Consider the following 72,089-nt stretch of genomic DNA (forward strand, 5'->3'; position numbering starts at 1 on the left):
AAAGGATTTCGGAGTAAATTGAGACACTTAGTCTCATAATTAAAAACTTGAGTTGAAAAAGTTGATCGAATATTGACTTATGTGTAAACGACCAGAAATTTAAATTTTGATGGTTCCGTTAGCTCCGTTGGGTGATTTTGAACTTAGGAGCGTGTCCAGATTGTGATTTGGATGTCCGTAGTGGAATTAAGATTGAAATGGCAAAAGTTTAATTTTTGGAAAGTTTGTCCGGGGAGTTGACTTTTTGATATCGGGGTTGGAATGAGATTTTGGAAATTAAAACATGTTTGTTATGTCATTTATGAATTTTGTGCAAAATTTGAGGTCAATCGGACTTGATTTGATAGGTTTCGGCATCGAATGTAGAAGTTAGAATTTTTAAGTTTCATTAATCTTGAATTGGAGTATGATTCGTAGTTTTAGCGTTGTTTGATGTGATTTGGAGTTTCGACTAAGTTCTTATAATATTTTAGGACTTGTTGGTATATTTGGTTGAGGTCCCGGGGGCCTCGGGTGAGTTTCGAAAGGTTAACAGATCAATTTTGGACTTGGAGGACTGATGAAGATTTTTTGGTGTCCAGCTCTGGTTTCCTTCTTCGCGTTCACGAGATAGGTCTCGCGTTCGCGAAAGGGAATTGGAGGCAGGCGAAGTTTTGTGCTTCGCGTTTGCGAAGCAATAGAAGCGTTCGCGAAGGGTAAATGCCAGTGTGCATCGCGAACGCGAGAGAGGAGACGCATTCACGAAGAAGACTTCACGCGTTCGCGATTGAGGCGTCGCATTTACGAAGTCCTGGGATCACTGGTCATCGCTTTCGCGAGAGGACCCTCGCGTTCACGGATAATAAATTTTGGGCAGGACATTTTTGTGCTTCGCGAACGCGAGGCAAGGGTCGCGTTCGCGAAGAAGAAACCACCAGACAAAAAGTTGAAGTTCCGTCCCATTTTCCATTTTTACCGATTTGGAGCTCGGAGACAGAGGCGATATTTGGGAGATTTTCAATGAAAATAACGGGGTAAGTATTCTTAACTCAATATTGGTTAAATTACCCGAATCCTTGGTTATTTTTAATATTTAATGGGTGAATTAAGTTGAAAAATTTAGAAAAGCCCTCTTGGTTTAATTTGAAGATTTGAGGGTCGAGTTGATATCGGAATTAGCTAAAATTGGTATGGTTAGACTCGTGGTGGAATGGACTTTCGGATTTTATAACTTTTGTCGGGTTCCGTGATGTGGGACCCATAGACGATTTTTGAGTTAAATTTCGGATTTTTGTGAAAATTTTATATTTTCATATGGATTTTGTTCCTATAATTTGTATTGACTGAATCAAATTAATTATGACTAGATTCGAGCCGATCGGAGTCGGAAAATCGAGGGAAAGGCATTCTTATTGACTGATTGATCTTGGCTTGAGGTAAGTAGCTTGTCTAACCATGTGTGAGGGAAATTCCCTTACGATTTGATACTTTTGTAACATTTTGTGATATGTGAGCGCCGTGTACGCGAGGTGACGAGTGTATACACGGGCTAAATTTGAAAATATCGATTCTTGCTGAGTAATCTTATTTTAAATTCTTTAACTCAGTTGATTTAGTATATGTAGTGATCATGTTTAGTTTAGTATCACATGTCTACGTGTCCTAACTCTTACTTGCAATATGTGCAACATGCTTAGCTAAATTACCTACTTATTTGATTTGATTTAAATCTTTAACTGTGAGATTCTTGCTGTAAATTCGTTGTTTCCTTCGGATATCTTTTGCATATTTACTTTTGGACTACGAGGCGGTTCCTCGGGAGATCCCCATGTACGATATATTTACTTTTGGGACTACGAGGCGGTTCCTCGGGATCTCCCTGTACTGCATATTTACTTTTGGGACTACGAGGCGGTTCCTCGGGAGATTCCCATGTACTGCATATTTACTTTTGGGACTACGAGACGGTTCCCCAGGAGATCCCCTGCACTGCATATTTACTTTTGGGACTACGAGACGGTTCCCCGGAAGATCTCCCTGCACTGCATATTTATTTTTGGGACTATGAGGCGGTACCTCGGGTGCACCCCTATTGTTTATCTCTATTTGCTGTGTTGTTCACTTCTTAGTCATTTCGTTATATTATTATATCCTCTGTTTTACTTTTCTATTATTTCTAGTAGGGCCTGACCCGGTCTCATCACTACTTTACCGAGGTTAGGCTTGACACTTACTGGGTACCGCTATGGTGTACTCATACTATATTTCAGCACATCTTTTTGTGTAGATCCGGGTACTTTTTACCAACCCGGATATCAATGAGCTACCTGTGTGCGGAGACTTCAAGGTACATCTGCCAGCGTCAGCAGAACTCGGAGTCTCCATCTATCCTTATCATGTTGTTTTCCTTATTTTAGCAGACTCTGATGTATAGAGACATTAGTATTTCTCTTAGAAGCTTGTGACTTATTTCTGCCGGGTTCTGGGAGATTGTAGTTTCTTTGACTTGCAGTTTTCATTTTGTTACAACTATTGAGGTTTGTGTTCAGACTCTTATTATGTTATTCCGTAATTTAATAGGCTTACCTGGTCTTAGAGACTAGGTGCCATCACGACATCGTACGGAGGGTGAATTGGGTTCGTGACAAACACCGAGTCTCATTTCCATGTAATATCTCTTGGATAAATATATTTTCAGTGCGTTTAGATGCACGAGATGGTTCCTTGCAAATGTATTTCTCATAATATATCAATATACTCTTACATGTTATTTGACATAGTGCTATCCATTCCTTATTTCTTGAGTTTCCTTTTCTTCATTTTCGTCATTTAATAAGTCATTGTTCTAGCATTCCATTAAACTGAAATGAAACAGACATATAAACTGTTATAAATTAAAAATGACAAATGATAACTTCAAAGTTGATAGTATAGTCATCTATTAATATAAAACACGTAATGTCTAAACAAGAAATGACTAAACCACCATTATGTCTAAACAGGAAATAAAACATTAAGAAAATATAACCTTTTGCACATACTTTAAAGGGCAAGTTCAAATGTCTAATGCTAATGTAATATGGGTAAGGCATCATCAACAACTTCTCAAATTGGATTAGATGTATTATTCGGTACGAAGGATCGTCGGTGGTTGTACTCCAACCAAGATTTTCTAGCTTCATCAGTAGACAACTTGAAAAATGCATGTCGCATCTATTTCTGTGTTAACAAGTTCACAACACAATTAAAAATATCACTCCCTCCAAGAATACTAGGAATATTTTCTAAAATGTCCATGCCACATCTCAATGGTGGGCTCTAAAGATTTAGATGTGCATTTGTTAGACATGAACTCAATTAGGGAGTGTATCTCCTCTTTTAGCGATAATGAATTATTTTTTATCTTGCGCTTTTTCACTTGACTGCCACTGCCACTGCCATCTATTGACTTTCTCTTTCTAAGTGATGGCTCAAAAAACGTAATTGAATCCGCATTCTGCAAGTCGTGACTTTCATCGTTTCTTTCATCCTTCCGTTGTTCTATGTCATTATCATAAATATCATTTGTTCCATCATCATCTTGATCTAACCCAACTTTAGACTCTTGTTCTTGATTTATTGTACGTGCTCTCTCTCGCCGGTGACAATCATATCAGTAAATAAAGCATCGTAACGAAATCATATCAACGAAAAGTTTTTGTTGCTAAATTTTTTATATTTAAAATTCTCCTGTAAAAAAGAATTTAAAATTACTCTAAGCAAACAAACGAAACTAACAATTAAAAGAGTTATGAAATAATTATAGAAAAGGGCAAGCAATGTACCTTAATATTTTGCTCCCACCAATCATCATCTGCAATAATTATTTATCTTGTGGGATCCCATCCTAAACTTGTTTCACCTCTCATCAACTGCTTAAAAAGAGTCCATTCCGCTTTCATGTGATCCCAATGATTTTTATTTATTTTTTAGTATATTGTAATCCCGTCTTCTTATTGAACTTATTTACTATATTGTTCCATCAATCTTTAGGCAAGTAAGTGTTTGGCCTATTTTCTTTTCTAACTTCTTGCTCACACAATTCAATGAATTTTATGTGTGCATATTCATCCCACTTAGCATTATATCGTCCAAAAGTATTTGTGGCTATAAACATACACATATAATAATATTTATGCACAACTCAAAATAATCAAAGTTCAAATGAACGTCTTCTTATTTTTGTATGTCACATAATTTTAAAGTATAAATAATATTCAATATTATAATGAGACCAACTGTCTTAAACTTCTAGTGACTAACAAAACAAGAGAAAGTATGTACATCGATGACTTAATAGATAGAAGTACAAAAGAAAATATTAAAAAAAAATACGAGAAAACATGTAAGAAATAGCGACGACTTAAAAATACATACGAGAAAACATGTAAGAAATAGTGATGATATGATGACCCAAAGTATCAGCTTTAAATTTGATAATTAATTCTGTGTTCTAATACCTCGAAAAGTACTATTTATCATTCTTCGACTCGCGTGCGCAGCCTTATAATTTTTTAGATTAAATTCCGAAATTCATTTTCAAAATTAACAATGGGACCCACATCTCGAATTCCGGAAAAACTCGCGAATTTCGAGCACCCATTCCGATACGAGTTCAACCATATAAAAATTATCCAATTCCGAGTATGGAATCATGATATAAATGAGTATGGAATCATGAAATATAATCAATATAGGATAAGGAACACTTACCCCAATATTTTCTTGTGAAAATCGCCCAAACATCGCCTAAATCTGAGACTTAAAATTCAAAAATGAGTAAAAATGGCGACTTCCGAATTTATGGGCTTTGCCCAGTCATTTTCTCATTTGCGGACATTCCTGTCGCACCTGCGAGATCCGCTTCTGCACAAAATGGCCGCACCTGCGAAGACCCCCATGCCAGCCCAGTCCCGCTTTTACGTGATTTTGTGCGCATCTGCGGACACGTTTCTGCGAGAAGCTGTCTGCTTCTGCGATCGAAGCCCAGCCACACCTGGGCGCATATGCGATAGCAGGCTCGCTTCGGCGAGCTCGCACTTGCGGTCAAAAAATCCGTAGGTGCGATTACACGAGAAGGCCAAATTTCAGATTTTTTCTTAAGTCCAATTCTTGTTCCGATTTCGATTCGAATCACACTCGGGGTACTCAGGACCCCATCCGAATATATCAACAAATCCTGTAATATAATACGGACTTACTCGGGGTCTAATATCACGTCAAACAACGCTGAAATTATAATTCACACTCGGATTCGAACTTTTGAGTTTTAAACATTTCAATTTGCAAACCTCGTGCCAAAACATATTAAATAAATCTGGAATGACTTCAAATTTGGCACACAAGTCATAAATGATATAACAGAGCTATTCAAATTTTCAGAATCGGATTCCGGCCCCGATATCAAAAAGTCAACTCTGTGGTTAAACTTTTGAAAATCTTTAGCCTTAAAATTACTAGTTTCCGTTAGATGATCATAACTTGAGTTAGGGACCTCCAAATTAAATTTTGGACATACGCTCAAGTCCCAAATCACGATACGATCCTATCGGAACTATCAAAACACTGATTTGGGTTTGTTGACCAAAGTCAACTCAGTTGAGTTTTAAGCCTCTATTTCATATTTTAATCCATTTTTCACATAAAAACTTTCTGAAAAATTATACGGACTGCGCACGCGAGTCGAGGAATGATAAATAGTGCTTTTCGAAGTCTTATAACACATAATTAATTATCAAAATTTAAAGATGATACTTTGGATCATCATTTTCTCCACCTTTAAAACAAACGTTCGTCCACGAACTGAGTTAGAAAAAGTACCTGAGCTGAAGAAAAGGTATGGATATTTACTCTGTATGTCCGACTCGGATTCCTAGGTAAATGCTTCTACAAGCTAACCTCTCCATTGCACCCGAACTGAAGGATAACTCTTAGACCTTAACTGCCGGACTTGTCGGGCTAGAATAGCCACCGGCTCCTCCTCGTAAGTCAAATCATTTTCCAATTGGACTAAGCTTAAATCTAAAATATGGGACGGAGCACCATCATATTTCCGGAACATAGACACATGGAACACCGGATGAACCGCTGATAAACTAGGTGGTAATGCAAGCCTGTAGGCTACTTCATCCACCCTTTCAAGAATTTCAAAGGGTCCAATATACCTAGGGCTCAACTTTCCCTTTTTTTCGAACCTCATTACACCTTTCATAGGTGAAACCCGGAGAAATATTCTCTCTCCAACCATGAATGCAATATCACAAACTTTACTATCGGCATAACTCTTTTGCCTAGACTAAGTTGTGCGAAGTAAATCTTAAATAACCTTGACCTTATCTAAGGTATCTTGTACCAAATCAGCCTCAAAAGACATGGCGGGCCTATAACCGGTCTATGCCGCAATAACTGGATGAACTACCCTAACTTGCGGGGCTGCTGGAGCGTGATTCTGGGGAGCCATATGCTCCGGAGCGGGAGTAGTGGGAGTTCGTGTTCCTCCCTCAGCCTGTGAGATGGCTGGTGCCACTAGAAATATACCATTATAGGTCACGCCCTCCATAAGACTCACCAAACGGACTAGAGCGTCCTGAAGTACTTGAATAGCTATGAATCCTTCCGGGACCTTAACTAGTCCAACTGGTACATTCTGAACTGGAACCTCCTTCTGAAGGTCCATCTGAGGTTCTACAACATGAGCTGCTGCTAGAGCTCTAGACTGAGCTCTACCTCTGCCTCTGCCTCGACCTTTAGCACGACCTCGGCCTCGACCTCTACCCCTGGCCATAGTTGCCACCGGGGGCTCTGGTCCCTGTCCATCGATAGATGTATTAAATGTCCTCACCATCTGCGAGAGAATAAAAGTAGAATGGTTCAATCATCGATGATAGAATAAAATCGCACGACAGAATAAGAAAGAAGTGATATTGTTCCTAAACTTCATAGCCTTTGAGAGATAAGTACAGACGTTTGCGTACCGATCATTCAGAGTCTACTAAGCTTTCTCGTGACTCGTGAGACCTATGTAACCTAGTGCTCTGATACCATCTATCACGACCCGAAATTCCCACCTTCAGGACCGTGACGGCGCCTAACATTTCACTTGATAGAAAAGCCAACGTTATAATAATATTATCCATTTTAAAATAATTTTTAAATTTATTAATAACAAAAAAATAAATACGGAAGTAAAGTTTGAAATATAGTGAATAATTCATAAAAATAACGGTGTCTAAATACCATCCCAGAATTAGTGTCACAAGTGCACGAGTTTCTGAAATAATACAAATAAAGGTCTGAATAAAAAAAAGTTGTCAAGAAACAAACGCACAACTAAAGTAAAGTAGACGGGGACTTTAGAACTGCGGACGCCGTGCAGCTATACCTCAAGTTTCCTCTGGTAGCTGAAATCCGAGCAAGTCTATGGTACGCCGCTGGAACCAACTCCGACATATGCACAAGAAGTACAGAGTATAGTATCAGTACAACCGACCCCATGTATTGGTAAGTGCCGAGCCTAACCTCGACTAAGTAGTGACGAGGCTAAGGCATGCCACTTACATTAACCTGTATGCAATAATAGTAATAACCACAATCATAAAATTAAATTGAGGTAACTCATTTCTAATAGTTGAGGCCAACTCAGCAGTCATAACCAATTAGTACTTCAATCAATTTCCGTTACAACGTGCAAACCGCTCCCACAATATATTCATTTTCAATCTTCCAATATATTTATTTTAATCAAGTATATATATAGACTTTTAAATAAGTCTGTTGCGACGTGCAATCTGATCCCCGGATATGGAATTTTTAATAAGTGGGATCCACTGTTGATTTTTAAAATGAATTTCGGATTTTAATCCGGAAAAGTAGTAAATTCATATGAAATTAATTCCTATGATTCGTATTGAGTATATCGAATTGTTTGTGAATAGATTTGACGCTTTTGGAGACAAATTCAAAAGGAAAAGCTGTTGTCGAATAATTTATTGGAATTTGCAAAGCGAGGTAAGTGTCGGGGTTAACCTTGACTTGAGGGAATAGAACCCTTAAATTATTTGTTATGTGAAATGCATGTGAACGACGTATAGGCGAGGTGACGAGTGTCTATACGTCGTCAAATTAATTGTTTGCATAATTATTTGAAAATCCTAAATTTGTTTTAATACACGAATTAATTGTTATGATAATTGTTTCTCTCCTATTCTTTGTCAAATATTAATTCTTGAATTCCTGCAATAATTGCTACATACTGATTTGATTTATGTGTCTTAATTGTTACTTGACATTTAGCATATTAAATATTAAACTGCTTATTTTCTTCACAATTTTCACACTTAATTGTTACTTTCCATTGTTTATTCATAAATAAATTATAATTATTGTGTGCCTTGATGCTTAATAGTTTCTCATTGGACGTGATATTTATTGGAGCAATTTTTATTATATTTATGAATTGTTAAAATATATTGGGGGAACGGTTTGCACGCCGCAAAGAAAATGAAAGTAAACATATCTATATTGGGGGATCGGATTGCACGCCGCAATAGACTTATTTAAACGTCTATATTGGAGGATCGGATTGCACGCCGCAACAGACTTATTTAAAAGTCTATATTGGGGGATCAGATTGCACAACACAACAAACTTATTAAAAAGTTCATATCGGGGGATCGGATTGCACGCCGCAACAGACTTATTTAAAAGTCTATATATATACTTGATTAAAATAAATATATTGGAGGATTGAAAATAAATATATTGTGGGAGCGGTTTGCACGCTGCAACAGAAATTCATTGAAGTAAAAATTGGTTATGACTGCTGAGTTGGCTTCAACTATTAGAAATGAGTTACCTGATTTAATTCTATTATTTTGGTTATTACTATTATTGCGTACATGTTAATGTAAGTGGCCTGCCTTAGCCTCGTCACTACTTCATCGAGGTTAGGCTAGACACTTATCAGTACATGGGGTCGGTTGTACTGATACTACACTCTGCACTTCTTGTGTAGATTTTGGAGTTGGTCCCAACGACGTACCATAGACTTGATCGGATTTCAGCTATCAGAGAAGACTTGAGGTATAGTTGCACAGCGTCCGCAGTTCTGAAGTCTCCGTCTACTTTACTTTAGTTGTGCGTTTGTTTTCAGACAACTTTATTTTATTCAGACCTTTATTTGTATTATTCTAGAAGTTCGTGCACTTATGATACCAATTCTGGGATGGTATTTAGACACCGTTATTTTTATGGATTATTCACTACATTTTAAACTTTACTTCCGCATTTGTTTCTTTGTTATTAATAAATTTAAAAATTATTTTAAAATGGATAATATTATTCTAACGTTGATTTGCCTAACAAGTGAAATGTTAGGTGTCATTACGATCCCGAAGGTGAGAATTTTGGGTCGTGACAGACGACTTTCGACGAGATAAGTACACAAGAAAGCATTCAAATTGTACCCCCAAAGAAATAAAAATAAATAAGAGAAAGCATTCAAATTAATCTTGTACAACACTCTTTTGTTTTTTATGCTACTATTTACCGCACCAAATCCACGTAAAAATATACAACTAAAAGAGTAGAAATCTCTTACTTGAGGCTAACATCACATAGGTATAACAATATGAAGAAGACAAGTGAGAGAGTGAAATTATACGAGGAGTTTTGTTTTAAAAGAAGTATTTTAGGGATAGAATAATAAATATTTTGGTCAAACTTAAAGTGCTTATAAGCTAAAATTTAATAAGTTGGGGGAAACAAATTTATAACTTTTGGCTTATAAGCACTTTTAATTTTACCAAAAGCGTAGATAAGCCAAAAAGTACTTATAAGCCAGTTTGACCAGCTTATAAGCTTAGCCAAACACCCTCTAAGTGTATTTTTCTCAAAAGTGCTTTTCAAAAAATTATTTTTGGGGAGAAACTATTTTTTTCTGCTTCTACTGAAAAGTACTTTTTTTTCTTTAAAAAGCTTGGTCAAACACTTAAAGTTTGAAAAAAAATACTTTTGACTTTGGAGAAGCTTGATCAAACTACAAACATTGAATGCCTCATACAAATATGATGTGTCATTTCATATGAGACACAGAATAATGTTTTCCTAATTCAATGGATTACTTTTTTATTCCACCTAGTACAAGTAAGCGTTAAGAAAAAAATTCAATTGAAATTGGAAAACCATCCGAAATTGAAGTTAAAAATAACTTGAAATATTTCGAATTGAAGTTCAAATATTTTTGAAAACTCGTAAGACAAATTTCAACTTGCAAAATACGTATAAAGTAAGATATTTAAAAGTGAAGTTGTTAAACTAACGGCCATTTTATACGTTCTGTTACTTGCCAAATATATTATCTGCTCATTTTTTCAAACAACTACTTTACAATAAGTAAATCAATTGGACAATTACGTCGATGCATTGTCCAACTAGAGTTATCAGGGGTCCGAAAGTAGCTCATATGGTGTCATAAATTGGGGAACATAAATAGCCTGATTTACAACTGGTAATTAAAAATTAGTCATAATTTTGAAAGAAATCGAAATTAATTATTTTTTTATGTAAAAATAAAATCTGAACAAAAATAATTTTAAAAATTCAAAAAATTCCAGCATAATATGTTGGAGATCGAATTTTTTTTACGTATAATGTGCTGGAATTTTATAATGTGGTAGAATTCTAACATAATATGCTGAAAGGTTATACACATGAGCTCCATAATCCAGCATATTATATGAGAATTTTTCATGTTTCAGCTAGAGTATTTTTCTCCAGATTTTATCTCACTATATTTCAATGACTTTGTAAATACTTATTATTTTTTAATTATTAATCCGAAAACTGACTAGCTAATGTTATTTTTATCGATAAATTAGACAATTCTCTTTCTGTTTTCCCTTCCCCTCCACTTAACAGTAATAAAAAAATATTAAAAAATAGAGTTATCAGACGCATGTGAACATTTGAATGGGAAAAAATCAAAAAATTATGTGGAATACTTAGTCGGATCTATATGAAAGGCAATATTTTAACTAATGATGCTCCTCTGATAAATTGTTGATTATATACTTCGTGCGGGTTTGAACTTTGATCATCGACATTGCAATACCAATGAGAACCAAAAAAGATTCTGGACATTAACTTTGGAGATTTTAAGCTAAACTTAACTTAAAGGGTGCCACACTTAATTCCTAAATATTATGGGCTATAAAATTTAAATATTAGAGTAATTATAAAAAATTAAGGGCTATAAAGTCAAAATTAGAATTTTAACAGACTTTTTTGCTAGTCTTACCTGTAACTATACCCGATACTTGGTTCTTGGCAGTACTCCCTCCGTTCACTTTTACTTGTCCATTATAGATTTTGTACATTCCTTAAAAATAATAAATGAAGTGTATAATTTATCATGATACTCATATTAATTGATACGTACATATTTTTAATGGTTATAAGAAAATGATTTGAAATAAGTAATTAATATTGTTGGTATAACATAAAAAAAAAATTGTCTTTTATTGATATGCGTAAAGTGGCAAGTAAAAGTAAAAAATCTATTTTTAAAATATTGGACAAGTAAAAATGAACGGAGAGAGTATTAAGTTTTCTTGGAAAAAAAGAAAGAAATGTATAAAAAATTAATAATAAATCGGTCCAATTTAATGACTCATACGAATAAATAAAATATATCTGATTCACAAGCTTTGATTTTCGAGATCAAAGTTTCAACTTTCAAAGTGTTGGATTATATATGAATATACTTGGGAAAATAATGTATAGTTAGTTGATTCTAGTCACGATAATACATATAAATATGTGAAAATCTTAAAATTAAATCTTGGTCAAAGGTTGATTTGAACAATGTTTTACTCATCAGTTTACAGAATCATAATTTCTGCCCGAAAGCAATTAAGTAATAATCAGATAATAAGGGAAAGACTCTTATTCAGTTGCCCAAACTTGGAAAATATTTGCCAAAATCTGATTTAATAATAAATCTTAAAACATTTCAACAATTTGGAACCACTATTCACTAAGGCAAAATCTGACTTTTTATCTGATTGACCTAAGGCAATTTTGAATCCCTTTGCGACTATCGAATCATTTTTTATAATAAGAGGTTATAACGATTTATATATCAATGTATTATTAATAATATATGGTATAATTTTTAGACTAAAAGAATACAACAAAATACCTAGTTCCAAATGGTCAAGAAAACTATGGAAATGAGTTGAAGCGGGTCAATAGGAGATCGAATCCTTAAAAACTTTGTACTAATAGTTTCGAGATCCCCTTTCTTTGCATCCCCAAAGTTTTCCCATAAAATTGGGATAAGATTCTATTCTTCTTCCTCCATTCCAAACATCGATAAATGCACAAGAAAAAGAAAGAGTTGCCACTTTGCCAGCTCTTACAGCGACGGACCCACAGTATCGGTTACGAGTTTAATAATTTTATTTAAATTATGTATTTGTCTTATATATATATATATATATTATTATTACTCAATAATTTTAAAAGATTAGAATTTTAAATCTATAAACCTGAAATCCTGATTCCGCCTATGTTTATATTTAACTATACTCCATCTTCTAGGTCAATGCCAGTGTTAAAAATACAGAGATAAGAGTTGTATCCAACTAATTAAACGTAAAAAATCAACAAAAATTAATTATATAATTAAAATACAAGGCAACAATTAAATTGTACTAGTAAGTTGGTAACTACTTCCACGTACGTTACATTAATTAAGGTTCCAATATTTTATATGCATCCTTTTCTTCTATATTACCCTCATAATTTATGTACAATTTTGTTTAATAGTTGCCATTAAGTAACATGCATATAAGGCTGGCAAGTGGATCGGTCCAGGTCCGTGGCCCATATGGGTAGTGGGCCTAAACGGGCTGAACCGTTTAAGACCGGGACCAGGGAAGGTGGGCCTGGCAAGTGGGCTGGTCCTTAGCCTGAGTCCCGCGAGACTGGACCGTTTGGGACCGGGACCAGACCGATCCTAGTGGGCCTAAACGGTCCCAAACGGTCCTAACGACCATAATTTTTTTTTTAAAAATGTCCGTTTAGGCATTTAAAATCTAGTCGTTTCCTCTGCCAAAATAGTCGTTGGCTATTTACAAAATAGTCATTTAACCCCAAACTTTTTATAATTACACATTTTTTCTATTTTCAACTATAAATACCCCCTCATTCTTTCATTTTTCTCACAAAATCATCAATCTCTCTTATATTATGATCCAAAAAAAGATCGTGAAGAATTGACAAAAATGATTACTGTTATGTGCTTACCCTATAGTTGATTTAACATCCTAAATTTTAATATTCAATATTTAATATCGAATATAGCTTTTATCTATCTATCTATCTATCTATATATATATATATATATATATATATATATATATATATATAATAACGCATTGCTTTGAATATCTCTTTACAATATTTTTGTCTTTAAATTTGAATTAAAAACTTTAGGTTGCAATTCTATAATATAATTTACAAGGAATTGCCTTAGATATTTTTATTACCATTTTTTTTTCTAACTTCTATAAAAAATTAAAAAAAATAGAAAGTATTCGTTGGGCTCACTTAGGCCCACTTAGTCCGGGACCATTAGTTCGTGGTCCCGGTCCTGGGCTGGTTCCAACAAGAAGCCCGCGAAGTTCGGGCCCTTTTAGGATCGTTTAATTTGAAATCGGGCTCACTTAGGACCGACCCACTTAGAACCAGCACACGAAGCTCATTTAGGATCGGGCCCGACTCACGTGACACCCTTGCATGCATAAGGATTTCTGCAGCTATTAGATTGTTATTTATCTGTTGATTTTTATAATATCTTTATGAGTGCCAACTTCATACTTTATGAACTTACAAAAAGTCACATAATTCTTACGATTATATATCAATCTTGGACTGCCAAAGGATTCCGCTGTCTGCAACTTTTAGTACTTTGTAAAGTCTTTTTTGTCTTATGCCCTTGCATGAAATCACGTGTATTTTTATGTTACTACGAGTAAATTTTTATTCACATGTATTTCTGCGCAGATATACTTTTATATACATGAAAGATAAAAGTAAAATATTTCGTATAAAAAAGAGTGAATTTGGACGTTTTTTCCAAGACTTTATATATATCAGATAAAACCTTAAATTGTTCAAATATCATCTTCATTGCTGAAACCAACTATCTACTCTACATTAAAGAGCAAGGGGATATATTTGAATTTATGGTCAAAATTCAATTATTGCTGCTTATTCAGCCCCTGGACAGAGACCGCGTAATTGCGGTTGCCACCAAACAACTTTGTAGATAGATGTGAAAATCCATATATCTTGCGTGTCTTCTTTAAACAGCTTATCTTTTATCCTTTTCTTGTAACCTATTTTCCTTAGTCGAATCATATCGGTCGACGACTTTTTGTTCCAATTGGAATAAAAAAACGTGGCCACAAGCATTAACGGGGTAAAATTTTCACTAACAAAATTCATCATCTATAAATTTTTTTTATATATATATATATATAAAACCTTATACATACATTGTTATTATTCGACAAAAAGATTCAAATTAACCGCTTCCGCTCCTGGCCACAAGGATCATAGAATCATAATATGAATATATACAAGAGTTCAACAAAATACACATGTAATACTAAATGGTAGTATTTCATTTACAACCTTAATTTGTTGCTCAAATTTTTCAAAGACGTCATATATAGTATCCATGTTAGATACCATTTAATTTTGAACGATTTGATGCAAGAAGTTAAAGTCGAAATTTTTGAAAAATTCGAGCAACATAATTACAACCTGATTTGTGAACTAAATATAAACTAAAATGAATCAAGAACAACAAATTAAAGAAAGAGAATTATACAAACGTATAGTATGTGACCTTATTTTTTCATCAATTGGAGAGGATTTGGTTTGGTCATGGTTCTCCTTTTCCATAAATTAATTTCCTTCTTTGGCTCCAAAGGAAAATTTGGTCTATCTCTACTACCTATTAATATTGGAGCTGAAAATGGAATAATTACCTCTTCTTCTTCATCTTCATCTTCATCACAATAATCTGATCTGTCATCATCTGAATAACATTTCCTATGATCTTCTGGTGTAATTTGCACATTTTTCCAATCAAAATTTGACAAACTACTTTCACGACCACTAGCAAATTTTTTCATTTGACTCAAATTACAAGGTACTCTATTTGGAATATCACTAGAAATATTATTATCAGCTGAATTACAAGCATCAGATTTTCTTCCCCCTCTTTGAAAAATATTCCGAAAACTGGATCTTGATTTCTTCTTATTACTTTCAGCTAAAGAAGAAACTGAATTTTTCTCCACTGGCTTTGTTGTTTTGACCATTTTCTTCTTCCTTTGTTTGATTTGACCAATGCATGAAACTTTTGGTGAAGTTGGTTCTTGAGTTATTTCATTATTTGATTTTCTTGATCTGGCTTCTACTGGGATTAAAATAGGACCAGAAAATCCCTTGTGATTATGAAGATGAGATAATCTTTTTTCTCTACCTGGACTAAATGGATGGTTTTGGAATATAACAGCAGCAGCTGCTGCTTTTGGCAATAATTTCAAGATCATGTTTTTCTTTGACTTGGCTGGTTTCTCCATCCAAAATTTAGAGCTCTCTTCTGTTGGTGTAGATAAAAAATCTGTTTTTGGTTTAAATGATTAAATTTGTCATCTTTAGGCTATATTTATATGTGTGTGTTTTGGGGGTAGGGTGGGAATTGGGATAGAGGATTGGTACAAAGAAAGAAGATAGATTAGGGTAAGGATTATTGACTTTGTCATGACTGGTGAAAAGACTCAGAAAGAGAGGGCTTAATAAGGAAAATGTCTAAAGAGTCAAAAACAGATAAAGTCGACTGGGCAAAACAACTGGCCAAATCTGAGTAATTAAATATGGAGGTTTTTTTTTTGTTGTCATAATGTCCGATATTTGTATTGGAGCACGACTATATTCGGATTCGCGTCGTATAGGGCTCCATTCGATAAAAGCGCTCCCTAACAAGAATTTTTTCATACCCAGAATTCGAACCCGAGATATGTGGTTAAGGAAAGAACAATCACATCCACTGCATCACATCCTTTGATGGTAATTAAATAAGGAGTTTTACTTATGTAAACAGATAGTGTAATATTTTGTAATATGAAGTTAATCGAAATATTTATCAGTAACTCTTTCAAAAAAAAGTAAGATTTATAATTTTGGATAGAAGACAGTTTATTTGTTACAATAGGTAATAGGTAACTGGGACCTGATATACCAGTTTAAATAAGATAAGATAAAAATAATTTTATTTTGACGAATATTTTCGTCATACGAAAACCAAAGCAATTAAAAGTTCAAAAACTATATTCAATATTCAAATACTACGTGGTGTGAAACGACGTGCTAAATCAATTTGCCGACATATTAGGAGTTGTGTCCAACACAAGTTGCCATTGCTATTCAATTAATTGACCTGTTAAACTTTTTCTCTTAACAACTATACTTCGCTTTCTTTTTATCTTTCTTTTGCTTTTTTTTTCTGTGGTGGTTAGATATAAGTAGGGTGTCAAACAAAAACAAAAACGATGGAGTCGGCTATATATTTTCTAGCTTATGCTTTCTTAAATATAACTAACCTCATTTGATTTAAGATTGAAGCTACCTAATTGATTAATTATTTGATGGGATAGAAGGGAGATAATGAATAATCAAAACCTCATTTGCCATATTATTGATGGACAAAGAGGCCAAAATTGAGCTACACGTTGCTACAACCCTACTATATTAGTTCTTGGCTCAAACGAATTTTCGTTTCGAAATTATTTCAAACTAAATTATTCAGCTTGAAATGCCTTCTCCAAAAACAAATTAAGGCTAACTGGCTAACTAAGAATTAAGATACTCATTATAATCACTTTCAAAATCAATAATCCCAGCAACATATTTCACAATTAAACATACCAAACTTAAATCTCAACCAATCAAAGTTGGTTTTTTTTGTATGACAAACACTTAACTAGTCCATAATCATTTGACAAACTTAAATGTCCCAATTAAGTATAATCAAAACATTTTTCTCAATAATTTTAATAAGTAACCCTTACTCCTTGGTATCTAAGAATTTCTCCAATAAGTTCTCCTTTCCCAGATCCAACATATCTTCCACAAATCTCCCCTTCTCTTATAAACAAAAACGTTGGCACTTCAACTACTTCCATATCCTTCAAAAATTGCATGCAACTCTCATTCTCATCACCGTTCATTCTTGCAAATACAACTGTATCAGCCATTTGCCTTGATAGCTTAATCACCGTTGGATAAACTTTAACACATGGCCCACAGTGTTTCAATCCCACATCAAGAACTATTAGTTTTTGATCAATTTTGTGGTCTTGAATTAGTTTTTCTACGTCTTCTCTACTGTGGAGTTGTACCACTTCAGAATGGTTGTCGCCGTAGTAGAGTACGTCTCCGACTAGTTGATCTGGACCTATTCCTTCTTCCTCGTGGATCTTTTCCATGCTTTTGTAAAAGTTGAAATGTGGTACCTGTTGGGAAAAAACGAGCTTACATTAGCTAAATTATTTTATTTACTATAGTATATAATAACTGTTTCGAGTTTGATGGTACTTGAAAAACAAGAGCTTAACTAAAAGTTTGATACATAATCATTGGATTGCGCATGAGGCGGAACCAGGATTTGAAGTTTATTGGTTCTGAATTTACCACGGAACTCATAACTTGTCTTTATTCTACATTCGTTGTTCATTCTTTTCTTTACGAAGAAACTTTTAAATTTATAATCTTTTGTAAAGTTTCTAAGAGCATTTTAGTCATTTTAACAGAAGAATAATTTATCAGTATTTTTCTACCAAACACATCAACTGCTTATTATTACTTATTAGTTTCAGCACGCTTATTCAAACACGTAATTGCTTATTTGAAAAATCAGTTTTAACACTTCAAGTTTATCAGCTATTTATAATCAGTTAATCCAAACGGTCTCTAAATCACTTTCGGAGTGAGACTTAGTGTGTTATCAAAGTGTCGAAAAAAATACAATGTGTTCTCGCTACAATTTCAAATTTTCTAGCTCATAATTAAAAATGATAATGTGTTCTCGCTAAAATGTAAAAGAATGAACCTATTAATTTTAAATCTTAGATCCAACTCTAATAGCAAGGAGACCTAGTCATACTTAGTTCAATATGGCTCAAATTAAACAGTACACCAATCTTTATCCTTGTGATATTTATGTATTTTGTATTTTATTACTCCATTCGTCCCATGATATTAATTTCTTATTACTATATCCAAAATGATTGACAGAATTCTAATTTGAAAATAATTTAACTTTAAATTTTTTATTTATATTTAATTAGACACTTTTATAGCTATACAAATATTTTGACATATTTAAAATCACATAATTCAAAAATATTTTTTCTTTCTTCGACACTTTATCGAGGCAGGACGGAATATTATGTTTCATGTAGCGAGATCAGTCAGATCTCTCTATCTATCTATGACAACATACATATATAACAACACTTCACTGTAAAAGTCAAGCTTTTTCGAAATCAATTTTCATGTTATGTTATAATATAGGAGTATATATTCTCTGTAATAATATTTCGTTATAATATCCAAAAATATTCGGGACAAGCGAGACTGTTATAGAGCAGTTTGATTGTATTATGTTTAAACTTATAACCGTACCTTATCTATCTTTTCTCTGCGGCAGAGTTCCTTTGTCTTCTCCGTTTCATCACCAATCACTAGCAAGAAATCAACGTCGTTGCATGTCTTACTTAGGTTTACCATAAAAGGGTAAATATTTTTCGAACGTTCACTGTCTTTCCCTGCAAATTCCACCACAACTAGCCTATTTTTGGCTTTGCTAAGGGCTTCGTCTAATTCCTCCTTACTATTCACTTTTACCACTCTTTCATCTTTGTTTGCCTTTTTCTCTACACCTGATGCTGCTGTAGCCTTTGTAACTAATAAAGATCTTCTTGTTCTGAGGTTTGTGGACTTGTCGAATGATTGATTAGTAGGAAAATTGCAGTAAAATGAAGGGCTAATTTTGGTAATAGAAACAAGATCTGGAGATGGTTTGAGCAAAAAATTACTGAGGGTAGCCATATTGCAGTAAAATGAAGGGCTAATACTAGTAAAATTTTCAAGAACAAGAACGGAACACTGAGAAAGAAGGAAGTAGAAAATTGGAGAAAAAGAAGGAAAAAGGAAATCCAAGTTAAGATGAGGCTGACCCTATTGGAGATCTATAAACATATCCACTTGATAGGTTTTGGTTGCATTTCAACCACATATAGAAAGAGGAGATCAAGTTATCAACCACTTTGTCTAGATTTTTTGTTGTTTGTTTTGTCTTTAAGTGTAATATTCTTTAACATCTATTTCTTTTGATTTCCTATGGGTGTACGATATTTTTATTGGTGAAAATTAAATTTGAATTTGTTCCGGAAAATCCTACATTGAGGGTAAAACGTTTCTTAACTAAGGTGATTGTATATGCAAAATTCGAATCCAAAGTTTTTAGTTAATGATGAAGGAGTATTTTATCACTCCCCACAACTTTGTTGTTGATATTCTTTGGCATCTTAAAATATGATGAAAAGAGACTTGATTGGTAATTGGACTTATTTAAAGATTTTTATTGGTTTATGTACACTTTTCTTACATAGATAAATTTGTTATATGTGGTCTGTGGACAATCTAATTGATATTTTCAGTTACAGGATAACAAAGCAATCGCTTCGTTTCAATTTTATATAATCTTAGTTTGACGTGACATTTATTTTTTTGAGTTAAAATGTAAAATTGATTGATATTTTGTTGTCTTAAGTAATAGGAATTGATAAAAGAATTTAAGAAAAATGCACAATCTTTTGAACCAAATCCATGATGGATTAGTATTAGGAAAAATGACACTGTATAATCGCTATATATATATATATATATATATATATATATATATATATATATATATATATATATATATATATATATATATATATATATTTCTTTTGTATGTTATATATAAATTTTATATTTTTTTTATCTACCGAATTGTAAATAGTTTCGGTTCGTGGCAAAAAAAAAAGTGAAATTAGTAGAATGGTCTGGGTAAGAAGTCCAAACTCCAAAGCATTACTGGGTAGAATGGACTGGGTAAGAAGCCCAAAGGCATTTAACCCTAATAGCAGAACCTTTTTACACAAATAGCCAGTCATATTAATTATTTACTTTTTCTAGTCATATACATAGATTGTACATTGATTATACACAATCATACATATGTAATATATAAATTATACATATATTATACATTCACATGATATTTTTAGCTTAAGTGCTAGGGTGGACGGCTATTTGGGTTAATTCTTCAATTTTATTTACAGAGCCCAAAAGCCAGCCTTATTGGATCTCTCACTGAGTGGAACTTTGAATTAGCCCACATAAAACTATTGTCTTGGCCCATCAAATGAGTGGGTCTGTTCTGAAATTTGACTTGTGGACCGTGACTATTTTTATATTCTTATATCTCGGAATTTTAATGAACAAAATAATTCGGTATCTGTGATGATAGAATGTAATAATACCAAAGAAATATAGTTAAAAATGCGCCCAAGTTAATTCAAATATAGACATTGTTGTGCATTGAGCTTTTAACTTTTACTATGTTTCATGGTTTTGCATGAACTTGAAAGGTACACATCATTTCAAACGTTGCTCTTTCATTTCTCTGACTTATATGACTCCTCCTATATATTAATGTGCTATTATATGCCCTCTTGAACCAAATTTCAACCACTTTTACACTTTCCCTGTTTTTATTAACTCTGTTGGTAACTTGCTTCATTTTCTTTTGTTTGAATGAATAAGGTCACCGGCAATAAGTAGTTTGACATACAAACATTAAGACATGCAATGCGAATTTCCCACAATACCAATATTCCTACTAGTTTTTACTTGTCCGTGCTGAGCACGAGCACAATATGTATTTGCCCGTACTGAGTACGGACACAATATGTACTTGCCCGTGCTCAGCAGGGCACCAATATGTGGGGCTTATAGGTGCGAAGGGAAGTCATACAAAGAGGGAGCAAGAACAAAATTATAGGACATAAGTTCCATAAGATGTTAGTATATGATACCAATACATAATACTGAATCTCTTCTTTATCTACTACATCCTAATAATGGAAAATTAATAGCCTAAAACAGAAAACAAAATCATGTTTACTTCCACTCTGTGCAAAAGTTCAAGAATCTAAAAAGCGGTTTTATCAATCTAATTGTTCAACCTCTAATCTTGATTTCTAACTCATATTATTGGACTAATTAATTAAAAGTAGACTTTTGAAGTGGTTGGAACGTAACATTTTCGAGCTACATATGTATTATTTAATTTCCCTACTCTAACTAGTAATGAACTAGTGAGTTTACCATATTAATGCAAAAGATTAGTTCAAGAAAAGAACAAGTTTAACTACAAATCTCTTAACCGAAAGTTACTTGCTATTAAAAACCTAATTAATTACCTTCTAGTGTACGTAAAGAAATTAATAGGACCAAAGTTAAAAAGAAAAAAGACAAAAGAAAATGACCAAAAGAGGGGACCCCACCAAAGTGTGAGTTGCTCATCCTCTTAGCTTGTACGCCTTAAAGCGTAAGCCACATGATAATAGGACCTTATGATTTAGCAAGTTTTCCCCCCCTCATTTTTCTAAATTTTAAATAGCAGAGTTACTGATATAAAAAAAAACTCGAAGGTATTAGAAATTTGATATGAAAAGAAAGAAAAACTCACAAATAGAAGAAGGTTTGAGGGATAATATTTTTATTATATCTCAAAAGATTGATTGCTAAACTTTTGTAGATAGTAGACGATGATCTTTCGGAATACAAACCCTTCGTTTCAATTTAGATGGGCTAGTTTGAAACAGGCTATCGCAGAAATGTAGGGTAAGAATGCGTACAATAGACCTCGTAGTCTAGTCCTTTCCCGAACCCCGCACATAGCGGGAGCTTAGTGCACCGGACTGCCCTTTTTAGTTTTATTCGGTATAGAGTTTAAGGGGGGAAAAGAAGACTTTTCAAACTTGTGATCTTAAAAGATTAAGGGGTAAAAGTTTTGTGAGGTCATGACATTTGTGTAGTTATAAAAACTTCTCATTAAGGATAAAATAGGTAAAATGAAAAGTTTAAAGTTTGAATTATTTCAATTGTAAAAATGTGTCATTCTTTTTGGAACGAACCAATAAGGAAAGTGTGTCATCTAAATTGAAACAAATAAATGTATAATTTGAAGAAAAACAATGTACTTATATAGAAAACGTTAACAATTTATTTTTTGTTGAAATTATAGCTATTCAGATAGATCTCTGATCTTTTAAAAACCGACATTTCCATTATTAATATTAATGTTGTTGTTATTATTAGTATAAAAATAAATATGTGGAATCATTTTAATTTTAAGTCTTTGTTGAAGCATAGCTGAAATATGGCTTTACAACACCATTTGTAGGATCATCTTTAAACAGTCCCAAGCGACAAGTAATTACTCCTGAAGTCTTCTTATTATATCACGTTTTAATATATACAAACCATACAACATAAATAACATATAACATTAACAATTATCACACTTTAGTCTCAAATAAATTGGAACCGAAAATATACATCCTCACTAAAAATAGCGTGTACCAAAAAATAATAATCGAAATACACACAAACTGTTCCAAACACGAGTACAATTATATGTAGTGAGCTTTTAACTTTGATATTTCATGGTTTTGCATGAACTTGCAAGCTACGCATCATTTCAACGTCGCACTTTCATTACTCTTTTGACTTAAATGAATCCTCTTGTATATTTAGTGTACCATTATATGTCCCCCTTGAACCAAATTACAACCACTTTTCTTTTTCCCTGTTTTTACTTGCTTATCATTTAGTTGGTAACTTCCTTCATTTTCTTTTCCTCAGACGGTATAAATATTTACGGAAAGCACTAGTTTTCTCTAAGATAATTTATCATGCAAAAAAGAAAAAGATCATTCACAAGATTAAAGTCATAAACTCAAAGGAGACAGAGAGAAACAAATTTTCTACATTGAAGTACTATATCAGCTTCTTTCTCTGCTTTTGAGATCCTTCTTATGTCCTTTCAAGATTTTGGGTTAGTTGTTTTTTTCCTCTTTAACCTCTTTTCTTATGTCATTTCATGACTTGGTATTATCTTACAACTTTTTCTCTTTTCTGTTTTGTTTAAATTCAGTGCTTTTGAAGCTGTGAAAGAGAAGCTAAACTAGAAAACAGAGAAGTGATTAGTAAGGTGAAACAAGAAAGCAATGGAGAAATTTTCTGGGCTTAGCCATCTATTTATGACAGTATTTCTGAGTTGCTTCTCCACATTTATGGTAATTCCACCTATGACTGATATCACTTTATCAGCCATTTGTCCAGGCAAAGATGAATGCTCCCTTGCTATTTACCTCACCGGAATTCAACAAGCGGTAACATTTCCTCCTCCATTACTGTAACATATGTCGATCCGATCCTTCGTTTTGGTTAACTGTTTGTGACTTGTCGGGATGGTTAGTGTTGTGTATGAACATTTTGAAACTTTCAAATATAGTTATGTCGCGATCACGTAAGCCGTTCCATGGTCACAACATTACTTACACGGGGAATTCCTCAATTCTTTAGTATTACGTACTATTTGAGAATGGTTAGAATTTCTCCATTTTTAATCAGAAGTTTGATATTTGAGTTACCAAAATAAAGAATCTTTTACTATGAAGTGTTTTCTCCTTTTGGTAGACTTATTCAGTTATTCTATACGAATCAAGATTAGCTTAACCAGTAATTTGAATATCCAATATCTAAAGGAAAAAAATGATTTTATCTCCTTTTCCTTTTTATCAACATTACTTTAGTTTTTTGAGTTGTAATTATATACAATACGTATAGCCATTTCAAGAAAAAGTGGAAAATTTTGCTTTTATCATCTATGTGACTCTAGTTATCTACTCTTTCTACTTTCTTCTTTACAGAGTAATGGCTTATTGCTTCCTTTTTCCCCCTCCTCTGTTATCCCATCAAAATGACATTTATTCATTGCTTATCTTACAATCAACTCTCATTGCTTTAGAGTCTCTTTTATGGATATTATCAACGTACTCGTGTCATTTGTGAATTGTCTAAGTTAATTAATTAACCCGTGATTATCTTTGAAGAAATATTTTTACTATCACTATATATATCTAAACATATTCAACTATGTGCTCTATCTTATTTTCCTGATTACCACTCTTATTTATTATGAATTCTTACTTTAAGATATTTTTCAGCTGACCTAATAGTATAAAAACTCTTTTAAACTACTGTAAATATATAAAAGTTAAACTCTAAATAAAATCTACTATTACAATAATAACCATAACAAGAATTTTTTATCACTTATAGTATTTTCTCACAATATTAACATATGTGCTCTAGTTTGATAAAAGAAATTATAAGCGATGTAAATTCTAATACATTCACAGGTTAAATTACTACATTATATTTTCTTGTAATTCCATTAGCCCCTATAGAATTAGTGAAAATGGCATGAAAATTAATGTTCATTAAGAAACTAAAATCAACAACTCGAATAAAACATGAAAAAAGTTCGGAGAAAAAAGAAAGAAAAAGAAAAAGAAAAAGTGGATGATTTTAATCGTTAGCTAGATAAAGAATCTTAGTAAGTACAGCACTAGTATATGTCTGTGTATGAATTTTTTAATCTCCACGCCTATGGTACGATAATAATCGATTGCATATTACATTTTTGGACCACTATTTATAGGAAGTTTCCTCTTCTAAGTCTTCTTCATTGGTTCTTTAAGAAACTTCCTTCACTGGCAAATGAATTATTACTTTTTTAACTTTTTTTATCTGATTTTTTAAGAGTTCGTCATTTGTCAGTGAACAGAAGTTTCATGTTATTATTTGTCCTACTTCCCTCTTAAGCTACCCTTTAAAGTACAATAAATACTTTTTTGTTTGTATTTTACTTCTTTCTTTCTTTTTTAACTTAGTAGTTTTTATTTGAAGCATACTCGCTCGACTGATCTAGATTTACGCTGGTAGGGCCATTATAGGGGTCAAAATGTTCAATACCAGGAAATTATATATTTTTAATACTCGAATTTAATCTCTTGTTAAGAGCGGAAGAATCTCAACCGAGGATCTAGATGCATTATATTGACGTGGGTTCCCGAGAACCTAGTAGCTTTTACCCTGACCATGTATATGCATCAAAAAATTCATTAAAAATCTTTAAATATTTTACTCTGAACTCAGTTATTAGCTTGAGATTGACGAAGGAACCCATAAAGTTCAAATTGTGGATCCGCCTTTATATATAGAGTAGTGACTTAACGGTTGTAGCTTCTTTTTGCGCTATCTAAATTTAGAAGTTTAATTGCGCCAATTTTTCGAATGGAAGTCTCGGAGCAACGGTAAAATTATCTCTGTGTGACTTATAGGTCACGAGTTGGAGCCGTGGAAGCAACCATTAATGTTTGTATTAGGGTAGGACTATCTACATCACACCCCTTGTGGTGCAGCCATTCCTCGGACCTTACATAAATACGAGATACTTTATGCACCGAACTGTCCTTTAATTCCGCCAATTTTTCATTTTGTTCCTCTCTGCTTCTTTTTTTATTTTATTTTTTGAAATTAAAAGTTTTTATGGTGTATTTTTGCGCATGACTATTTTGCAGATAGTAGGAATGGGATCACTAGTGATGATGCCAGTATTGGGGAATTTGTCAGACACCTATGGTAGAAAAATCATTCTAACTGTTCCCATGACCCTTTCCATCTTCCCTCTAGGTAATTTCTTTCTCCATTTTCATCATTTCTTTTTCTTTTCTTTTTTTCCTTTTCCACGTAACTTAATGGGATATTAAAGCAATTCCACATCTGATTTGATTGTGATTGACATTAGTGTAATTAGTATTTGAGAGAACTTTAAAAAAAAAAAAAATAGACGTCCAACTATACGTTTTAATCCATTCAGTTAAGTGGATTCTTTGGCCATTTGCCCATGGTGCGCAAAGTAATGGATAATATGAATGTGGATTTAAGTTATATATAATGATAATATAAAATAAAATTATACTATCAGTAAATGTTACTAATATCTAATAGCAAGCATGAAAGTTGAACTCAAAGAAAATTGAACACTGAAAACAATGAACAGACAAATTCCTAAAACATTATCCAAATGCCAAGTTAGAAAACTTAATTTGTTCTCTTTCTTAGCTATAACCTTTTTCTTTTTTTAAAAGTGTTTATCGAAAAAATCCATATCGAAAACCAAATTAACTTTTTTTTTAATCTACTTCATAGAAACTTAAAAAGGAAAGTTAAAGGTATTATAAAGCACGCATAAAATACTTTATTAAATTTGTTGCTTTCAATCTCTTTTTCTGAAACCTACAACAATTTAAACTTTGTTTTCATCACCTAAAAAGAGAGGACTGAAAGTGGAAACTGATATTGCTTTCACGTTCCTTCTCTTTTCCTCCACTCTACCCTTTCTTTCTTTAGTTTCTTTTCTTTTCCTTTTTCCCTTTATCAACACTTCTCGATGGTGGCAATTGATCAAACAAAATTTTCTTTCTTTGTTTATTTATGGGTTTTTTTCCTATAGAAAGATAGATGCCGCTATAAAACATATCATTTTATAGTATTATGGATCTTTTAAAATAGGAAATACAGTACAAAATGGATAAAACGAGTCCGCGATGATCAACAATTAATGCATTTTGTTTCAAATTTTACTTTGAGATATCCCTCCTAAAGAGGATATTTATGTACATAAAAGGAATTTTAATTGGTGCTTTACATCAGATTTTATTGAGTGTGACTCGTAATTAGTAGTATCATTTACCAAAGAATGACTCAGGTTATGAGATGATTGAATAACCGAAAGCAATTTACTTTGAATACATAGTTGACATTCGTAAAAATACATCTATGAATTATGAATTCAATCCACTTAAATTTCATTTTGGACGGAATAGATTTACTAATTCTTAAACATTTAATTATATCAAAGTAACAAAAAATTAACAACCTTGCTGATATAGGTTTGTTTAATGTGTTGGGATATGAATTTTTTAGTTAATAAATCGCAATAAAAATATTACACTACTGTCTTGAAAATCTGACGATTATTTTATTGAAATGGAAACAGTGATATTAGCGTACAGCAGGACAAAGTACTACTTCTACGCTTACTACGTCCTAAGAACTCTAATTGCCATGATTTGCGAAGGAAGCGTTCAGTGTCTTGCTCTTGCCTATGTGGTAATTTTCATACCTTAAATACATATACAGTGTTGGTTACAGGTTCACGTGAATCTAATAACTTTTGCTCAGACCCTATTGAAATCGTTGTACGAACCCATAAACTTTTATGTTTCAGGCCGACAATGTTCCAGAAAGTCGACGAGCCTCCGTTTTTGGTGTCCTCTCAGGGATTGCCTCTTCTGCTTTTGTTTGTGGAAATCTCTCTGCTCGCTTCCTCTCCACTGCTTCCACTTTCCAAGTACGAGACATATCTTCAATTATGATTTAAGTTAATTTTCAAGTTCTATATGTTGGTAGTAAAAAAAAAACTCGATTAAGTCACTTACTAAAGTAACTACAAGTAAATCTCTGTGAAAAAAAAATTGCTAAGTAATTTGACCTTCGTACTCAAAGCTTGCTACCTGTAGTGGAACGGAGGGAGTACGTAGCTTATTTTTTTAATTTACCATTTCATGCTTATTATGGGCTTATCCGACGTAGAGGTTATGTGTTCGTCTGAACTCATAACTTTCGCTCATACCCTGTTTTCTGCCTAAACAACAACAACAAACTCAGAGTGTTCGCACAAATCGGGTCTGAGGAGGGTGTTGTTTCCGGTAGACTCTCGGCTCATGAAAGATAAAAGGGAAGGGGCAAGCTTTCTGCCTAAAAAGTCATTAAATATGTACAAACAATAAATTTTGAACCCATTAAATTACATGGGATATGGTAGAATCGCGAATCTGAAGCCATAAAGTTCAAATCTTGAATCCGGCTCCGCTTATTATTGAAAATTATATGTGTAGGTTGCTGCAGCAATGGCAGTGATAGCTTTAGTATACATGAAGATGTTCCTTCCTGACTCAATAATGAAAGGTAACATTTGTTCAAAAGAAACAGAGACCATTTGTCTTTTGGAAAATGCTCCCAAGAAAGGCATCCAATTTTTCAAGACATTGCCTTCTTTCAGCGATATGCTCTGCTTATTAAAGACCAGGTTAGACTCGAACGTGCATATAATAAGATCACACTCATTCTGAATGTATCGACTTTAGACCCTATGATTGCATCCTATAAATACTTATATATAGGCATTTTGAATATATTGCAGCTCAACATTTTTACATGCAGCTGTTGTTTCATTCTTTGTTAATGTTGCACAAGTTGGACTTGAGGCTTCTTTACTTGTAAGTTTGATTTTTCAATGTCATATACAAGAAATTAGTTTATATTTCTATGTATTGGAGGACTTCAATGACAAGTAAATTTGGTTTTCATCAAAATCAAATGCAGTATTTTTTGAAGGCGCAATTTCATTTTAACAAAGATCAATTTGCTGATTTGTTGATAATTTCTGGTATAGCAGGATCCATATCACAGGTAAACTTGATTTTGGATCTTTTTTGTTTTATATGTTCATTGTTCAATTTTTTTCCTACTGTTCAATTGGTTTTTTATTTATTTTTGCTTTCTTTTGAACAATTGCAGTTACTTCTTATGCCCATATTAGCTCCTGCTTTTGGAGAAGAGAAACTGCTTTCTATTGGCCTCTTCTTCAGTTGTCTACATGTACAAAGCTAATTTTATATATTTTAATTGCATCTATTTTTCACTGTTTAAAGTACTTAGTAACCTCTTTGTACTGATGTTGTCTCCAAATTAAAATGCAGATGTTACTTTACAGCATTGCTTGGTCCTCTTGGGTAGTAACCTCACTTCTTTACTAGTCCATTTCATATGTTTTTACTTTCTTTTTTTTTCCTTTTCTCTTTATGTTATATTGATTTAATGCCTCATCCAATTTTCCAGATGATTAAGGATTTTGCTAATGTGCCAAATGTGTGCAGGTCCCTTATGCTACTGCTTTGATCTCTGTTTTCTCTATTTTCGCAATGCCATGTGTAAGTTAATTTCAATAATCCTTTTGCTGTTCATTAGTTTAAACATTAGAATTTTGATAAACCCTTTGTCTTAACTGCAGTTAAAGAGCATTGCATCTAAGCAAATTGGACCAAATGAGCAGGTACATTTTCAAGAATTGCTACAACTTGCTCACAATATGATATTACTATTATAAAAGGATTATTGTCTATTACCTTGCCCACAACCTGATTTTAGTATTATTTTCTCCTTTTAGGGAAAGGTTCAAGGATGCATCACAGGCATATGTTCATTTGCAAGTGTAGTTTCTCCTCTAATATTTAGCCCTTTAACAGGTAGCTAAACTAACCCCTTTTTCTGTCTATTATCTTGTATCATTTTCTCAGACCTAAGTTAACTTAATCTGAATCGTGGTGTTTTGGTCCAGCTTTATTCCTATCACAAAATGCACCCTTCCATTTCCCAGGATTCGGTATAGCCTGTGCTGCCTTTGCATCAGTAAGTACTTTAGCATTTTTTACATATCCTCTGTTGCAATTTCTCTTTAGTTCTAGTAAGATCTTGTATGTAATACGATCGATGATACTGCAGATGCTGGCCTTTATTCAGAGTCTCATGATAAGGCCAGATGATACTGTGATCAATTGCAGTCCAAACGATTCAGACTCAGGAGAGCCATAATTTTTGGAATTGGAGTACGAGGCTCTAAAGTCTAAATCAGGTTGTGTATAGGACTAAGAATCTATAGAAATGTATGATAATTAAAGTAGATGTTGAAGGTTCTTTTTATGTTATTTATTCTTAGAAGTGAATGCTATATGATGCACCACCATTTCCTTCATTTTGATGAAATCTTCCTAATACTAGTAAATATAAAAAATAGAGAACGCAACGCACAGTTAGAGCTACTAAATTACACGATTGTCATAGATAGGAATACTGACTCTTTATAAGCTATTGCAGCCAACTAATATCTGCCTGAAGAATGGAGATTTCAGGTTGAATTAAACAGATAGATCTAATCAAACATTATTATTATAACCTTAATTTCAAGTAAAAAGATTCAACAGCATTATGAGCCTCAAATCGCAAACTGCTTCTAATTATTTTGAGGTCAACAAACAATGCAGACCCCTTTATTTCCAAGAAAACAGCCAAAAAGGGAACCATTTCACATTCATAGACCTTGATGCAACTGACAAAGCTAGGTAGCAAAAAACAACACTTCATAAGGCTAATTATCACTAAAAATGTGCCTTGTAGATGTGCTCATCTTAGTAGGTCAAGGAAAACAAGTGTTGCGAGGAAATCTCAATGCATATATAAAACATCTAAACTGTAACAAACAAAAGCTTCATGAGAAAACCAAGCTACCATAACATTAAGTATGCCATAAGGGTAAGTTCAACAGAGTAGAAACTTGTCACCCAGAGAAGTTGAAGGTTCATAATTGTGTAAGCAGTTTATCAAAAACTCAATTAAGGCGAAATTTCTCGTATCCTGAGACAGAAAACTACTTGCAGTCTAGTCATGGAAAGCTCACTCCTGGAAGATAATTACAGGATTGGCATAGGATCTTGCACAACCTAATAATTTCTCAGCCAATTGAGATAAAAGTCGGGACTCACAGTTCATTGAACATCTCTTGCACTTTCTTTTCTCTGATGTGATAGTGAACTTCTCCAAAATCATTGAACTCTTCAACAGGAATTCTGAAAGTTTGAAAAGCTTTCTTAATTGCCATTGGAAACTGTACTTCAAGCACACCCCGACGGAGATGCCAATCTTAACATTCTTGAGGTTGGGAAACTGAAAGCTTGAAATCCAACTCTCCATATCATTATTATCTCCTTTGGCCAAATATCTTGACTCAAAGCGGCGGCAGGAACTATCATACTGGAGACAGAAAATATATCCAGGATCAAATGCAGGTAAGCCTAATGAAACTGCAGAAAGGTACAAAAATTGATTTCACAGTAGAAGTGTCTTGTCATAAAAATTTCAGAACCAACGAATCCTAGTGGTACATGGAAAATGATTAAGAGGGCTGTTCCAATCATAAGATTCATCGAGCACGTAACCTAACCAAAGAGTGATAGCGCAACAGTACTTTTTGTTTCGAAGCTCATTTGCCTCAAAGAAAGCAACAACACCAACCATATTAATGTGAAGCTTTATAGTGACAAAAGCAAGCTTCTTACGGATAATTACAGATATATTTGCATTCTCCTTCAGAAAAAATTTCCTGGGAGGGGAGGTTGTTCAAATTTCATCAAATGAATAGACGTAAGAAGAAAAGAAAATGTTCCAGGAAGTTACAGGCATAATGGCGATGTCTATGTTGAGTGTGTCCGTATGAGGTGACGCTCGCAAAAGTCCAGCTACTCCATGCAAATTAAACTTTCCTATATGCAACTCTAGTGTAAGATATTTGCATTTCAGGTCTGGAATCAGCACCCAATGCACCCCTCCAAACTTCAAGGCGCACAGGACCTGGTGCAGTGAAACAAATGAAACCAATAAAGAATGGAGAAAGCATTAACAACAAAAAGAAAGAACTCCACAGCAGAGAGATAGTGTCGTGACAAATCTAAACACTTTAAGCAACATCAATGTAAAAAGATCTTGGTTGCAAGATGTATCTTTTTCCGGTATCATAAAAGAAATATCCAATTTTGAAAAGTTGACAAACGGATTGCAAAAAGGCACAGAAGGCCGCACCTTTCTGTAATTAATCCTGTTGCGCTTATAAACAACTAAAGACCAATCCCTAAGCGGAGCTTGCATTTTCAAACATATCTCCTTTCTTATAGGAATTAGAAAGGCTTTACAAAGTTGAATATACTCAGTTGATTTACCCCTTCTTACTGTTACAATCCATATCTCAGGTAGTTAAAATAATTAACATATCTCAGGTAGTTAAAATAAATTTATCTGTTCAGCGCTTAGAAAAAAAATCCATTTAGAAAATCTAACAATGAGTTGTTGTTTGTAAAATTGTGCAAAGGTAATCAACGTATAATGTTTGCATTCTATGACGAATTGACGACTACTAAACCTCAATAGAGAAAATAAGGACTTTTGAGTTAAAAACAAACCTCTCTGAAGCAATTTCCGATTGATAGCTCGGTTGCATAACTCAACTTATGAAGATAATCTTGCATGAGTGTCCTCAAAACTTGATGAGAATAATCACAATTTTCTTCCTCACCATCAAAGCCACCTGTACCTAAAGCCCCGATGCCTTTGATACATTTATTGTTGAAAGTAAGCTTCGCATTAACTAAGGAAGATACATCGACAAGCCTACACATGAGATTATAAAGATTTCCTGAAATCTCCAGTTGCTGAAGATACGGGGCAATAATTTCTAAAGAACCATCATTTTCGGCATCAGGCCGCCAATGGCTTGACAATGTCAGTCTCTTTAAATTTGAGGAAGTTATTTCAAGACGACTAAAACCCCGAAAGAATGACAACTACAGAGTTTCTAAAGCAGGACAACCTGATAGTAAGTTCACAATATCATCGTCATCTAAACTTATTAGGTACAGATTTAGGCTCTTTAGAGAGTTCCAAACTATGGTCAGTTCCTTGTCGAACACCCAGTGGCTCAAATTCAATGTAATTAATGACGAACAATTGCCTATAGATAGAGGCAATTTATAAGTGAGCTCTTCATCATCTGAACACAATATAATATCTTCCACTTTTCTTTCTACAGCAAAATTAATCCAACGGCTGACTTCCAACTCAAAATTCCATCTAGACATGTAATCAAAATCAAGTTTGAATTTTTTGATTTTTGAACAACTACAATGAGTTAAAACTTGGTCCACAAAGTGTATGAATTTTTCTGTCTTGTAATCAATATTAATGAAATGGAAGTTATAGATTGAATACCAAAGAAAACGCCACCGTTTTGAGAGAACACAAGATGCGACGGCATCTTTGGTCGGCAAAAGAGAGAGGATTTGTACCAGGAGTGCGTCCGGCAACTGACTAAAACGGTCTAGGGTTTCTTCAACTCCATTATTTTGTTTCTTCGACATTGAATCTCTCAGTTTAGAACCGCCATTTTTGCGGGAATGGAGTGAAGCCATGATTCCGAAATTCTTCAAAAGGTGGGCCCAGTCTTGGTTTCGTTTTATACATGGGCCTTTTCCGAGCCTTATTATTTATTTTTGGGAAACTAATTTACAAGTAGCTCATTATCAAAATTGGTCAATTCATAAAATATTACTATTATTAATCAATTAGCTATTTATAGCAAAAAAAGATGAAATTATTGCTTTCTTTTGAGTGGTGTTATTAGAATATATTGGGTACATCTTAAGGAACTTGAATCTCGATTTTGGAATGATTTGGTAAAGTTTTGAGGTGGTTTGAATTGAAAATTCGAAGTAAAAACTGAACATGAATAAAATGATATGTGCATCACATATGTATCATATTTGTATCAATTGTGTATCACGTATATACCTATGTGTGAGATACATGCGTGATACATGTTTGATACATATGTCGCAGAAGCATTTTTTGAACTCGATTTAATTACGAATTTTGATACAAAACGTTCAAATCACCTCCAATCTTCCTCAAATTTTATATATTGACTTATTTATATGTTTTCAATGAATTTTAACTATACCCGTTGAAAAAGTTCCTTTTTGCTTAGATTTTTGGAATATTGTATTTTTATTTTTTGTATTTCATCACCTTATTTGCTACCTCATCCATGAAATTTTCTTTCCGTCTTGCATCTAATGTTGCTAATCACATTTAAAATTATGGAAGGAGATTTTTGCATATGATTCTTTGAGAGAAAGAACCTTATTTATTTGATTTTTCAATTTTTATATGTGTTTGGCTAGTTTTGGTAAGTCTATGACTAATGGCTAGAGGTTGATAAGTTGACACTTATTTGAGATATTTGTGTAAGTTTTCCTTTATTTTTATCTTTAAAATACTAGTATTACTAAAAATTTAACGGAAACGAAAATGAGAACTATAGCCTGTTTGGCCAAGTTTCTTTTGAGACAAAAACTTTTTTTTTTGTGGTCAAAAGTATTTTTCTTCTAAAATTGAGGTGTTTGCCCAATCTTTTGAAAGAAAAAGATGCTTTTGAAGAGAAACAGAATCAGTTTTGGAGAAACAGAAAAAAGTAGTTTCTCTTCAAAAGTACTTTTTTAAAAACACTTTTGAGAAAAATACACTTATGAGCAGTTTTTTAAAGTTTAGTCAAACACTAATTGCTGTTCAGAAGTGATTTTTAAATTAATTAGTCAAACACAAATTATTTCTCACTAAAGGTACTTTTGAGAAAAATATTTTTGAGATAAAACACTTATCAAAATAAGCTAATTTTCGCGTTTGGCCGAATGGTCTACTAGTCTCTAGTACATTATATTATAGGTCGCCTATTGGACCAGCGACCATAGGCATATTGGGCTAGCAACCTTCCGTACGTCGCCTATTGGACCAGCGACCATAAGACGCCTATTGGGCCAGCGACCTTTTTGTCGCCCGTGAATAAGCGACCAATCACTAGAATTTAGTTCATGTTTTTTCTTCTTTTTTTTCATCCGGAGTCCAATATCCGTAATCGGGTCTAAAAGTCATGCATAATAAATTCTCCTTAAAAAAATGATTTCATATCTCGAACATAAACTTAGAATCTCCAATTAAAGATGAAAGAGTACTTACGATTCCACACAACCTTCGAAGATCGGTGAATTTAATTCACGTTGCAACTCGTTTAGGCTACAGATACTAAATATATTTCCTTCATTAATGCACCAAGCTTGAAATAGACATGTTTTCTTCTTCAAATATTGCGTTAAACACATTAGCACTTTTTTAGTTAGTGATAAGAATTGAGATAGTTATTCCATCAATTTTGTTAATTGAAAATCGAAATTCTTAGAATGGTGACGATTATTCTTTTTTGAGAAATGAAAAAATCATTCTTTGGGGGAAACCCTATGCATTTTTAGGATCTGCATGCTCTAGAGCCTATATATAAGGAGTCCAGATCAACTTTGGTAGAAGCAAAAATATCTACTATCAAGAAGATTTGACTGGAAATATTGACAAAATTCTTGCGCAATCCAAAAAAAAAAAAAAAAAAAAACGAAGAAACAACTGCTCCTTTTTATTTTAAAAATTATTTGAGATGGGAAAGAATCTATATTCTCTGTGTAGTATTCTATATCTCCTAAATTAACCTGGTAGAAAACATTTTCTTTCAAATGAGTTTGATACGATGAGAATTTAAATTAGTCGAGCCAATAAATACTTAATACCGAGTGATTAAAAAGGATTTTAACTCATTATTGCGTAATTCAAACAAGTTGATCGCAAAAATTTTCTTTTCGTAGTGTCCTTATGTCCTCATGTGCTCATGTTCCATTTTATATAATAATATCTTGGGAGACAAATAATTTTGTAACTTGATTATATATTATATGTCTCTTTAGTTTTAGAATAAAATATTGTATTTGGATCCAATGTTACTAGGAGATCGACTTGAATATTCATATAAAATAAGTGTGAGATTTAGAGAACTAACTTAAAGAAACTCTTTTATTTTTTTAAATAAATAATTAGTACTAGTATTAAACTAGAAGGGGTCCGTATTAATCTTTGTACTTTGATTTTTTTTTTTTTTTGTCTGAAGCGGAATCTTTTTTGCTCCTTTAAGTAAAAGATTTAGTACAATTAACTATAATTTACGAAATTATCAATAATATTAATTGTATGTAAAATCCTATGCAGTACAATGGAAAAAATAATAATGCGTGCCCTGCATTGCAAAACCCATTTACCATTAAAGGTGTGGTGGTATGGATAGTATCGTTCAACTATAATTAAAAGTTTTGGTTTTAAGCTAAAAAATGAAAAAAAGTCTTGATGAGAAATATTTTCCCTTTTAATATACTCTCTCCGTTCATTTTTACTTGTCACATTTTCACGCCTCTTAAGTAATAATAAATGAAGTGCATAATTTATCATGATACTCATATTAACTGATGTATATTTTTAATAATTATGAGAAAATGATATTAATGTTGTGGGTATAACAAGAAAAGGAAAATTACTTTATCTTGATATTCAAAAAGTGACAAGTAAAAATAAAAATTTATTTTTAAAATATTTGTGAGTAAAAGTGAATAGAGAAAGTACCTTACAAGAACGAATTCGAATTAATCACAGGCACTGGTCGAGTAAACCCCAAAAAAAGATAAGGGAAAATAAAAAAAACAGACCACTTGGATTTACTCCTCGTTTAGGCCGGTTGTGAGTCGTGACTTGCGAGGGCAACTTGCTTGATTTACAAATTAAGTAATGAAAGTTTGCGGATTGATCATTTAGAGGTTTTGCACAACATTGAAAAACGAAGTTATCTTGGAAACTGGAAAAGAGGGCAAAACGAAGCTGTCTCTGTTTTGTTGGGGCTTGAGAGAATTAATAAACCACAATTTATTTTTAACATTTTTCTACAATTTTAATATAACGAAATTAAAGTTCGATTTGGAAATTCAAATGCATTGCTAAATCAGTGTTTTAAGAATGTTTTTTTCTTTGCTAAGAATGTGAAAGCGTAAAAAGTGACATTTTATCTATCATGGGGAAGATAAGGGTCACATAATTCTATGAATTCTAATTATTATGCATATACACATAATAATATTTTGAATCACTTATAATATACTAATACTTTCTATAAGTTATAATCAAATACTTAAGAGAAAACTCTCAAACAAATTTTATGCAGCATACTAGATAAATATTTCTCCAGTCTACATAAAACAATTGTCAAACTCAAAAAACTTGAAACCTGACAATTATAATTGAGAAACCTCTATTTTTAACCGTTTCAAAAAATAATATATATATCAAGTGTTTTAAAAGACGTGTGCGTAGTATTTAATTTTAAATATTTTATAAAATAATATAAATTATAAAAAATATTATTAAATAGATATATGTGTTCATCCCTACAAATAAATTATAATAAATATTATTAAAAAATTATAATATATGTGTGTGTGTGTGTGTTCATCCCTACAAAAAACTAATCAAAGCAATCCATTAATATTATACCATGCTTACAACTTACAAGCACAAGTTTGCTTAAATAATTAAATATAAATTGAAAAAGATTTCATGTTTTCCTCGACAACAATCAAATTCCATATACAAAAATCAAAGTTATCCAACATACCCACATTGCCCAGTTATCCACTTTCTCATAAATCTAATCAATACATATAGAAACACGCATACATATTTTGAAAGAGAGCAAGAGAAGCGCCGAACTTGAAAAACTAATTACGTACATATTTACAAACAAACTAACAGTGAAATATAAAAAGAGACGAAAGTAACTTGAGTTCAAAATAATATAGTAAAGAATTGGGAAAGACTTCTAACTTAGGGCTAAAAAACTCGCCTGGGCGTACGCCCCACTAGGCTTTCGCCCCCACCTTCGCCTCGGGGCGTTTTTGGTACGCATCGCCCCGAAACTCACCCCGAAAACGCATTTTAAAACACTGATATGTGTGTGTATCGTATACAAAATATATACATATTTTATATATTTTTCGGTTATAAAATATAATTAATTTCAACCGAATCAATTTTATGGCCAATTTTCGGACTAAGTTTTAATTTGTCCCGAAAATTCCGTTTGTATATTGTAAAATTCTTTTTTGGTAATACCTTACGTTGGAATAAGCAAACAACAAAAACACTAAATAGGGAATAAAGGCAACTTAAAGAATCTATTGGAGTAACTATTTAAAGAGACATTTTTGGAATTTATTCATTCCAATCCTATCCTCTTCCTCTATAAACAAAAATAAGGACTAATTCCGTTTGGTGAAGTTATTTTATTTTTGGTCCGTTCCAAAAAAAATTATTTTTTTTTAAATTTGGAAATAATTTTGCTTAAAATTACCATTATACCCTTAATGAATAAATTGAAACTGATGGAGTACTATTTGGACCAATTGACCAACACATCGCATTTAACACGGAATGCCGCCACGTGTACAGATGATTTATTGTGAACTGCAAATTCCAATGCGACCAACGTGCGTGCCACCATTTTCTCTGCAATATGTTAAGTAGTAGTCGATAATATTAAAAAATATTAATTAAATTAAAATGTTATCGAGCTTCAAAAATTAGATCGTATTATTTTAATAAATTTTAGTTGTCATCTTATTTGTCAATGTGATATACCTAATAATAAAATCGCTATTAAATTAAAAAGACTTATATAGTCATTGAATAACTCTTTTGTTCTATATTTTTCTTTATTCTATTATCCAATATTTAGTATTTTTACATTGTTAATAAAAAAAATTATTATCATATTACTTTGTTTAATATTTTTGTGTACTCGCTTATTTTTTTTGTAATATAAGAGAAGATAAATATATATTTTATTAATCTGAAAATAATTTTTATTTTTATTTTATTTTATTGTTGTCAATAATATTATCTGAATTTTAATGAATAAAATCTCTATTAAATTAAAGGGACTTATATAATCATCCAATAACTCTTTTGTTATATATTTTTTTATTATTATATTATCAAATATTTAATATAATTGCATTATTAATAGAAATTTTTATTAGCATGTTACTTTGTTGAGTTGCTCTAGTGGTGAGCATCCCCTACTTCCAACCAAAACGTTGTGAGTTCGAGTCACCCCAAAAGTAAGGTGGGAGTTCTTGGAGGGAGGGAGCCGGGGGTCTATCGGAAACAGCCTCTCTACCCAAGGGTAGGGGTAATGTCTGCGTACAAACTACCCTCCCCAAACACCACTAGTGAGATTATATTGGGTTGTTGTTGTTGTATGTTACTTTGTTTAATATTTTTGTCTGCCACTTTCTTTTTGTAATATCATAAAAGATATATATTTTATTACTCAAAAAATATTTTTTTATTATAAATTTTATTATATTGTTCTCAATAATATTATCCGAATTTTAATGAATAAAATCTCTTTTAAATTAAATAGAGTTGTATAGTGATTGAATAACTTTTTTGTTATGTTTTTTTCTTTATTATATTATCAAATATTTAGTATTAATGCATTGCTAATAGAAACTTTTATTAGTATATTACTTTGCTTAATATTTTTGTCTACTACTTTCTTTTTATAATATAATAGAAGATATATATTTTATTACTCTTGAAATAATTTTTTATTTTAAATTTTATCCTATTGTTCTCAATAATATTATCTGAAATTTAATAAATACAAATTTCTATTAAATTAATGAGACTTATATAGGCATCGAATACCCTTTTTGTTATGTAATTTTCTTTATTATATTATCCAATATTTAGTATTATTGCATTGCTAATAGAAATTTTTATTAGCATATTACTTTATTTAAATTTTTGTATGCTATTTTCTTTTTATAACATAATAGAAGATACATATTGTTTTATTTTTTTTATTCTATTATTCCCAATAATAGTTTCTAAATAAATAAAGTTTTTTTAAAAGGAAAAACAAAAAAATATTAAAATAACAAAGAAATTTTAAATTGGCATTTTTTATTATTTCTGATTTTAGTTTTTATTTTAAAATAATTTAAAAACTCCAACTTGAAACTACTTTCCAATTTGAATGGACACCTTTTTTTAATTTTATTTTTTATTGTAAAAATAATTATTTTATAGATATTTAAAATAACCAAGAACTAATTATTAACTACTTATGTCATGTGGCTTTTTTCTAGACTGTCACTTGACTTAAGCAGTGCACGTTTTCCTCTCCTTTATATAATATATAGAAGATTTAAATTTTTGTATGCTACTTTCTTTTTATAATGTAATAGAAGATACATATTTTTTAATATTATATTTTATTCTATTATTCTCGATAATATATATGAATAAATAATTTTTTTTTAAAAAAATAAAAACAAAAATTATTTAAAAAAACAAGAAATTTAAAATTGGCAGTTTTTTATTTTTTATAATTTTAGTTTTTATTTTAAAATAATTTAAAAACTCCAACTTGAAACTACTTTCCAATTTGAATGGATAATTTTTAAAATTTTCGTTTTTATTATAAATATTTTATTTTATTATTTTATAGATATTTAAATTCAAAAATAATAACCCGTAACTAATTATTAACTACTTATGTCATGTGGCTTTTTTCTAGGCTGTCACTTGGCTTAAAGAGAAAGTTTTTTCTCTCCTTTTAATTTCTTTTTAAATTTTTATTTTTATTATAAAATATTTTATTTTATTATTTTATCGTAGATGTTTAAATTCAAAAATAATTACGTGTAACTTGCTTGATTTACAAATTAAGTGATGAAAGTTTGCGGATTGATCATTTAGAGGTTTTGCACAACATTGAAAAACAAGTTATCTTGGAAACTGGAAAAGAGGGCAAAACGAAGCTGTCTCTATTTTGTTGGGGCTTGAGAGAATTAATAAACCACAATTTATGTATAACATTTTTCTACAATTTTAATATAACGAAATTAAAGTTCGATTTGGAAATTCAAATGCATTGCTAAATCAGTGTTTTAATTTTTTATTTTTTATTTTATTTTTTTGCTAAGAATGTGAAAGCGTAAAAAGAGACATTTTATCTATCATGGGGAAGATAAAGGTCACATAATTCCATGAATTCTAATTATTATACATACAACAACAACAACAACAACAACAATATACCCAGTAAAATCTCAGTAGTGGGTCTGGATAGGATAAAATATACGCAGACCTTACCCCTACCCCGGAAAGATAGAGAGGCTATTTCCGGGAGACCCTCGGCTCATCAGAAGAGACAATAATATCAGAAAAGAAACGAAATAAAAGATCTGTAACAATAAAAGAAGTCATAAAAGTAATGATATCATCTTAAAAGATACCAAATAAGTGAAAGGGAATGCAATAATACAATACTAATTATTATACATATACACATAATAATATTCTAAATAACTTATAATATACTAATACTTTCTATAAGTTATAATCAAATACTTAAGAGAAAACTCTCAAGCAAATTTTATGCAGCATACTAGATAAATATTTCTCCAGTGTAAATAAAATAATTGTCAAACTCAAAATACTTGAAACCTGACAATTATATTGAGAAACATATAATTTTAGCCGCTTCAAAAAATAATATGTGTGTGTGTATTATATACAAAATATATACATATGTTATATATTTTTCGGTTAGAAAAAATAATTAATTTCAGCGGACTAATCAATTTTATGGCCAATTTTCGGACTAAGTTTTAATTTGTCCCAAAAATTCCGTTTGTATATTGTACTCCCTCCATTCATTTTTACTTGGCATATATACTAAAAATAAATTTTCATTCTTACTTGTCACTTTACGCATATAAAGAGAAGACAATTTTTTTTTCTGTTATACCCACATTATTTATTACTCATTTCAAATCATTTTCTCAAATCCAATAAAATATGCATCAATTAATATAAGTATCATGGTAAATTATGACTTCATTTATTATTTCTTAAGGGGCGTGAAAAGTCAAAACGTGCCAAGTAACAGTGAACGGATGGAGTAAAATTCTTTTTTGGTAGTAATACCTTACGTTGGAATAAGCAAACAACAACAAAACTAAATAGGGTATTGTTATAAAATAAAGACCGTAAAGTAAATAAATGGAAGATAAGTATAGAGGGAGATTGTTATTTTTATTCAACTTCAAACTGATGTACATAATGAACTGAAAACTACTCTATTTATAGAAGAAAGGAACCAACTGCGAGACTTTTCTTGAGCTGCTTGTAAGAAGTCTGTGTGAGCTGCTTGTAAGCTGCCTGCATGAGCGGCTTGTAAGTTGCCTGCACGAGCTGCTTGTAACCTGCCTGTTTAATAAGAAGCTGTTGCAAATCATTTCATTGAGTTGCTTGCAACATGCCTGCATCAGCTGCTTGTAGATAAACTTCAATAGAGTGCCAAATGGATAATCTTCTTCAGGATGATTATCTATAGCAGAGTAATAAATGGACATCTACAATATAACTATTTTCATAACACTCCCCATTGGATGTTCATTAAAAGGTATTGTGCCTCGTTAAAACCATACTAGGAAAAATCTAGTGGAAAAAATCATAGTGAAGGAAACAAAATACACATATTTAGTAATACACATTTCTAGATGCCTCATTAAAAACCTTATAAGGAAACCCCTGTGGGGGAAAAAATTTAGTAAGGAAAAAAGAGTACAGCGCGTATTTTACTCCCCTTGATGAAACCTTTGTTTCAAATATTTGAGTCTCCGCATTCCAATCTTGTATACCATATTCTCAAAAGTTGAAGTTGGCAAAGATTCAGTGAACAAATCTGCTGGATTGTCACTTGAACGGATTTGTTGCACATTGATGTCACCATTTTTCTGAAGATCATGTGTGTATAATAATTTTGGTGAAATGTGCTTCGTTCTATCTCCTTTTATAAATCCTCCATTTAATTGGGTTATGCATGCAACATTGCCTTCGTATAAAATTGTGGATCTTTTATCACATTCCAAATCACATTTTTCTTGAATAAAATGAATCATTGATCTCAACCATACGCATTCCCTACTTGCTTCAAGAATAGCTATTATCTCATCATGATTTGTAGAAGTAGAAATAATAGATTGATTTCTGGAGCGCCATGATATGACAGTACCACCACATGTAAACACGTACCCGGTTTGAGATCGAGCTTTATGGGGATCAGATAAATAACTTGCATCTGCATAACCAACAAGATTTGTATTACCTTTGTTAGCATAAAATAAACTCATATCAAAAGTTCCTTTTAAATATCGCAAAAATATGCTTAATTCCATTCCAATGTCTCTGTGTAGGAGAAGAGCTATATCTGACTAGTAAATTAACAGAAAATGCTATGTCAGGCCTTGTAGCACTATCAAGATACATAAGTGCATCAATTGCACTGAGATAGGGTGTTTCAGGACCAAGGAGTTCCTCATCCTCTTCTGGAGGTCGGAACAGGTCCTTATTCACTTCAAGTGATCGAACAATCATTGGTATACTCAATGGGTGTGCTTTGTCCATGTAAAATCGTTTTAAGACCCTTTCTGTATAGGCAAATTGATGTGTAAATATCACGTCTGCTAAATGTTCAATTTGCAGACTAAGACAAAGTTTTGTCTTTCCAAGATCTTTCATCTCAGATTCTTTCTTAAGATATTCAATTGCCTTTTGGAGCTCTTCTGGAGTTCCAACAAGATTTATGTCATCAACATAAATAACAAGTATAACAAATTCTGATGTCGTTTTCTTTATAAAAATATATGGACAAATAACATCATTTATGTAACCCTCTTTCAACAAATATTCACTAAGGTGATTATATCACATGCGCCTAGATTGATTTAAACTGTACAAACATCTTTGTAATCTGATTGAGTACATTTCACGATATTTTGAACTATATGCTTCAGACATTTTAAATCCTTCAGGGATCTTTATAGAGATTTAATCAAATGAGTCATATAGGTTATGACTTGCATTTAAATGGCACGATATATTCAGGTGTATGGACTGCAGGTCCGATCCTCACAATCTTTTATAATATTGTGCACTATATTGTATCAAATATATCGTCGACGATCATTTCGTATCGGTTCGCGAGCGACATAAGTTGTTGAGATCTCATCACTTTATTTTCAGGTACTTGAACTTCTTATGGAGTTTCATGAAATTTTATGTCGTGGGCTCTTATAGAGCTCATTTCCTACTCATTATGATCATTTGCTCCTATCCTTTTCAAGGATTGTTATCCTTGGAACAGATCGGTTTACTACGCTTCATGCGTGTAATAAACTTTATCCTTCAGGGACTTTAATTTTAATAAGAATATTTGCAGCTGAAATATGATATTTAATCTTGGATCAACAAATACTTCTGGAATTTGACTTGAATTATATTCTAAGTGAGGATCATATTAATGATAATTCGATTCATATAGCAAATTTTCCAGTTGTTTATTTCATCCCCCAAATGTTAGAAAAACTAATACACATCCACAATCATCTTTGGAAAATCTATCTTTATTGGTAGAAAAATTAATCATATACCACACATCAAAAGTTATTAGATAGTAAAAATATTTGGTTTCTGATTCTAAACCAACTGTGAGGGGAGGACTTATCATATTTTGCTGGTCTGGTGCATACAAGTGCTGTTGTATGCAATTTAAAAAATCTTAGACCAACACATGGAACTTTATTCTCATAAATAATAGTTTAGCCATAAATAAGAGGTATTTAATGTTAAACTAGCTTGGATATAAACCAGAATCATAATACATGATATAGTACAAATTGAATAATAAGGCGGGTCACTTCTCACATACATATTATTTTATCCCCTGTGATTGCGGAAACATGAAAATTTTCAATCTTCCAGTCATTTGTAGTCTCAATATGATAGCCATTTGTATCAGTAAACTTCAGGTTTACTACAACATATGTTTTGACCATAATCATATAATATGAATGGCATATTTGTATATAAGCTCTTCGAGAGCCTTCATTTATTATCCACAATCTAATATTTATCACACACTAATGGTGTCATGTGTCTTCTAGACAAACAACTAGCTCTTCAGGAGTTGTTGATACATTTTGTACTATCAAATATTGCTCAGAAACTTCTGGTATCATGAGAGAAAATTATAATTAAATAAAAAATATAAAATAATTGTTTAAGCACAAGAAAACACCTCTTCATAATATTTTCCTACTTCAGAAGGAAATTTCAATTGTGTTACTTCTTCAGGAGCAAATTTAAAATACAAAATATTGAGTATATATTTTCTCAATCATATTAACTCTTTTGGAGGTGAATTGTAATATATTTACATCAAGAGCATGTTCATATTTACGACTTTATTAATATTATCACATTCACTTCAGGGAATGGATTAATATTTATCAAAAATTCTCATCCTTCAGGAAATCGAACATAATTATCTGAACACGTATTAATCACATCAAATTGTGATGTTTCAACATCTTTTAAAATATTTACTACTTCAGGAGCAAATCGAGGCGTTCGTGTAATATAGAGAATATTTCTCTAGCTTATCTTTAATTGTAACCATAGAAAGCTTAAATTATCACCTATGGTGGTCATATGCATATACCACTTCTGGTAGTTAATAAAATTTGGTTACAATGAGATATACGAAACATAACCACTTCTGGTGGTTGTATATTTCTTGTAAACTCTGCTGTAGTTTAAGTGGATCTAACAATGTTATCCACTTTGTAATCCTTTATTAAGATAATTAGGAATAAAACAAATACCAAAATAGGTATTGCATACATAACATATAACCAAGTAAGTGATGATAAAGATATTAAAATATAAGCAAAAGCCTCAAATTAAATTACGCAAATTTGGCCACTCCATATGTAAGTGATATATACATCACTACTGCCAAGAAGAAAAACTCACAACCTCAAGGATATAATTTGCCTTATGATGCCCGGAATGAACAAGATCTAACCACGAACATAAGAGTGTCGCCTTACATCGGAGATGAACACTGAAATAAAAATTAAATTCGAAGTAAATGCTCAAAATGGCAGAGTCTCGTGCTGATAACGTGTTATGAAATAAAGACTGTAAAGTAAATAAATCGAAGACAAGTATAGAGAAAAATTGCTATTTTTATTCAATTTCAAACTGATGTATATAATGAACTGAAAACACTTTTATTTATAGAAGAAATGAAGCAGATGCGAGGCCTTGCATGAGCTGCTTGTAAGCTGCCTGCATGAGCTGCTTGCAACCTGCCTGTTTAATAAGAAGTTACTGCAAATCATTTCATTGAGTTGCTTGCGACCTGTCTGCATCAGCTGCTTGTAGATAAATTTCAATAAAGTACCAAATAGATAATTTTCTTTAGGAAGATTATCTATAGCGGAGTAACAAATGAATATAGAGCGAAATTATTTTCATAAGAGGCATAAAGGCAACTTTAAGAATCTATCGGAGTATCTATTTAAAGAGACATTTTTGGAATTTATTCATTCCAATCCTATCCTCCTCTAGAAACAAAAATTAAGAACTTTGGACCAATTGACCAACACATCGCATTTTACACGGAAAGCCGCCACATGTACAGTTGATTTATTGTTAACTGCAAATTCAATGCGACCAGCGTGCGTGCCACCATTTTCTCTGCAATATGTTAATATGTTAATTTGCTAATTTTCTGTTTCCTCTAACCACCTCACCGCCTTCACACTTTTTCCACCTCCCGTTGGCTACGGCGGAGCACCACCATAGCCGGCGGTTTCCGTTTCACACATTGCCTCTAGGATCGTTTTTTTTCTATAATTAATATTAATGGCGGATGAGAATTGTGAAAATGTGATACATCTACATGGAGACCTTGATTTGAAGATTCTAGAAGCTCGACGGTTACCTAACATGGATTTGGTCACCGAACGTCTACGTCGTTGCTTTACAGCATTAGATGTTTGCCGGAAACCGTTCACTCGCCGTCGCCGGAAAGGTCACCACAGGAAAATCATAACTAGCGATCCGTACGTTACTGTTTGCTTATCCGGCGCTACTGTGGCGCGTACGCGAGTGATCTCGAACTGTCAGGATCCTGTTTGGAACGAGCATTTCAAAATCCCGCTCGCTCATCCCGTTTCCGTTGTAGAGTTCCAGGTTAAGGATAACGACGTTTTCGGCGCGGATTACATCGGCGTTGCTACCGTGCCAGCTCAGAAGATCAATTCCGGCGAGCTCATTGACGATTGGTTTCCTATAATTGGACCTTACGGTAAACCTCCGAAGCCTGATTGTGCTATTAGACTCCAAATGAAATTCAGACATTGCAACGGTAATCCGTTATATAACAGCGGCATATCAGAGGATTACGGCTTAAAAGAGAGTTATTTTCCGGTGAGGCACGGAGGATCGGTTACTTTATATCAGGACGCACACGTGCCAGATGGAATGTTGCCGGAGATTAAATTGGATGATAACAAGGTGTTCGAGCATAGTAAATGTTGGGAAGATATATGCCATGCGATATTGGAGGCACATCATTTGGTTTATATAGTTGGGTGGTCAATATTTCATAAGGTGAAGCTGGTTAGAGAGCCAAGTAAGCCGTTGCCGAGCGGTGGGGATTTGACACTTGGGGAGTTGCTTAAGTATAAATCGGAGGAAGGAGTGAGGGTCTTGTTGTTGGTTTGGGATGATAAGACTTCTCACAGCAAATTCTTCATTCAAACGGTATGAAACTGAAAGTCTGATATTTGCTATGATTTTCAATTTGCTAAGATTCTGCACCTTGGTATTATATAGTAGTATTAGACTAGTTGGTGAGGCACTTTATAATAATCTACTTTAATATGCTTTCCCTTTTGGAACTTTACATGTTTGTTGGGTCATCTAGACTGTACAGTGATAAAGTTCTCTCTGACCCCCTTTTCCTTTATTGGATTTTTGTTCCTTTTCATTTTGGAAGCTGTTATTCTAGGCTGTATCTTTCCTCTGCTAATATGGAAAGTCAAAATTCTGGTTCTTTTCTTGGTATCACAGATGGTCACTCAGAAAACCTGCAAAAAAACACCAAAAAGTCCCGCAAACTCTGTCTCCCCTGAACTCTTATTACAATGATATCAGTTACAAATATAGCACCAAAACCATACAAGGCAATTTGGTGCTTCAATGTCCTAAAAGAGCTCGTCTTTGAGCTTGGAATTGGAATGCAGCTCACAAATCACAATACTTGTCAGCAGTAAAAAGAAAAAAAACAATATCTGCTGCTGATAGTGACACGAGGAAAATAGAAACTGCTGTCACCTGGTGCTTCTGATGTTGCGTCATATGAAAGGAATTTGCTATGGACATGTAGCTTTTTGTCACTCTTCTCTTTTTGGGGTCCATTGGGTTTGTTCCAACTGATGTAGGTGGAATGTCCATCATGCTGGAACATATGAGAGGTAACTCTGGAAATGACACCTTTCTATCTGTTTTGGTCTTTTTGGACTATTGGAAGGAAGAACGGAAGACATTTGTTAGTGAAAAGATCCTACTTTCAAGATCAAGAGTTCATTTTTGTGTATTGTGTCTGCTTGTGTAATGTGACCTAGGAGAAGTACCCCACTTTTTAGATGCTTGGGTTCATCCGTTGGAGGGCATGATTTTCTTTAAGCTTACACTTCTCTATATTTTTGGCACTACCTATAACCCTACTAGAATAACTATGCTACCTAAGACACTTATTACCCTCATAGACATTTGAAAGTTGATAGAATATCTGGACATCTTCCATGAGCTCATTTAAAGCTCTTCTTTAGTCTACCCCATAATCTATTCTTTGAAACCACCAATAACCATTTTATTAAGCTTTGCTATGTGTATACTGTATGTGCAGTCCCAAGTCACTTTGATTGGTCAAGTTGTGTTTGAAGTTTGGCAGGTTGTAGCCTGACTACAGCAGATGACTGTCTACAGCTTTGATCATGGCGATTAGTGGATTGTATAGATAATGTAGCTAGAGGATTACTGGTGCTTGTTTCCTAAATTTCTTAAAACCCTTTCAAGAATATATCCTTGACAAATGAATTACGGGAACTGAACAGGGTCTTCCAAGGCTGTAACTGAATCACAGACTGTGGGGAGTCTGTAGCCTTTCATCTGGCTTACCCCTGCCTGTCTACATTACCATGCTTTGCTAAATATTTGAGTGGGTTGCGGATTAAGAGCTTAACTTTTTTTTTTTTTTTTGATAAAGTGGTTAAGATCTTAACTTAATTGCATATATTATAACAGTAGCAACTTTCATGTACTTGATAGTCTTTTGATACTCCTGCTTCTGATTCAATGAGCTCTAAATTGTGCAGGATGGAGTGATGTGTACTCATGATGAAGAAACTCGGAAATTTTTCAAGCACTCATCTGTCACTTGTGTGCTGTCACCTCGTTATGCAAGCAGTAAGCTAAGCATTTTCAAGCAACAGGCATGCTTCGTACCACACCAATATTTGTTTCTCCTTGAGTAAATTCTAGTCTACTTATGGACGATTTATGACTTTTAAGTTCAAGGGACAATGTCCAAACCTTACAGTTTGTGATTGTGCTAGGCCGAAACTCACAATTATTAGTCAGCATAGCGAACTGCTGCCTCTGTCTGTTTTGGCTCTTTGCCATTTTAATTATCATACTTAAGACCTGCAATAAGAAGAATTCAATTCCTTATCTAAAATAGGAGAGGCAGAGACCTAACACAGAAAGGTGTTTTAACTGTGTCAAAAAATTACTTAAAAGGAAAGGAAGAAAAAGCAGCGAGTTAAATATTCAACTTTAATATCAGTCACTTAGCAAATATTTGTGTCAGATAGAGATCTTACACTTGGGTGTAAGAGAGCATGACTTTTAATGGTTCAATTTAAGCTTTCTTTAATCCTTTCATCTTTCGTTTTTTTCTTTTCATCCCCAAACAACCATTGGCCTTTTCTACATTCAAAAACTTAATGGCAGTTCTTTTCTCCTGCCAAGAGAAAATTCACCCGGTAAGGATATGTAAATTTCTGAGATGCGCTTGTATATGCATTATACATTATTGCTGCGGAAGTAACAGGTGTACTGCCTCACTTTTTAGACATGTAATCACCTTTCTATGTGCAAGCATAATATGGCTCCCTCCAAAGATATGCCGAACTTTACAGGTCCGTTTCATTTAAACCATCCAGAACTCCGGATAAATTACATTTCTGTTTATATGATATTCAGGTGGTTGGAACCCTTTATACGCACCATCAGAAGTGTGTGATTGTGGACTCACAAGCCAGTGGCAATAATCGGAAGATTACAGCTTTCCTTGGTGGTCTAGACCTCTGTGATGGGCGTTATGATACACCTGAGCATAGATTATTCCGTGATCTTGACACAGTCTTCAAGGATGATTATCATAATCCAACATTTGGTGTGAGTATTTTTGACTGGTGGTCTAGACCTCTGTGATGTGCAATGTGATACAGCTGAGCATACATTTTTTTTTTAATCTTGACCTGCCATGTTGAGAATATTCCTGCAAAGATATACTAACATATCAGACAGTTGAAAATCTATTTCTTTAAGAAATTGATATTTTAGTTTTTCAGTTATCTTGCTCTTTTACAAGCATATAAAAATGATGCTATACTTGTTCTCTGAACTGAATTTTTTCCAGCTCTATCCTACCCTCATGTTCTTTCCGACTGTTCTCTTTGGCTTTCCTGGGAGAGATATAAATATTATCTTTTCAATAGGCTGGAACCAAGGGACCTAGACAGCCATGGCATGACTTGCATTGCAAGGTTGAAGGACCTGCTGCATATGATGTGCTCACAAACTTTGAGCAGAGGTGGAGAAAAGCCACAAAATGGTCAGAGTTGGGAAGACGTTTAAAAAAGATATCTCATTGGCATGACGATGCTTTGATCAAAATAGAAAGAATTTCTTGGATTATTAGTCCTTCCTCTTCTGTTCCGAATGATGACCAATCTTTGTGGGTTTCCAAGGAAGAAGATCCTGAAAACTGGCATGTTCAGGTTCATACGAACTAACTTTTTGCTTGACAAAGTAAATTATTGAGTCATTGATTCGGTTTAAGTTAATTCCAGCCAAATTTGTTGTTTTAATGTTTACAGGTCTTCCGATCTATTGATTCAGGGTCTTTGAAAGGATTTCCTAAAGATGTTTTTTTGGCTGAATCACAGGTGCATACTCTTGTAGCTTCTTGTTTCTTGAAGTCCATACTGAAAGTTGGATATCATATGCCACTTTTATATAGCTTTATTGAATTTGTTCAAGTTTCTTAATGGGAAAGGTCCTTGGCATTTCTGTCACTGCAGAACCTTGTATGTGCAAAAAATTTGGTGATCGATAAGAGCATCCAAATGGGATATATTCAGGCAATAAGACAGGCCCAACATTTTATCTATATTGAGAATCAATATTTCCTTGGGTCATCATATGCTTGGCATTCATACAAAGATGCAGGTTTCTTATTGTCACCATTATTTATCTTCTTTTGTGCTTTTGGATTGTCAAAGTAAAGTAAGAACCATAACTGAGTTGATATATTACACAAAAGCCAATATTGCTGGCAAATGTAACTTTTTCTGATTCTATGTTTGGAGGGTTAGGAGGAGGCTTGGGTGGAGGGTGAATAAGCTTGATTGGAAGGGCCATTTACCTTGTTTAGTTATGAATAAATGACAGAGCGACGTAAAACTGTAGGCAATGGAACCCTTCCATTTCAAAAGTTGTGAGTTGTGACGCCTTCAATTGTTGAGAGAAATATTTTGATATTGATGACAACTAGTTAAATTACCTTCATAGTTCAAGTCCCACTAAAGGCAAAAGAAAAGGTGATTTCTTCCCATTTGTTTAAGCCATTATGGATAGATTTAGCCGGTACCTATTATGGTGAGGTCGCACAAGCAGGTATCGGAGGATTAGTTGAGGTGCTCACAAGTGGGCCCAGGCATTACCATTATACATATACATATATATTAATTACCCCTACTAAAACATTTTCCTTATAAAAAAAAAGTTATTTACCCCTATTAAATGTATTTTCAAGTTCTGGAAACATTCTTTCAAGTTTTGGAAGTGTAAGATAGGAAGAAACTAGATTTTTTCTTGTATTTTCCTTTACACTTACCGAGTATTATGGAGGTAAACCTTTTTACTTTTAAGTTAACAATAATAATCCACTGCTTCTCTTTCCTTCTTTTCCACTTTGTTTAACCAAACAAAGTGTTAAAGACTTACGATGAGTTGAGATTCATCATTGCGTGCGTACTGCTTTTCACTCAATAATGCCCATTAACATGAATCTTCTCAACTCAAGGAGCGGTATTTTAATGAGGCTGTTTGGTCTCCTAGAATACACCACCAAACATTGGTTTCCTTTGTTCTGCTTGCATTTTTTTTTTTAATTTATAACAGTTTGCTTATACTTTAGGTGCTGATAATCTAATTCCCATGGAGCTTGCGTTAAAGATAGCCAGTAAAATTCGGGAAAAAGAGCGATTTTCTGTTTATGTTGTCATTCCAATGTGGCCTGAGGGAGTCCCCACTTCTGCTTCAGTGCAAGAAATTCTGTATTGGCAGGTGATTCAGCGTACTATTCTTTTAAATGTTAGCTTTGTGTATGTGATTTGACAGAGTGATACTTTTAATAATAAAATAAGAATGTGATTTAGCTGATTGGTGAATAAGAAATATAGTGATCCAACTTTTCCGATTACCAGTTCGTAATTTGGTAATTCTTGTCACTAATAAGGCGATAAGTGAGCTAGGCATGATAATCTGTTCGAGTTTATATTTACCTGAAGAAAAATGGCTGTTCCATTATTTGATGTTCAAGCCCCATTTACAATTACATTACAGTTCTTGTTCTTCAGTTTTCCTCTGTTTATTATGTTGATTTAGTTGCAGTTCTATGCCAGCGACGGGCGTTATGCTTATCAAATATTGTTCTCAGTTCCTCAAGGGTCTGTCTCCTATGCTGTATTCTCATTATCTTGTTTCCCTTGCAGAGGCAAACCATGAAAATGATGTATGGAATCATTGCTCAAGAGCTAAAATCTTCTCAACTGAAGGATGTACATCCTTCTGACTATCTAAATTTCTATTGTCTGGGTAATCGAGAAGAATTACATGGAGAATCAAAGCCAAACCCTGCTTCCTCAAACGGCGATATGGTAGCAATCTTTCTTCTTATAATGTCTGCCTATTCCACTTCCGCTAACCAATGCTTTAAAATCTATATGATGTTCTTGGAATTATTTATAGTTCTATGTGCTTAAGGATATTCTCTTTTCCTTTAATTCTGCTACTTCTCCAAATATATGTGCTTGATTGCAAATTTGTAATCATTGAAGCAATCTTTTAGTTAACTTGGAAAAATGTTTGTCACTTTACATTCAGTACTGACAAGTATCTATGCTAGTTTTCTGGAATAAAGGAAAAGAATGTGTTCTAACTTATGTGAAACGAAACTATTTCTTCAACTGTAATTTTCTTCCTTTAATTTTTTTTTCTTGCTTATGTCACTTTAACCTCTTCACATTTTTTTCCTGCAAATGGAGTACAAATCAAGTCTTCTGTTCCACATTATAAGCCAAAAAATATTTTTAACAAGTAATAGGAACTGGATTGAAAAATACTTTCCAAAAAGCGTTTTGATTAGCATAGTAGCATCTGAATCTTTTTTTTCTTTTATGTGACAAATATAATTTTAAAAATATACCAACTTGGTGTTGATTTACAAAAGAAAAACTCAACAGATTCGGATGTGGTTGTATGAATCTTTAAAAATCTAAGACGTTACATCATTATAGATAGTCTTTTACGTGCACATAAATATGAGAGTAATTCTGCCATGCCACCACTGTCATCAGATCTCAGCTTCCCAGAAATTTGGACGGTTTATGATTTATGTACACGCCAAGGGGATGATAGTGGACGATGAGTATGTAATTTTAGGATCCGCTAATATTAACCAAAGATCTATGGCGGGTTCAAGAGACACAGAGATAGCTATGGGAGCATATCAGCCTCATCACACTTGGGCCATCAAGAAAAAACATCCACATGGCCAGGTCAGTGAGTTTTTATCTCCTTCATTCTCCTTCCCAAATAAGGAAACTAGAACATTTTTGTGATGATCAAAATTAGCAAAAATAATAGCAGTAAACTATTCATTATCCAGTCTACCTGCGTGACATATTTGATTAAAGGTAACAAGTGCGGCTGCAGGTATATGGTTATAGAATGTCTCTATGGGCAGAGCACATGGCCAAGTTAGACGATTGCTTCACAAAGCCAGAAAGTTTGGACTGTTTGAAGCATGTGAATAAGGTTGCTGAAGATAATTGGAACAGATTCACTGCTGAGGAGTTCAAACCTTTACAAGGTCATCTTCTCAAGTACCCGGTCAAAGTAGATTCTGATGGGAAAGTAAGTTCCTTACCTGGTCATGAATATTTTCCTGATGTTGGTGGTAAAGTACTAGGAGCTCGGACCAATCTTCCTGATGCTTTGACCACATGACTCTTCCATCTTTTTAATGCCCATAAGTTAACCATTTTTCTAGAGAAACGGTGAGAATAATTATCGGAATTCCGACGCAATGAGTAAGAACTGTACAATCTCGGTTGCTCTCTGAGTTCTGCGTCGTGTTCACTAATGTTGTTGTACCATTCTTTGTGTTTATAATGTAATAAAGCATCTTGTTCGTGATGACCTCAAGAATCCCTCCAAATGTACAGTAACTAAAAAGATGATATAATTTCAACATATGTAGAGTGAAATTTTCGGCCATTTGCTGTATAATCTGATCTGTGTCTATTCTATATTTCCACTGTGAAAGAATGACAATTTTATTCTTAAGTTTTTTCATTTCTGAGAATACATTTCCTGTTTATATCACAAACTGTGATTATGTACTTGAATGAAAAATTCCATACAAGTTGGGAGAGGGTATTTTATTGTATGCGTGTTTACCATCAGGGAAAAGGTTGAACTTTTTGATTTTATAATCGGCAAAGGGCCAAATATACCCCTCTACTTTCGAAAATGGTCTAAGAATACTTCTCGTTATACTATTGAGTTATCTATACCCCTGCAGTCATACTTTGGATTCAAATATACGCCTCATTTAAACGGAGGGACACGTGTCATCGTCCTGTTGGTCAATTCTAAATATCTCCTAATTAATTAAAAAGACTCATTACCCATACCCGAAAAGTAATTTTTTAAAGCAATTTTTTTTTGTAAAAACTGAAAAAAACTGAAAAAAAAGGAAAAGATTTTTTCCCCTAGTTTTTACAAGAAAACTGCTTTTAAAAAAACTGAAAAATATTTTCTAAAATAATGTTTTTGTAAAAACTGAAAAACAATTTTCCAAAGCAATTAAAAACTGGAAGAAACTGAAATATGTTTAACTAAAAACTGAAAAAAAGAAAATATTTATTTTTTCAGTTTTTACAAAAACATTGCTTTAGAAAATTGCTTTACAGTTTTTTTTTTAGTTTTTACAAAAATATTGTTTTAGAAAATAATTTTCAGCTTTTTTGAAAGCAGTTTTTTTGTAAAAATTGGGAAAAAAAATATTTTAGTTTTTTTCAATTTTTAGTACAAAAATTCCAGTATTTTTCAGTTTTTACAAAAAAAAAATTGCTTTTCAACTTTTTTTCTTCTTCACTTTTTACAAAAACATTGTTTTAGAAAATATTTTTCAGTTTTTTCTAAAGCAGTTTTTTTTGTAAAAACTGGAAAAAAAAATATTTTCGTTTTTTTTCAGTTTTTAGTAAAATTAATTTCAGCTTTTTCCAGTTTTTAGAAAAAAAAATTGCTTTAAAAAATTACTTTTCGGATATGGGTAATGTGTCTTTTTAATTAATTAGGATATATTTAGAATTGACCAACAAGACGATGACACGTGTCCCTCCGTTTAAATGATGGGTATATTTGGACCCAAAGTATGACTGTAGGGGTATAGATAACCCAATAGTATAACGAGGGTTATTCTTAGACCATTTTTGAAAGTAGAGGGGTATATTTGGTCCTTTGCGATTTTATAATTGGTCCATTTATTCTATTTTCAGAAGGGAAAAAGAAGAAAAAAAGCAACATCCCCCCCATTACATTCCAGAAAAGTTGGTATTAATCACAAAATGATATTATTTAAGTTTTACCTCAAGTCCTCATCCATGATAAATCCCCAGCAACATAAATATGCAACTCTTCTGAGTTCTCCTTACCTCAAAAAGAAGGACAATATTGAAACGAAAATGGTGAAATGATGCGAATTCAAATCAAGTATTACATGATACAAAAGTGAGAAATTAGTTAACAGTAACTTTGCCAACCATTCCAGCTCCCTGGTGAGGCGCACAGTAGAAAGTGTAAGTTCCTTTCTCACTCAAAGTGACAGAGTAAGTCTCCCCTGGTCCATTCAAATACTCCTCTTCAGACATGGAAATCTTACTTACATCCACACCAGCTGGGATTTCATCTTCATCAAATACAACGTTGTGGGGGAACCCGGCATTGTTCTTGAACGTAATTTTCTCACCGGCGCTAACGCTGAAGTTTCCAGGAACAAAAGCAAGACCGCCATCATCGCTACCAAGCAACACTTCAATAGCCATGGCATTGCTAGCAAGCATAGCACTAGCAGCAGTGGCGACAACAACAGCACCGACGTCTTTCAAAGACGCCTTGACCGCCAACTTGGTGGCCGGGGTAGAGGCGGCCACCTTGGCGGTGGTGCTAACTCTAGAAGCTGAGGAAGCACCAGCCTTAAGGCCAGTGAAAGATGGGATAGCAACAGCAGCAGAGGTGACTGTGGCCATTGTTACTAGATATGATGTTGATGCTCTTTTATTGGCTTAGCTAAATGAAAATTTGGAATCAAGAAAAGATAGGAAGGGGCTGATGGGGTTTTAATATGGGAAGAGGTTGATTCTTTCCTTACAATAAATGAGTGGTGTATACTTGTGGATGTTTATGTGATGAGATGATGGACTGTTATCTTATGTGAGTGAATGATATTGGTTGATATGGATCATATCATTCTGACGTGGAATATGTTTATGTAAGGTGGAAATTGGAGGCTTAGAGTCACGTCGAACCAAAAAAGTTGCGCCACTAGTACAAGGTTGATAATATATATTTCCAGCAGTAGATTTTGCATTATTTAACTTTCTGAAAGTCCACAATCAAGTTTGCGATTCACGAATACACAATTCTTTGAAATACTATTATCATGGGCAGTGATAGATGTAACATGTAGTTTACTGTCTTCGATTTGAATAATAGGTATAATTATTGTGGTAGTAATGATAATATGAATTAAGGTGGCAATTCATATTGCCATCCTAATTCATTTGAATATTATATAATATATATAAGGATTTAAAAATATGTAAATTTATGTTAAATCAAGCCACTATCACACAGGTGGATGGGTAATTAACGATTTAGAATTTCTTGTCCAATGTTTATCAAAAACTAGTAAAAGAACAGAAGTTTCCAACTTTGTGTTTCAACTTTCAACTTTGTGGCAGTATGTTAATAGAAAATTAGTGCTCACTTTTTGCAGGTCGTAAGATGATATTGTCCAACTTACATTTCTTATCTTCAGAAAGATGTCATTATCGGTAATTGTGTGATGTTGAATGAGACACGATTAACTAACCAAAGCCTCCAAAAAGGAAGACATTTCAAAATAAATATACCTTCCAACAGAAGATTAAGAAAAAAATTTAACATGTACACGCTTAAAAAATTATTGTGCAGATTTACCTGTTGTAGCACGATATTACTAGTTATGTAGTTATTTTTAGGTAATGTGGTCGTGTAAATTGATGCTCCAGAATTGATGCTCCAGAATTGATGCCCATTTCCAAATTGACTGATGACAGAATAAGCTACAGAAATTAGCAAACACTTTCCTTTAAAATTTATACTCATATTTATGCTTCTTGTTGGGTACTTTAACGTACTGCCCTTACTCCTGTTGTACTGCAACTGTACTGAGTGGTTTTTGGTATAAGCCTTAAGGTCTCTGCCTTCTAATTGTGCTTTCAATTAACATGGTGACATGCTTAGCAAATATTTGAAGTTATTGAGTTCGGAATTCTAGCCTTTTTATGTTACTGGATTTTAAAGTAAGAATTTGTACGTATTTAATGAATTTCTTAAGACAAATATAGGGTTTGCACTAAAGCTACTGAGGTTCGATAGAACCCGCTATCGAAGCTCTATTTCTGCTCCCGGTGACATGTATAACAAACCAAGAGGGAGCTAGGTTTTTGAGTTTATTGTTTCTCTAGTATTTCTCTTATCGTTGGACAAATAAAGTGGATACTTTAATTCGCCACTCAGGGGTAGCTCTAAAGTCTTGGCCATTGCCTTAGCCCTTTGAAATTTGAATGCCCCACATTTATTTTAAACTCTTATTATTATTATTATTATTATTATTATTATTATTATTATTATTAGTATATACTATATAATTTATATAAATAATTATTATAAAGAAAAATATTACAGTATATTTTTTTTGTTATTTGATTGAGGTTATTTTATACCAATAAGTTCATAAACTATGATACTTTTCTCACTCATTAATTAGTATATTTGCTTCACTTTTCAATTTTAATTTTATCCCTTTTATATAGGAATTAAGTTTTATATCGACAACATAATGAATTTCTTTTACAATCTTCTCTGAAACTGCATGAATACAAAAGCAGTCATGCACCGATTTTGGTTTAGTGTAATTCAACATATTATATTGGGTTATTTATAATTTATTTTAGATATTCACCAATAAGTACTACTAATTAATAGAATGAACTACAATTATCGTTTAAAATGATTAGAAAGAGTAAATATTTTTGACACCATCAATGCTCAAAACTTAAGCTATTATGTTATGTACGTTTATTTCTTTTTCTTGGCTGTGATGATGGCCAATTCAAAATTTTCACTTTGAGTTCTGGACCTCAACATCTGATAATCCACCACTTTATTCTTTGTGCTCTTCTTCCTATTTTTTGTTTTTTTTAAATCCGCTATTTTTGTCTTAAATAATTAATTTGTTGTTTAGAAAGCAAATTTTGTTATTAGTGTAAAAATTTTATAGAATAAATTTAAGGGCCTCTCAATATAGTTTCGCCTTAGGCCACAAGATCCGTTGAGCCACCTCGCCAGTAACATTCAATCGATCGGTATAGTTGTAAGAGAACCTGGTGGAAAGAGGGTGTCCCTATTAGTAAAATTTACCCGCACAGACATGCGTTCATGAATAGACTCATCTCACTTGGTCATGACTCATGGTTAATTAATACATGTTTTCATCTAATAAAATTACTTAACTATGATTAATTGATACAGTTTTGTATAAACACCATATGCTTGTACTGATGGGAGACATCGAGTATCCAATGAAATAGCCAAGGTACCGCAAGCTGGTCTGGACCACTGTTATCAAACATACTAGTAAGGTTAGCCCGGGCTTTGCTCGGGCCCAACCAAAGCTTGTTCCAGCTACTGTTCTTTTTGTCTCTTTTCAAAAGTAAAAAATACCATCTTACATAAACACAATTTATACCAAGGAATATGAATTGCATATCAAGTGAAGTAGCTCACATATAATTTTCTGGTAATGCCATTATGCAAAACTGAAAAAGGTAGACATAAATATCTCTTTGTGAAAAGGACTGAACTATTATTTGTTCTTTTATGTTAGCATGAAGATCAGAATGGTTTGTTGATCTTCCTGGGCTTCGCTGACATTAGGCAGTCCAATTGTCTGCCGTGCGTAAATAAACCTAAAAGTTATTACCAGATTTTAGGAAAACAATTAGTCAAGTAACTTGTATTGTTCCAACTATAGAATGATAAGAACAGAAGAAAAATATGGCTATCTGATATAACAATCAGAGACAACTGTTTTGCAGTCTAGAACACATTCACTTACCATTAAGTGCAAGTGAATCCAACACATAGGAAAGATTGTTAATGATCAAGATGTCATAATAGGCGGAAACCATATAACAAGAAGATTATAGTAAACAATAAAATAAACTATAGTAACAGTGAAATAAATTAGCCATTGGCGTAACTTTAGGAATCGATTTGTGATGAAAACACTTGTAGATCATGAAACACATCAGCTGCAAGTCTCATAATCAGCTCAGCAGTATTTTGCATTATAGACATAGCTGAACACTAAAATAATCATATTGACAAAAGGTTATATAACAGAACTAGTATAATACCTCCAAATAGTTTTAGCAAAATAATCTGTGCTGCAGATGTCATTCACAGTCAGTGGCATATGTATAGTAGCAGACACATCTTGATACCAGCTGGTGTGTAAAATTAGAAACTCTATGGTTAGTAGGAAGATTGATTGTTTCTTAAAGTTCTTCATATATAGTAAGAAACAGCATATTTGTGCCAAATCTTTTTGTTAGTGAAAAATATAGTTTTTCTTGGTATCATTATCTCCCAAGTAGAAGTTTATGTGAAATTGTCAGAATAATCCACCTAAGTGTAAAGTGCAAAGTGGAAAGAAAAAAGAAGAAGAAGAAGGAGAAGAACCTTAGGGATGATACAGCTTTACAAAGTGTAGATTAACAGGAAAATTTCTCAGTTGTCAAAAAGAATTACATGTGTTCATTTATAAAACAGGGGAATTATTTCGCAGAAGGTAATCTTCACATGAGATGGAGTAATAATTTTTCACATATCTATTTGAAAAGTGATGAAGAAGGAGTAAAATCAAGTATGTACAAATAATCAATGGCAATGAAAGGGTTGTGGAACAATAAAAAAAAGAGAAAAGAAATTGTATCTAAAGGGGAAGATAAAACTCAATGAGTGCAAACTAAATCAGAAAAGAAAGTGAACAAATTAACGATAGCACACTGAACTATCCACATAAACACTTAAACAAACACATATAACTAGTGATAAAATTTCAGTATGCAAAATTGTGTTTCAATGTGCTACTGGAATGTATGCTCCAAATGAGTAAGGGAAGAAGCTTCCAATCATCAGTGGTCTGCCAAAACATAAAGCTATGAAGCTCTTAACACCAATTGAATAAGAGGAATACATTAATGGCATGAATGTTCCTAGACAAATCATCAGCATACTTGATCTAAGCAATCGTGAGTGTGCGTCCATATTTTAACATTTATAGATCCATTTTGAAATTACATTGTGAGTGCAATTAACGGGAATATTCTTCCGATCACATGGATAAGTTATTGAGTATCCATTCAGAAGATTAAGTTGTATCAATTTTTAAGACTCAATGGTTTGTTGAGGATGCTATTCGTATTTCTGTATAAATCACATTATCAAAAGTAACAAACTTTTTCAGAAGACACTATTTAATTCTACCATGCTTATACACCAAACATAGTAGCATCAGTCAAATGTGAATCAAGGTATTGACGCAGTCACACAACCAATAATCTGAAGAATTTATTCGGGTTAATATACACATACACCCTAGAATCCAAAGAATTACATAAATGACTGACCAACAATATGTGATATTTCACAAGTTCGCCCCATATATATATTTTTTTTATAGATATATATGTAAAGATTATATAGATAGAAGTGTTATTCCATATTGTTTCCTAGATATTCTTATGCTGAAATCTGATTAAAACTTCCACATTTCATGGTTTCTAGTTGTTCCTTCATTTATTTTGGATGTTTTTGCTCTTTGCAACACGTTGTCGATGCATTTGATTCAAGGTTATTTGTAGTTATCTCATCCAATAAACTTCAGTTCAATAAAGACATTCTCTCCTGCAACATTTCATGACAGAATCTTTACCTTTGGTCGAAATATTTGTTACTGTGGGCAGCCTGTTTGTAGTCTTCTCCTAAAGTTGCTAAATTGCTCAACGCAAATAACTATGGTACGATACTTACTGTAGAAAAATTTACATTTCAAAGCACCTAATCCATTTATCGTACACAATATTCCATCATTTAAGATTGAGAAATAAACTACTCAAAGAAAAATCAAGATCTTGCTGACATGGCTACTACACTACTCTAAAGAACACCTAATAACTAAAGAGAAACCACATACTCGAAGCCTCCTGTTATTCTGTAGGATGAGAACAAGTGCCCCAACATTTGTGATTGAGATATAAACTCAGACCGGGCTCCAAAAAAAGAGTGAGACACAAGATATTGAAGTTATAATATAACTATTTTTCTTCCCGTTGAACTTTTCTTTTGTATTCAAACAAACACATACAAGAAAATCGTTATTTTTCTTGTGTTTCCTTTATTTTATCTTTCTTAAAACTCAACTGCGCATTGCTCTTTTGGTGTTCAAAAGGATACATAAGAAGATATGGCAGTAAAGGGTGAGTGAGTCACTAAGCAATTGCTTGTGTGGCAAAAATTAAAAAGGAACACACACTGATTCGGTTACATTTCCCCCCTCTTTTTGTCTAACAAAGTTCATTTTTGCTTTCTTGTATACTAATCAAGTAATCAACTACTCAATTCCGAACTGATTAGATCAATATTTATTTCATTTTAGTAGTAAGTTCATATAAATAGCACTTTGAATCTAATTATCCCAAGCGCAGAGGAAATTCAATTTTTTAATAAGCTTCTAGGTTAACATCCTACCGATTGTACTGTAGACAATTCCCAACACAGTGCATCACTAAGGTCATCTTAGGTTGATTTTTTAGTGTCAATAAATCGAAAAGCTGGCTTTATTTAACCACCAAGTTGATAGTTTATAAAGGCAAAAATTAATTATAAAAACATATGCTAAAACAATCTATGCATTATAGAAATAGCAAAAGAATCCATCTCAAATACCCATAGACCGTCAGCCTTTGAGAAATATGTTAAAGCCCCAAATACCCTAATTATCGCCAAATAAACTGACAGAAAACAATTGAAACAACTTCAACGCACAACTGAGAAAACGAGAAGCACATAAGCTAATAATTGGAAAATTAATTGATAGAGAACGAAGATAACAAATTCAACATTCACCTAAGATGAAGAGGTCAGAGATCGAACAAAGAAACAAAGGTATTTGATGATATATACGATCAGCAAAAACATAGTAGAAGCGAGAAGAAAAACATAGCAAATATTTAGTAATTGAAGTGAAGCGGTTACCTCGTCCTTGGTAAGTCAACTGATAAGTTTGGTCGTTCAAGTATTTTTTCCAAAACAATAGAGAAGACAGAAATATGCATTAGAAATTTAACAAAATGGTAATTCATTGAAGAATTTTCTCAAACACCTAGAGAATTTTAATAGAAATGGCATTTGTTCAAGAATTTTCTCGAATATTCCTCAAGACAAATACAGATAAAGATGAATCAAGAGATGATAGAAGGGATACCCAACAGAAAATACGATTGACGGAAAAAAACACACTGCAGTAAAAAGTTGAAAGTCCTCAAGACAAATACAGATAAAGATGAATCAAGAGATGGTAGAAGGGATACCCACCAGAAAATACGATTGATTGACGGAAGAAAACACACTGCAGTACAAACTTGAGAGCAAGAGGAGAGAGAGAGAGCAGATGTTCTGAGCGTTACTTTTCTGGAGATGCCGTTCGTTCGAGATTTTTAGCTGAGAAACCAGGGGTGCTTCCACATGTTAAAGTTGGAACTACACGTGTTAAGCTGAGTGATCGACTGAATAGCTTTGAAATGACAGAAGTATCCTCAGATTAATTTTTATTTCCATGAAAGCACACATATTGACCTAGAGGTGCTTGCAATTCTCTCTTATTAGTAAGTAGTAACACTCTTGTAGCATGGCCAAGCACAATCAGATTTCTACATGCTCATCCCAAGGGACATAGCACAAAAGGATAGTCTACAGCATGATAAGAGTGTGTTCGTATATTCTTGTACCTTTGAAAAGCCTTCAGAGAATAGTAGTGATGACAAATGAGGAGACTCTAGGCCCCCTAATTATGTAACTTACTGAAGAACAGAGTAGGAGAAGGAATTAGAAGCAATGACTTGGATCAGAGGCAAGGCAACTAATGAAATTCCACTGTTACACAATACTATGGAAACAATAATATAGATACAAGATAGCGCATCATTCCTCGTCTCCTTCCCTCAAATACGATGAAATACTACAAATCCCCTTCTTCCTATGGTAAAACTAAGGACCAGTTAGGGCGAAGGACCTTAAACCTCAGACCATGTCACCAAAGGGTAAGTAGGAAAAGCCACTGTCGGCCTTAAAATGAAGTGCCCAGTAACACAGTTCCTTCAATCAAAACCAAAATCAAGCAATGTTCCATTCTAGATAGGAAGTTCCTTATCCAAAATATTTCCCTAATATAACCAACCAACCACTGCATCAAGCATCAGTCAGGCTGTCTTTTATTAAGTTAGGGTTGTAAGAGAAAAGCTACAAGTTCCAGTTCAAAAAGCTGACAGTCACTGCATCTAGAGCTGCTTTTCATTCCAACGCAGTTACAAAACTCAAGAGAACATTTTCTCAATCAAGAAAAGCAATGTTGTTCTTTTCAGCCTTTCTGAACCATATACTTCTCGATTTCTCAAGAACACAACAGGCATATAGAGCCAAGATGAACCAGCAAAAACATAAACTCTGGTATGGCGATACAAAATCGCTTATGCTTAACAGGAAGGGAAGGGGGAGGAACACAGTCAAGTTCTGGAGGGACAGTGAAGATATCATATCCTCTACTTTTACCTCATTATCTAACTACCGTACTCAACGGAAATAATCAGTACCCATATTTTTGTTACTTCCCCCCAACAATCCCCATCATGTTCACCACAACCAACCATAGTGTAAAACTTCAAACCAAAAAACACAAAGAAACTATAGAGATGAAAACAAAAGCCAAAAGTGGCTGGAATTTTGATGTCCAAGCACAAAAATTCAGCATAGATAGAATAATCTTAAGAGAAACTTTGATTAGAAAATACGGAACAAAATTATCACATATAAGAACAACAGCAGCACAAACTCGGGTGAAATCTAAAAACATTAAGGAGCACAGAGCCCCTCATCCAAGCAAATCCCACAATAGAACCCGGAAGATTTAAGATCAACAAAGATTAGACATATGGACATGCATATTTCAATTTGTACAGATTCGATTATTAACATAGACATTAACAGGGTATACTTGTTATTTACAGTCACATGAGGAGAGAAATTGCCTAATAGAAGCAACGGAATGTATAACACTAATCTTTACACATCCTTCTACCAGACCTTACAAAAGGGGAAAGATGCCATCATTGTTGTCATCATCCAAATCAAAATACTTGAACCCAATATCATTGTCCGGATTCGGATTGAAGTTGGGGCCCACGTAGCATTTCATCTCATGAAACAGGTTCAAGTTGTCCACAAGCTTGTGAAACACATTGCATCCACAACACTGCCAAAACAACAAACCAAGTAAATTAGTATATAATACAGGCCCAAATAGATGTAACTCGTAAAGTGCTTGTAAGTCAAGTACCTGGACAAAAACAGTGCCATCAGTATAAGCATGAGGATTGATTGCACGAGTGGTGCGCTGGCCACAAACATTGCAAGTAAAGGCTACACGCATACGTCTTCGTGGAGATTTAGTAAAGAGAGACCAAGGGAAGGTGGAAATCTGGTCTGTACTGGATTCAGAATCTGAACCAGCAGGCACAGGTGGCCCTTCCATACCTGAGCCAGTAGTCCAGCCTCTTACATTAGCTGCGCTAAGGACCAAACCCATAGCATCATCCTGGTAAAAATCCCTACTGATCATGAGGACCCCAAATTCACCACAATTCCGCAACCCAAAAGATAAAATAAAAAGAACGAAAAATTTCAACAAAGAAAAACAGGAAACTTGAGGTTGATGATTCAAAAAATCCATCCGCCACCCACCAGTTGGAAGCCCAACAATTAAGCTCCCGTTTGGCCATAAAGTTTGGGAGATTTTTTTCAAACTTTGTTTTCAAATATCTGTTTGTTAATAGATTTTAACCATTTTTTGGCAGATTTTTTCAAAATCTTCAAATCTCAAAAACAGCTCTAGAGTAGTTTTTGAAGTTTTTTTCTAACAAAACTTCAAATTCTTTTAAGCATGTCCAAACACAATTTCTAACTTTCAAAAATCATTTTTCATCTCATCCTCAAAAACTCATTTTTTCAAGTTTCAATCAAATCTATGTCCAAACGCTATCTAAATCAAATGAAGAAATGAACTTTGAGGTGATGAGCCAAAGTTCATTTGAACACCAAGGTTCATTTTTCACCTTTAGAACCACCAATCAGAACACCAAAATCACCACGATTTTGTCAAAGCCGAACAATTAAATCAAATTAGAAAAGAATATTCTAGACAGATGGATAAAAAAATAACCATAAGTAAGTAAACCTGCCAGCCGAAACGCAAAATCAGCCCCAATTTCGTGAAAACCCAACAATTAAATAAAAAAGGGAACTTTGAGGTTGATGAATCAAAAATACCTCTAGATAGAGGAGACCCACCAGTCAAAACACCAAATTGACCATATTTTCGCAGAAACCCAACAATTAAATCAAATAAAGATAGCAACTTTAAGTATGATCAATCAAAAATACCCTCGGATAGAGCAGACCCACCAATCAAAATCCCGAAAGAATACAATAATTTCGGGCAAACCCGACAATGAAATAAGAAAAGATTACAACTTTAAGTGAAGATCAGTCAAAAGTACCTTGGATAGAGTAGGATTATTGAGGATTGGAACGATGCTGGTGCAGTCATTGGCATCCGATTGAAAATCAGGTTCATTTCCATTATCTGAAAAAAATAGAAACAAAAAAAAAACAAAATAATTTGTGTTAGAAGAAATAAATGATGATAATGAATAAAAAAATATATGAGAAAGATGAGTGAATATACTTTTGCGTGAAACGGAAAACTTGACAAATTTACGGGAAGAAGAAGAAGAAGGAAGGTCTTTGGATTTAGGAGAGAAGATGGAGAGAGAAGGGGAGTAAGACGTGAGAGTTTCCATGGCTATCAGTGAAGCTTTTGAGATTTTTATTGTTTGCGTCTGGTTTTGTAAAGTTGTAACGAAAATGAAACAAGAAAATTATCTGGCTTTGTTATACACTGTTGAGTTGCCGACTTAAATACTAGCTTATCAAAAAATGAAAAAGAAAACACAAATGTAACACTAAGCTAGCGTTTGGCCATACATTCCCAAATTTATTCTGAAAAATCTGATTTGTGTGAAGTTTGGTTTGAAGATAAAAATGTATTTGGACATCTGTCTTGCATGAAGTTTGGTTTGTAAAAACATGAAACATGACTTATACTCACAAGTTCTAAAAACTATCATGAATACCCAACAATACCATTATCAATAACATTCATTATATTATCGCAAACTATAGTCCTGAACATAAATAAATTTGATGCAAAATTATCATTTTTATAATGAACTACATGATACACTTTGAGATGACCGAGAAGATGAAACAACATCATTACAAAATAATAAATGGTGGGCTCTTTTATAAAATACAAAAATTTGGGATAATCTTTAAAAAATATAATAGTGATATTTTGGATTGAGCTGGTTTTGGAATTTGGGATTTGGGACTTAAGATTTGGCCAAAATGTAGGTAAAATCTATGGCCAAACATGTATTTGCCAAATAAAACTTAAATTTATTTTAGCAAAATCTATAGCCAAACGGGTCGTTAGAAAGATTGCAAGCTGAAAAAGAACATCTATGCAACTTCTGATTAAAGAGAACATGGACCCTAAGAAATCTGACGAAATCAAACATATATTATTCCGTCAAATTATATAGCATGAAAGTTAATAGTAATTTTTTTCAATCTTCTTATATTTTTTATAGATACAGAGACGATTGCATTATCGCTGGTAATCAACCATTGTTTTGACTACCTTTGATCTATTAATTATAGTATTTTGGTGTTGGCCTTTTCTATAATGCAGATAACCCATGGACGTTTTTGCAACCACGCCAAGCGGCAAACATTCTAGAAATACAAAATTGAAAATATAGTTTCTTTTGGAGAAATTGAGGTATATTAAGGAATTAATATTTTATGTTATTTTACAGTATTTATCTTTAATAGGAAAAAATAAGATATGGAAGGGAGCGCTTATCTCTTTGGAGATCAACTTAGAAAAATAGAATCGATTTGCAATTTTTGATTTCCTTCTTGCTTTAATTTTTATGTTGATTGTGTTTAGTTTCTTATGTATTAGATACCACCTGAAGGTGGTTTTCTTTGTTTTATTCTTTTGGTTTTGTCTATTTAATAATTTATTTAATTCTTTTCTAAATGATTATTAATGTTATGTTGTCTTTGTGTAGGTCAGCACGTTGGTTATAAGATTTTGCAAGATTGGGGTTGACTCCGGTTATCAATATTACAAAAAATAGCTATATTATTTTAATCACACATTTTATTTTTCATATAAAATATTTTTTCATCGAATAAAATAGATGTACTTTAAACTTCCCATTGCTCAAAAACCAGTGCCGCACTTAACAAGGCTAAAAGGATATTCTATGATATTTGCCTATCCAAATATTAGATTTCTGCCCGAATCATGAATTCCTTCCGTAATTCAGATTTCTCTTTTGTAGTGTAAATTTGTTTGAGTTCATGTTTCTATATCTTTTTAGATAACACGACTGAAATTATTAGATTTTATCACATAAAGCCTACTTTTCTTTTAACATAGAAAGCTTTACTTCATACTTATTAGAAGAGAAGTGATTAAAGGTTTGAGTTAATCATTCAATCCAACTAAAATAAAGATTGCAGGTTACAACAATGAGTACAAAATTTGAATCATGCACAGGTATGGGTCAATCCTTATACATGGTATCTCATACTGTCTTAATGATAAAATTTCATTAACTACAATACATATGTAGTTGAATGTTTAATATTTTTGGTAAGATATTTCGTGCATCGCACGAATATAGAGACTAGTATTATTATAAAAGCATGAATACAATATCGGTTTATAAAAATAATCTTATAATATTAAGCATAATAACTCATAATAAAAGGACATAACCAAAATTCTAGATATTAGCCTTATAATTCTATTAGTTTTAGGACATCATACGACGCGTTAGGAATCCTACATGATTACCTTTAGGAATCCTATTAGTATAATTACTTTCAGGATGTCTAATTTATATAAAATTGAACAAGTAAATATCTTTAGTCATGTAATCCTATTACTTTTACGATATATTTCTTAAAATTTTATATTACTAATTTAATTTAAAAACGTATTATAATGTCCTATTACTAATTTAATTTGAGAATGTATTATGAGCCCGTTTGAATTAGCTGATTTGAAGTAGCTGATAAGCATTAGGTGCTGAAAAGCAGTTTTAAGTGCTGAAACTGATTTAATAAATAAGCAGTTACGTGTTTGGATACAAGTGCTGAAATTGATAATAAGTTGCTGCAATATTTGATAAAAAAGTGCTGATAAGTTCTTTTTCTGTTAAAATAACTTAAATAACCTTATAATTGTTTACACTTATAAAGGCATAATTTCTTCAAAATTTTAGATTTTAGATCGATTCAAATACAAAATATTCTATTTGTCATTTTATTTTAAATACAACTGTGCTTAGATAAGATAATTTTTATGAAAAATATAATTTATTTTATGATAAGCATATAATCATAAGTTATAATACTTAATAAATTGACAAAAGTTTCTCAGTAAAAAATGAACCTAAATAGGACAAAATATTTGAAGAGAAACAAACATTGTCTTCATCACCACAACACTTAGAAAGCAATACACCAAAAAATTAATATGTCCTCATTTATTACATTCAATTCAAAGATTAATACACAATTACATTGATATAAATATGCAAAGGAATAAAAGATTCGCTTATCTTAAATAGTCAATGAGAATTGCAAACTTGAAGAGCCCGGGGATAGGTTGAAAAAATACTTGAGTCAATGATTATCGATGTAGGAGGTTTGTTCTAAAAAAGAATATTTTAAGGATAAAATAGTAAAAATTTTGGTCAAACTTAAAGTACTTATAAGCTAAAATTCATAAGCTAGGGGTGACCAACTTATGACTTTTGGCTTATTTTTGACTTATAAGCACTTGGCTTATAAACACTTTTAACTTTATCAAACGCGTAGATAAGCCGAAAAGCGCTTATAAGCTAGTTTGACCAGCTTATAAGCTTAGCCAAACACCCTCTATATTGTCCAAATTCATTTAGAAAAATGAGAGCCTATATTATTATAAAAGCCGAAATACAATATTAATATACCAAAATAGCCCTAAAATATAAAGCGGAAGAACTCATAGGAAAAAGACATAACTGTAATAACCTATTTTTGGACTACAATACTTTCTATGCTAATTTTTAATATTTAAAACTTTAAAATTAATAAAATTTTGTCTATTAAATTCTTATTAAAAATATGTTGGAAGGTTTAATAAAAATTAATTTCATAAGAATCTTCTGTATTGGCAATACATTACCACTCCATAATGTCCAATACCAATAAAAAATAAAAATAATATTAAATAAATTGCATAAAGAGTTGACATTGAGAAAAAGATACCCCCACGTTAATATATTTTTATTTTATATTTAAACTATTTTCCTACTCAAATAATATTGTTTTATCAATTTTTCGTATAATATTGAAAAATACCCAATTATTAAATAACAATCGAGAAAATATTTAAGAATACAAATGTATGAGAAAGAGAAACAAATTTAGTAAGAGTCAATACCACTAATGATTCTACAAACATAATGATCTAAAAGTGAAACGTGATATCAATCTTTTAATCTTTGAAAATAAAATTTATGGTGGATAAAATTATAATTAATATTAAATATTCAAAATAAGAGATGAACTAATATTAAGATCTGAATCAACATAAAATAAATTATTTTTTATATTAAAACTAAATAATTAAATCTTTTAATTAATTATTTAGGAAGATAATCCAATTCAATTATTTTTTAAATTCATCATATGAGTAAAATTCTTATTCAAGTTTAAAAAAATCTTAGGGTACATAAATTTATTCCATAAAAAAAGTATTAGAACACAAAGTAAAAAGGATAGTATATTATTAAGAATCAAAATGATATACAAGTGTCTGAGGAAGAACAATCAAAGCTAAATCCTAATCAAGAACAAGCTTTCAAGACTATATTATAAAGAATCGACTCTGGTATAACGAGATTATTCTTTGTAGATGCCTCCGGCAGAATCGAAATAATATTTCTATGTCATGCATTACTTGCAAATATCATATTAAGAGGCATGACACTATTAGCAATAATAACAAGTAGTGTACCGACAATAATTTTATTGTGAGTCCACTCACTTTAGATTTGATATACCTCTTCAAATAATTTATTGATAATACGGGATGAAGCACTTATGGCTAAGTGTCAAACGATCGAAATAATTACCCGGAGTTCTAGAGATATATTGGATATTAATGAACCGTTTGGGGAAAAATTAATGGTTTGGGAGGTGGTTTCTATCAAGTACTACCAATAGTTTCAAAATCGATAAAAGCAGAGACTGTAAAAGCTATCTTACCAAAGTTATACTTCTGGCCTCAAATGAAAAAGATTCAACTAACAAGAAATATAAAGTAAGAACAGATCCAACATTCAATGTCTTATTGCTTCGTGTCGGAAACGAAGAAGAGCATCCAATAAAAGATGATTTGATTTTTCCTGAACACTTGATTATCAATCCCAATGGTAATGGTAGTGCATTTAATAAAAGAAATATTTCTATCTTTAGATTAAAACGCAATTTGTGTAAATCGCACGATAGAATTAAAAAGATATCTTAGCTAACAGAAATGAATATATTGACCAACTAAATAAAATGTTGATTGCAAAATTTTATAGTAAAAATTAAATATTTTTCAGCTTTTGACTCGGCAGAAAATGATACCAATAATTACTGCCAAGAAAAATACTTAAATACTTTAATACCAAATGGCCTTCTACCATACATGTTTGTTGTCAAGTTTATTATTTTTTACGTATGTGTAATGACCCGACCGGTCGTTTTGAGTCCTAGCGCGTCATTCAACAGTTTGAGACCCTGAGCAGCTTCAC

The 72,089-nt window shown here is 32.7% G+C and overlaps 6 protein-coding genes across 6 annotated transcripts; 2 read left to right on the top strand and 4 right to left on the bottom strand.

Annotated features, from left to right (window-relative positions):
- Positions 1–16,944: 16,944 nt before the first annotated feature.
- LOC104111940 (thioredoxin-like protein CDSP32, chloroplastic) lies at positions 16,945–19,395 on the bottom strand. Its single transcript, XM_009621758.4, has 2 exons — positions 18,781–19,395; positions 16,945–17,609 (listed from the first exon to the last, which is right to left on the bottom strand). Exons 1-2 carry the CDS (start codon positions 19,204–19,206, stop codon positions 17,148–17,150), a joined length of 888 nt encoding a protein of 295 aa, XP_009620053.1. The 5' UTR covers positions 19,207–19,395; the 3' UTR covers positions 16,945–17,147.
- A 3,599-nt stretch (positions 19,396–22,994) lies between these two features.
- On the top strand, positions 22,995–30,160 carry LOC104111941 (uncharacterized). Its single transcript, XM_009621759.4, has 15 exons — positions 22,995–23,269; positions 23,369–23,606; positions 25,863–25,974; positions 27,344–27,456; positions 27,575–27,697; positions 28,245–28,435; positions 28,550–28,625; positions 28,732–28,818; positions 28,927–29,007; positions 29,109–29,141; positions 29,286–29,339; positions 29,420–29,461; positions 29,576–29,654; positions 29,747–29,817; positions 29,911–30,160. Exons 2-15 carry the CDS (start codon positions 23,442–23,444, stop codon positions 29,998–30,000), a joined length of 1,317 nt encoding a protein of 438 aa, XP_009620054.1. The 5' UTR covers positions 22,995–23,269; positions 23,369–23,441; the 3' UTR covers positions 30,001–30,160.
- Positions 30,161–30,658: 498 nt separating this feature from the next.
- Positions 30,659–33,444, bottom strand: LOC104111942 (putative F-box/FBD/LRR-repeat protein At4g13965). Its single transcript, XM_033660196.2, has 4 exons — positions 33,223–33,444; positions 32,418–32,625; positions 31,639–31,812; positions 30,659–31,215 (listed from the first exon to the last, which is right to left on the bottom strand). Exons 1-4 carry the CDS (start codon positions 33,420–33,422, stop codon positions 30,859–30,861), a joined length of 939 nt encoding a protein of 312 aa, XP_033516087.2. The 5' UTR covers positions 33,423–33,444; the 3' UTR covers positions 30,659–30,858.
- Positions 33,445–46,537: 13,093 nt separating this feature from the next.
- Positions 46,538–54,745, top strand: LOC104111943 (phospholipase D delta-like). The gene is made up of 10 exons (XM_009621761.4): positions 46,538–47,622; positions 49,239–49,355; positions 50,128–50,322; positions 50,646–50,927; positions 51,027–51,095; positions 51,231–51,378; positions 52,349–52,497; positions 52,926–53,090; positions 53,790–53,990; positions 54,148–54,745. Exons 1-10 carry the CDS (start codon positions 46,720–46,722, stop codon positions 54,439–54,441), a joined length of 2,523 nt encoding a protein of 840 aa, XP_009620056.1. The 5' UTR covers positions 46,538–46,719; the 3' UTR covers positions 54,442–54,745.
- A 1,427-nt stretch (positions 54,746–56,172) lies between these two features.
- LOC104111944 (plastocyanin A'/A'') lies at positions 56,173–57,837 on the bottom strand. The gene has a single exon (XM_033660197.2). It carries the CDS (start codon positions 56,745–56,747, stop codon positions 56,238–56,240), a length of 510 nt encoding a protein of 169 aa, XP_033516088.1. The 5' UTR covers positions 56,748–57,837; the 3' UTR covers positions 56,173–56,237.
- A 7,173-nt stretch (positions 57,838–65,010) lies between these two features.
- LOC104111945 (uncharacterized) lies at positions 65,011–67,053 on the bottom strand. The gene is made up of 4 exons (XM_009621763.4): positions 66,848–67,053; positions 66,660–66,745; positions 65,441–65,698; positions 65,011–65,356 (listed from the first exon to the last, which is right to left on the bottom strand). Exons 1-4 carry the CDS (start codon positions 66,960–66,962, stop codon positions 65,189–65,191), a joined length of 627 nt encoding a protein of 208 aa, XP_009620058.1. The 5' UTR covers positions 66,963–67,053; the 3' UTR covers positions 65,011–65,188.
- Positions 67,054–72,089: the final 5,036 nt, after the last annotated feature.

The sequence above is a fragment of the Nicotiana tomentosiformis genome, chromosome 4, assembly GCF_000390325.3.
Source record: "Nicotiana tomentosiformis chromosome 4, ASM39032v3, whole genome shotgun sequence".
In the NCBI taxonomy this organism is placed as follows: Eukaryota; Viridiplantae; Streptophyta; class Magnoliopsida; order Solanales; family Solanaceae; genus Nicotiana; species Nicotiana tomentosiformis.

What these genes read in the sequence shown, in the direction of transcription:
- LOC104111940 (XM_009621758.4), bottom strand. Translation starts at nt 19,206, where the DNA reads ATGGCTACCCTCAGTAATTTTTTGCTCAAACCATCTCCAGATCTTGTT. An exon ending in GCAGAGAAAAGATAGATAAG is followed by an intron (nt 17,610 to 18,780) that starts GTACGGTTATAA and finishes TTTTCCCAACAG; the next exon opens with GTACCACATTTCAACTTTTA.
- LOC104111941 (XM_009621759.4), top strand. Translation starts at nt 23,442, where the DNA reads ATGGAGAAATTTTCTGGGCTTAGCCATCTATTTATGACAGTATTTCTG. An exon ending in CTATTTTCGCAATGCCATGT is followed by an intron (nt 29,340 to 29,419) that starts GTAAGTTAATTT and finishes TCTTAACTGCAG; the next exon opens with TTAAAGAGCATTGCATCTAA. An exon ending in CCTGTGCTGCCTTTGCATCA is followed by an intron (nt 29,818 to 29,910) that starts GTAAGTACTTTA and finishes ATGATACTGCAG; the next exon opens with ATGCTGGCCTTTATTCAGAG.
- LOC104111942 (XM_033660196.2), bottom strand. Translation starts at nt 33,422, where the DNA reads ATGGCTTCACTCCATTCCCGCAAAAATGGCGGTTCTAAACTGAGAGAT. An exon ending in TCGGAAATTGCTTCAGAGAG is followed by an intron (nt 31,813 to 32,417) that starts GTTTGTTTTTAA and finishes TCACTGCACCAG; the next exon opens with GTCCTGTGCGCCTTGAAGTT. An exon ending in TAGACATCGCCATTATGCCT is followed by an intron (nt 31,216 to 31,638) that starts GTAACTTCCTGG and finishes TTCTGTCTCCAG; the next exon opens with TATGATAGTTCCTGCCGCCG.
- LOC104111943 (XM_009621761.4), top strand. Translation starts at nt 46,720, where the DNA reads ATGGCGGATGAGAATTGTGAAAATGTGATACATCTACATGGAGACCTT. An exon ending in CTTCCTCAAACGGCGATATG is followed by an intron (nt 53,091 to 53,789) that starts GTAGCAATCTTT and finishes CACTGTCATCAG; the next exon opens with ATCTCAGCTTCCCAGAAATT. An exon ending in AAAAACATCCACATGGCCAG is followed by an intron (nt 53,991 to 54,147) that starts GTCAGTGAGTTT and finishes GTGCGGCTGCAG; the next exon opens with GTATATGGTTATAGAATGTC.
- LOC104111944 (XM_033660197.2), bottom strand. Translation starts at nt 56,747, where the DNA reads ATGGCCACAGTCACCTCTGCTGCTGTTGCTATCCCATCTTTCACTGGC.
- LOC104111945 (XM_009621763.4), bottom strand. Translation starts at nt 66,962, where the DNA reads ATGGAAACTCTCACGTCTTACTCCCCTTCTCTCTCCATCTTCTCTCCT. An exon ending in GTTTTCCGTTTCACGCAAAA is followed by an intron (nt 66,746 to 66,847) that starts GTATATTCACTC and finishes TATTTTTTTCAG; the next exon opens with ATAATGGAAATGAACCTGAT. An exon ending in ATGGCACTGTTTTTGTCCAG is followed by an intron (nt 65,357 to 65,440) that starts GTACTTGACTTA and finishes TTGTTTTGGCAG; the next exon opens with TGTTGTGGATGCAATGTGTT.